Source organism: Theropithecus gelada, chromosome 4, assembly GCF_003255815.1.
Source record: "Theropithecus gelada isolate Dixy chromosome 4, Tgel_1.0, whole genome shotgun sequence".
NCBI classification, from domain to species: domain Eukaryota; kingdom Metazoa; phylum Chordata; class Mammalia; order Primates; family Cercopithecidae; genus Theropithecus; species Theropithecus gelada.
This window is the reverse complement of record NC_037671.1, coordinates 144,620,344-144,692,432: the sequence shown is the minus strand read 5'-3', so window position 1 is coordinate 144,692,432 and position 72,089 is coordinate 144,620,344.

Here is a 72,089-nt window from a genome sequence, read left to right as displayed (position 1 = left end):
CTGTGGCTTGTTTGCTCTCCATTGCTGGGACACCCCACTCTTCTAGGGAGGGGAAGATGGGTATCACCTTTTGTGCAAGTCCAGGTGATATAGGCTCCCTTTCAACAAGGTTTCAGCCACCATGAAATGTACTGCAAAGTGCACTCGTGCCAGTCCCCAGCAGGGAAATCCTCTGTTGCATCCACAACAGTGGAAAGGGGCACAGGAGATGACTCCTTCTCCAGGTTCGTTTCCGACCACCCACATCACTGACTTCAGCGAGGAGCACTGCACCTGCATTTCCTTTGTCCCAAGGCGGGGCTTTAGCAGGCTGCTCTCCTTCCTTCCCATGTGGTGGTCCCTGCCAAAGACTAGATCTCTGGGAATTCCACAGATACCCAAGCACCTGTCAGTCCCTTGTAATTGCCAAGTCAGAGCAGGTCTGTGGTATGTTTGTGCAGGATTTGATGATGCTGAGATGCAAGGTCTAAGGTTACCCAGTGAGGCCAGTGGCCCACAGTGGATGCATGACCAGTATGGCACCAGTATGGCACCTGTCATCTCAGTTCAGGCATGAGGTACACCTGCAGGAGCTGGCCACCCAGTGCTCTTTCCTTGATAAGTTCCCAAATGGCCACCAACAGCGTGCCTGGATTTGCAACGGCAGGTGGGCTCACCGACAATTTGGCAGCCAGTAGTTTGTGGCAGGGGAGAGGAATGCAGAGACATACCCTTCACATACCCTTTCCTTGGGACTCTGATTTCATCGGAAATTAATCTCTGCCGGACTCTTGCTGCCTTCCTTTTCTGCACCCCAGCTTTATTTCCATGGGCTTTCTGACGGCTCCTGTCTCTCACCTCAGCCTTCCGTTCAGATCATGACTATTCACCTTCAACTTTGATTTTCATTCTGAGAACTAGCATCTAAGGTTCCTAGTCAGCCATCTTGAAAAGAAAAAAGGCTCTAAATATTATATTGCAATGTTTTCTCCTACTAACGTATTTCTTTTATTTCCAAGAACATGCATATTTAAAAGATCTTGCTCTTGTTTTACATGTGGAATAGCTTTCATTTCTCTGAAGTTATTACCTAGATTGTTAGTTGGTTTTCGTTTTCCATGGATTCTTCTGCCTGTGAATTAGTTTTAGTTTTGTGTATGTTTATGTATCCATATTTCATGTTCAAAACCTTTCTCAAATTTCTGGTGATACTTGTCCATTCGTCTTTGAGACAGTGGCACTAAAATTTTGCTTAGATGTTCTGGTTGTAGAAACAGTGTTTGCCCAACTCAAAGCTTTACTGTAGGCTGATCGTATAGAGACATGGTAGTTATGGATCGCAAAGGTTTCATATTCTGAACTTTTTCTTTTGAGATTGTTGCATTCCAATTCAGAACAGAGCAATCATTTTAGCTGAGTAGTATAAGCCTAGTTGCTGGTGTTCCGGAAACAGAGCTAGAAAAGAATATTGGTTATTTCACTATTAAATCTCAGTGTTTTCTATCAATCTTGTTTTCTGGATGAATGCTTAAGGGAGGAATTTGAAGATTGAAATCCTCAATTACATATTCAATTTTACCCTATCCTACACTCTTTCATGTTCTGAAGTAACTAATACTTCTAGTTCATTTGCTGGTATAACAACTCCTAATATTTAATGCATGGGTTTTAGCATTGTGGAAATAAAGACTAACCAAATGAGAAAAACAAAGATTATTTATCCTATAGCAGCCAGACACCATCACTTGCATTTTGGCAGAGATTCCAAAACAGGCAGAGGAGTGAAAATGCTTTGTACTGGGAAAGAGGAAAGACTTGAAGTAAGCCTTGATTGAAGGCTGTTGGCCCAGGGATGTTTTAGGCAGGCTAACTAGAAGTGGGATATCTTATGTGATTCATTAGGGATGCATATTTGGCTTTATCTGATTTGTCTTCAGTTGGAACTGGGAACAAGAAATAGAGAAGTTGTTAGTGATTAATCAAGTCCTGGCCATTTTGAACTGATTGTTACAGAATTTCTTAGTTTCCTGAATTGTCACTAGAAATGATAGTCTGTCTTCAAGTCTGACTTATAAGGCTGGTTTCCTGGGTTGTTTGTTGTAAAGAGGCTGGTGTCCTTGGAAGGTTGTTGCAGATTGTAGGTCAGAGTTCTGCATGATCCAGGCATTGTCTGTTTGTATGTTCAGTCTCTCAACTTTCTCTGACAGTTAACACTACTTCATCACTACTGACATTACGTAATTTTATTGGTATATTTTGCACGTTCTTGTCACTTTCCCTGATAATTCTGCCTTCTATTGTTTTTATTTCTTTGCTCTTCTTCGCAAATACAAATAATGTTGCAATGAATAACTATGTATGTGTGCATATTTTTCTGTATGTGTATAACTGTTGGAAGTATATCTTCAGGTTAAATTTCAAGAGGTGGGCTTGCTGATCTAAAATATAAGCACATATAAGCACATATAAACATTTCGTTTTTGAGGTTGGAAAATACTCCTACGTAAGGATTGCAATAATTTGTTATCAATTTGCATTCCCAACAGCAATGTTACAGAATGTCTACTCAGCTCAGTCAAAATAAAAAATTGTCAGTTTTAATATTTACTCAACTGTTAGTTGAGTTTCTGTCTTATGAATGGCAAGCTCTTTTAAATGTTTAAAAGCCATTTTTATGTCTTATTAAATGAACTGCATGCTTTTATCTTTTACTTATTTTTCCTGGTGGGTTGTAGTCTCCTTTTTCTCAAATTTTTTATATCACAGAGATTTTAGTCCGTTGTAATATATGTTGCAATTTTTTTCTCTCAGTTTATCATTTGATTGTGATTTTGCTTATGGTGATTTGTTTTGGCGTGTGTGTGTGTGTGTGTGTGTGTGTGTGTGTGTGTGTGTGTTTGCAGTTGAATTCGTCTTTTCTTTGATTGCATCTGGGTCTTGAGCCATAGTTTAAAAACCTTGTCCTATATCTATGTTATAGAATAATTCACTCCTGTTTTCTTCTAGTACTTACCTAGTGTTATTACATGTAGACCTCTAATCCATTTGGAATTATTTCTTGTAAGAGGTTAATCAAATTTTATTTTTTTCCAATGGATATTCAATCACTAAGCCAACAACAATATTTAAATATTAAAAAGATGACCCAGTGATTTGAGATGTCTCTTTACAATCTAATAAATATTTAAGGGTATTTCTACTGGACTGTCTATTTACATACCTACACATATCTGTTTTAATTCTGAATTGGTGCAATTTCCCAGTTACAGGTTTTATTTTCAGTATTTTACTGATTATTTCTTAATATTTTACCATATGAAGTGAGGTATCAATTACAGCTTCCACACAGAAATTTAATAGACAATTTTTGTGGAATAGCATGAAATATTTAATATTTAGAGAGAACTGAAATCTATGAGATGTTGGGTCATCGTGTCTGAAAACAAGGGATACCTTTGGAATTGTTCAAGTGTATGTTTGTGGCTTTCAAGTATGTTTTAACATTTTCCCTTATTGATTTTAAATAGTTTTTCTTGAGTTTATTCATAAGTATTCTAGGATTTTTTTTCCTATTATAAACAGAGCTATTTAAACATTGTATTTTCTAGTTATTGTTTATGTATATGAAGGCTATTGATTCTTCTAAGTTTATGTTCTATACCCTTATTTAATTCTCAAGTTAATTTTATCACCGATTCTGTAAACATTTAAGCATACTGTACTAATGTATTGTCTGCAAATAGTTTTGCTTCCTGCTTTCTAACTGTTATGTTTCTAATATCTGGTTTAATTACATTGTTATAAACAGGATATTGTTGAATTAGTCATTGCAAATAATTTAGAAATTGGATATTAAAGAACTCATAAGCATCTATTGCCCTTCTCACTATACCCAAGTGTCACTGTGGCCTGCTGTCTGTTCCCTAGTTATGTTCATTTTTGGACACGGTCTTCACATATATCCTTTAAAACAGAGTTGTCTTCTACCCATTATTCATACTTCCTTGAAGTCTTCCATGGCTTTCACTACTCCATGAAAATGTTTTAATTTATATATGTACACTTTTTCCTTTTTATTTAAAAATACTCAAATTAGCTCAGATTGAATGTATTCAAGGTGTACCATGTGCTGATTTGATATACATATATATTGTGTAATAATTATCACAACCAAATTAATTAACACATCCATCACCACCCATGCTTTACATTAGATCCTTCAAACATGTTCGTCTTATAACTGAGTTTGTACATATTGGCCATGCAAATATTAATTTACCATCTGTATTTCACATCACCATGATTTTCTCTCATTTAGTTTTTGTGGAAAATTTATAACAATTTCATTTTACTTTGCATGTATTTGTTGTGCATGAATTCAACTCATATCAATTTCTATCTCATTGAACTTTCCTCAGGACAGTACTCTTGCTCTCTCATACACAGTTGACTCACCAATGCTTAATACATGTTTATACTTTGTTGGAGCATAATACTTTTTAATAAATGAAGAGATTAAAAATGAAATTTATGTGATCATCTTTAATACATGCCAAAATTTCAATTGCAAATGCAACCATTATTTCTTTTTAAAATCTTAGACACAGTTATAGATAGAAATTATTACAATGAGGAGCTTCAGAGAAGCAACTCTGGAAAAGAAAAATTGAATTTATATTCTGTCATTGATTAGTTGTGTAGATATAGTCAAGTTACTAATCATTTTTCCCTCCATTTTTAAATAACAATGCCTGTATCAGTGGTTTGTATAATAAATGTACTAATACATGTTAGCACTTAGAAACCAAAAGAGAATAAGTTTTCAAATCTGTTTAATTTCTTCCATTGCAAAATGAAGCTGAAATTTCAGGCTGATTCAAAGCAGTGACTCTTGGGGTTAGCTTTCTATTTTCTATTTAGAAAGAGAAGGTTAAATATATTGTTTTAAAAACTATACAATGTTGCTTACCATAAACCTTAGCCTAAGTTTACATTCTGTTTATCTGTAGCTTCCTCGGTTATAAAGGAAGAAACAGATGTGTAAGGTCACTAAAGTCATTAGAGAAAAACTAAATAAATTAATACCTTACCCAACAAAAAGTAACAGATGTGATTCTAAACAAGGCGTGGATGATTCACTTAGAGTATGAATTTTAAAATGCACACCAATAAAGTTCAATACAAAATTCATTTGTTATTTTGGTAACTATTCATCATTGTATATACAGTATTCTTGTTTTCAATTTTTTAACCAATATTGTCAGGTATTTTTCAAAGTTGTCAGAACTCTCAATTAAATATTTAGGTGAATTTTAAATGTCATAACTAAGACTCGAACCAGTAGAGAAAATATAATTTCATAATTGTAAGAAATTTGAATCAAACTCAAATATTTCACATTAGGAATCAACTTTAAAGAACTTTCCCTTTAGAAGATAGCATAATTTAACAGAATGAAAATTTTCTTTGAAGCTATTTTACTTTTAGTAAATGAAATTATTGCTATGGCCGGGCACAGTGGTTCATCCCTGTAATCCCAGCAGTTCGGGAGGCCAAGGCAGGCAGATCAAGAAGTCAGGAGGCCGAGACCATCCTGGCTAACATGGTGAAACCCCATCTCCACTAAAAATACAAAAATTAGCTGGACGTGGTGGTGGGTGCCTGTAATCCCAGCTACTCAGGAGCTGAGGCAGGAGAATCACTTGAACCAGGGAGTCAGAAGTTGCCGTGGGCCAAGATTGAGCCACTGCACCGCAGCCTGGGGACAAAGCAAGACTCCATCTCAAAAAAAATAATAGTAGTAAGTAAAATTAAATAAATAAATAATTTCTATTAGTTGTCTAGTCAATGTTAACCTTTCCTTTCTCATTTACTAACAAATCTCTAATTTGGACAGTATGCACAGCTAGAGGTGGCATTGTGACATGATGCTACCAAAGGAAATTAAGCAGAAGGCTTTAGTTTCAGTTCCAACACATTAAAAAGTTTGGAATGTCTAACTTCCATCTTTTACCAAAAAAAAGAGGTTGAACAAACTGAACAACAATGACTTTTATTAAACCTATCAGAGAATTGAAGTCACAGGGAAAAGTGTCACCCCAAAATCTGAAGAGATCGGCAAATATAGAAAATTAGAGTCAAGATCAACTTAACCTGAAGCAGAAGCCCATGGAATCATCAACAGGTAGGAACAGCGAAACAGCAATGTTAGGGAATTGCTGGCGATTAAGTAATGAGGAGCTTGAGAGCAAGAAACTCTTAGGGGCTCAGTCCTTAAAGAGGACGCAATGCATTCATGAGTTTTACCTCCAGGAAACTAACAGGTTATCAAGGTAAGGATCTGAGAAAAATGTCCTGTTTCCAGCAGAAGAGAGTAATGTAACCATTTCAAAATTTCCCAGAACATCCCCGTAAACAAAGTCCTGCTGTTCAAAAGAAATAACTCCACCAGAGTCTTATTCAACTTAAGGAAAGGGCAATCAGCCAAATCCAGGTCCCTCTAGCCTCCTTGCCTCACCTGATAGGGTGGGGATACACTACAAAATACTTCTGAAAGTCAGAACCCAGGTGCTCAGGCTCATCAAAAGACTGAGATTTAATTATAATGTTATAGAATGCTCCTTTTCCCCATACCTTGCCACTACATCAACAAAGTTCCTCTATAAGAGTAGATTATAGTTGATAGAGATACAAAACACAGACTGTTTAAGAAAGACTACTTAAGAAAACTAAAAAGTTAAAAAAAAAAAAATACAGGACATCTGAAAAACCCAAAGCCTCTGTCATCAACAGCTACAGCAAACAGTAACTCAGCACGGTGCCTAGCCAATTAATTTAAATCCTCACACTAAAGGCTTGTTCACTTTCCAAGGCATGATACATTCTGCTCATCTTTCAACAAAAAATTACAAAGCATACTGAAAGACACCATAAAACACAATCCACTGGGAAAAACAAACATCAAAACTGCACTTAGATATGATGAGAATGTGGGACAACAGGAATCTCACTCATCGCTGGTAGAAATGAAAATGATACGGCCACTTTGGAAGATAGTTTGGCATAACCTAGACAGTCCTGCCATATGATCCAATAATCACACTTCTAGGAATTCACTTGAGTTGAAAAATTATATCTACACAAAACCTCCAGAAATTGTTTATAACTGCTTTGTTCATAATCATCAAAAACTGATAGCAACCAAGGTGTCCTTAAATAGGTGACTGGATAAACAACTGTGGTATATTTACACAATGAAATATTTAGTGATATGATGAGCTATGAAACCACAAAAAAGATATAGAGAAATCCTGAAAGCATATTGCTAAGTGACAGAAATCAGTCTGAGGAGACAATATCCTTTATGATTACAATTATATGACATTCTGAAAAAGGCTAATTTCTAGAAAGAGCAAAAATATAATTATTTGCCAGGTTTTCAGGATGATGGGGGAGTGAATATGCCGAATTTTGGGGCAGTGAAACATATTCTGTACGATACAGATATGGTGAATACATTTTGCATCTGTCAAAACCTATAGAAGGTTATAGCACAAAGTGTACCTTCACCTTCATTTAGGAAGATGAGAGCTCTAAGGAAAAATACGCAGATTGTGACAAGAGAGTCTAACTATATTAAAAATGTATAAAGAAAAAACCTCACTGAAGGGGATAAGGAATAAGAAAGTAACCTAGAGGCCGGGCGCAGTGGCTCAAGCCTGTAATCCCAGCACTTTGGGAGGCCGAGACGGGCGGATGACGAGATCAAGAGATCGAAACCATCCTGGCTAACACGGTGAAACCCTGTCTCTACTAAAAAATACAAAAAAAAAAAAAAAAAAAAAAAAAAAAAAAAAAAAACTAGCCGGGCAAGGTGGCGGGCGCCTATAGTCCCAGCTACTCAGGAGGCTGAGGCAGGAGAATGGCGTAAACCCAGGAGGCGGAGCTTGCAGTGAGCTGAGATCCGGCCACTGCACTCCAGCCTGGGCGACAGAGCAAGACTCTGTCTCAAAAAAAAAAAGTAACCTAAGTAATTTTGAAATTAATGGAATCTGTAAGACTAAAAGGAAAACGAATTGCACATAAGCACTGTATTCTAGTTGATAAAATTATTTCTTACGGGAGTTTGGCATAACAATTCTGACACTTCTATAAATTTATAGTGTAATTAAACAATTGAGTAAATGATCAGCAGATGGTAGGAACCAGGTTTCTCACTATTGGAATGGGACTATGCAGGTAAGCAAATGGAGGATGCTAGAATGATTCATGTGGTAATAAATTAAAGTTTCAGACATCAATGAGATTTAATGTTTTATTTATTATAGATACAAATGGCTATGTATTTATACACATACATATATTTCTCTGTGTGTATACAGGGGTTAGTATATTATTATATACTCATTTTTGCTCTGGCAGATAAGTGGGCATAAAAGAAATGACACCCAGTAATAATGAGAACATCTAGCTCCAAATCTTGGTTTCTAATATTATTCTCTAATAAAAATGATCATGGCTCTTTGGATAAATGGCTGATTCTGAGATTGGGACAAGGAATATACAAGATGAGCCTGGAGCATCATTTCATTCCAGAAGGTAGAGAGCCTTAGAAAAGTGATGAGGGCTTATCAAAGTAGTACAGAATTCAACTGAAAGAGCTCAAATGGAAGCTGAAACAATTGAGCAACAAAATAAAACAGCACTGAATTAGAACCCAAAGTATAAAATAAATGTTCATGAATCCATGCTAATATTAATGACTATGTTAATAAATGAGGGAGAACAGGCAAATATCCCATGCAGAAAAACTTCAAATTAATTCTTTAGATAATTTACCCTTAAAAGAGGAGCATAATTCATCACTTCTTAAGTATAGGTTGTATGTAGTGTCTTCCTTAGAAAAGGTAGTGTGGTCAACATTAAAAGTCATGTATAATGTTTGAAAATGGCACTTTACCTTAGTAATCTCAAAAGCCTGGAACATCAGTCTAACAATGAGAATAAACATCAGACAAATTTCACTCCTGTAATAAACTTGATCAGTAATTCTCAAATCTGTTAAGGTCACCAAAAACAAAGCAACTATCAAACGAAGAGGAATCTAAGGAGCCATAATTATTAACTGCATCGTGGTATCATGGATAGAACCACTTAGCAGAAAAAGGACAGAACATTAAAACTAAGGAAATCTGAATGAATCTTGAACTTTAGTTGAAAATAATGTGCTCATATTAATTAATTAATTGTACCAAATATACCATGGTAACGTAAGATGTTAACAGGGCAAAACTATCTGTGGGGGAATATATAGAAACTCTGTACTGTTTGCTACATTTTCTGTTTAAAACCGTTCCAAAAATAAAGTATATTTATAATAATTTTTAAAGATAAGCAAAAGTCTAAGGAAGGTATAGGATATACCTTTATCAAAAAATATTTATCAAAAAGTATTTGATAAAGAGGGAAAGACTTCACAGGCCCCCACCTGCCTTGTTTCTTTAAAGAAAATGCTTATTTTATGACCATAAGCAAAGTCTGCCATATTTTTAAAGGAAAAAATCATAGTGTGTAATCCTACATGAAGTTGATTTCTAGGGGCTCCGTTATTCATACATCTGTACACTGGAGCACAATAAAATCAATGTTTAGGAATAATTTTGTCCCAACTTGCATTTAGACTACAAATTTACTTTCATGTTAAGGTAAAAGACCAGCAACTCCTCAACTGTCACAAGGGTGTATAAAACTAAGCCCTACCCCTTTTCAAGTATCTGAGATAAATTGTTTGTATTCATAAAATGCATTTCAAATTCTTAAAACTATAAAGTGAGAAAAGCAGTATTTGGTGAATACTGTTTAATAAAACGATTTTATTTCTGATTCGAACTATAAATCAACAGAGAGATGGGTACTTGAACCTCTGGTATTGTTTGCAGGCAAAAAATCACTTTCATTGATTTGCTCTTGGTCTGATGCCTTCAGTCTATATTGAGTATCAATGTAAGGTAGAGCTCTGTGCAACTCCCTGTTGCATCTATTATTTTAAAAACAATAGTCCAATACATCAAATTGTATATACCTATCAGGATTTCAAGAGAATGGTTGCCTTAGAAGTGTTGTATTACTCCTGAGTAATTGAATTACCTTCATCAATTCTGTAAATTGTGCAATTATGTAGTTTTTCAATTTAAAGTGGCCTGGAGAATCCTTTTGTAAAAATTTTGGATAATTTTAAGCAAGTGTATAAATAATATACAGACAAATTTGTGAAGCACTTTTGCCATCATTCTATCCTACTGTATGCATAGTTTATATTAAGAATTGAACAGCATCTTTTGTGCAGCATCTTTTGTGCTGAGGAACTACACATCTCAATATCCTTCTCAAGAGTTTGTCGGGTATATGAATTAATTACATACCTGGTATGGTATGGAACTATTACCACAATTTGACATACTTGGTATGGATCATTATCATATGCATATTGATATTCCTTATTTATGGACTAAATTTTATGTTCCCACGATTCATTCTTCTACATTCATTTCTAACTTTTACCATTTCATTGTAAAGCAAGGGTAGTTTCATTTTTTTTTACCTGCTTTAATCATATGCTTTAGAACAACACTCACTAGTCTGGAAAATGCTCCTTCCAAATTGATGTGACTAAAACTCATCTTACTTGCTAACCACTGTCATTGATCTGAAGAAAGCGCAACAAAAGACAGCCTCCAAGAATTTTTAAAGAATACTTTTATGAGATACTAAGTAGATAAAAATAATACTTATAAAATATATGTGGGAACTAAAACGTCACAGCATAGCTCTCAACATCTTACCTGTGTTTCTCTGCACAGATGTGAGAGTTCTCCAGGGTACTTTAACTGAAATGCAATCTTTGGATTTTAGTGCATGTGCTTCTTCAACTCTAGAAAGGAAAAGCACATGCTTTTTCCCAAAGTGGTGGTTCCTACTTACACTCCACTCAGCAGGGTATTTGTATTCAACTTGTTTTACATTATTTTTCAACTCTTGCTAATGTTACATTTATTGTTGTTTACAAAAAAAATCTGGAGTTTGTATAATGGCAGTTCATTTTGATTTTGTTTGTATTCTGCTTGTTAATATTAATTTTTTTCTTACATTTAGCCATTGGATATCTTATTTTGTATCGTGCCTGTTCATCTCTTTTGCCTGTTTTTCTATTATACTTTATATTTTTTCTTACGGATTTGTAATAGTTTTTGTAATTTTTGGATACTAAGCCTTTGTCCATTTTGTGTGTTACATAAAACTTTTCTTTGTTCTGGACATGCATCCCAGAACTTATGGTAAAATAATTTTTTTTTTTAAAAAAAGGCTTATTGTATACGGTTCTATACAATAAGTGGCTGCCTATAGGCCACATCAAGCCCATACACCTCTAAGTTGGCCTATGTTACGCTGAAAATACTTCTTTAATCTCAAATTAAGGTGCATGTTGATTTTTTATCTGTCTAATCCATGCAGGTGTTTTAGTTTGCCTTTGCATTTACTAGTATTCCATGGTTTAAAATGATTTTTTTCTGAGAAATTTGAAGAAACAGATTCTAGTTTCATTTAAATTTTTAGAGAATATAGAACAAAAGACTTAATTTTATGAATCTCAAGACATAGATCCCAACACCTAAAACAAATCTCACTTTCAGATATCAATACAAAAATTGTAAATAAAAGACACAAATCCAGAAAAAATATATACATAGTCAGAGTTTTAATTCATCCATAATTTGCATAGACATCCTATAATATCTTTCAATAATGCCCCAAAGTTTTCAAAAATATCTTGAATATTTTGCTAGATTTTTTCCTATCTACTTTTAATCTGATAGTCTTATAAATAGTATCTTCAATTAAATGACAATAAGTTACTTTCCTGTGAATTTAAGAAAATGTTATTGATTCTTGCATATTTTATATCCTCTACCTTGCTAAGTACTAAAAGAATTTTAAGCATTTATCTACAAATTATTTTGTATTATTTACATAGACACATGTAGTCTATTAAAGCATGCTAAGTTTCTTCCTTTCCTTTTTTTGGAGGCAAAAAAATTGATATTTTTTCTTGCTTTGTTTTCTAGCTAGAACTTAATAAAATGATGAATGGGCATGATGATCACTTGCATCTTTTTGTTATCACTAAACTTAGAGCCAAGGCTTTCAATGTTCTATCAGTAATGACGTCTTCTATGTTATTTTTATAGGTACAAGGAAAAGTACAACACTTCTGATACTCTGCATATTGCTTGTTCATACTCAGTACTACCTTCATCTTTCATAGATCATCTTTGGCTCACAAGGATGTAAAAGCTTGTCTACATTTTCCTAGACTCTCCTGTGACTACAGTCCCAGATATATTTCACCAGAAGCAGCACTAGGAGTATTTGTGGAAGATAGAAGACCAAAAAAAATTGGCAGCAATAAACAGGAATGGGGAGTGTTCTTTTTTCTTTCTTTTTTTCTTTCTTTCTTTTTTTTTTTTTTTTTTTTGAAGGTTTTGGGTGCCTCTTGAGAAGTAATAGCTTCATTGTTGATGAAACCTATGACCATTGCTGACAACTTTTCTATTACTTAAACACAACCAAATTTTTTTAAATGGTCTTCCTCACATTTGCTTCCCAGGTTACAAAATGTCTAGAAGCTTCCTACACCCTGTACTAAATGTCATTTCATTCTAAATAACTAAAATGACTTTAGTTTCAAAACTGAACCCAACCCAATCAACACTTGCTACCAGAAATTATTTGAAAGAAACAACTGTGGATATAAGAATCTGGGGCTGGTTATCTGACCTAGTTAGATTTGAAAGTAGCAATGACCTCATTATCAGTAGATGTGAAACATTGGTATGTGGTGGCAAAAACAAAAGTTTAAATTCAGACTGGCCATTGTTTGATATAAACTGGTAATTAAAATGGTGTTGAAAGACTGTTGCAATAGAACATTATAATGGAAATAATGAATATAAGGATTGTAGATAGAGGACTGTTAAGTCCTACTGTAATGGAAAGTTTGCAGAAGAAATTCTAAGTCTAGACCTGAAGTTCTCAGGTGAAGATATGACCTGACGACCAGAGAGCTCCTATGACTGCCCTGAAATAATCACTTTCCTCACGTAGTTGCAGGCAAGTGTTTCTGAAAACCAGATACAAAAGTTGATCCTGTGAGTTGCTGAATTACAATGTAGGCTAAATTCACAGCCTCATTAAGCATGTATCATTAATGTTGAGGCACTAATTAAGAAAGAATGGTTCCCTGAGTATTGAAATTAAAACATTTGATCAGATTCTCATGAATATGAACACTTTACAGTCTAAAATCTTACTGAGACTGCCGTGACATAATAAGTATGCTTTCTTCCACCGCCTTCACCTTGAGGACCCTATAATTATCTCATCTAAGTGAATTGCCTCATAAGGAAGCTAATTCCTCTCAGAGCCCATGCCACCAACTCTCAGTTATTACAGATCTATAGAATCAAATTCTAGCCAACTCAAGAGGGCAAGTTTAAGTATGTCCCAAGAGGAGGTGCATAAATTGAAAGATTTTTCAATACATATTTACAGTAACCTTGTGAAGTGATGGATTTTAAGGGTATTAGATCAAGGAGGTAGAATATTGGATTTGTCCAAATTTATTAGTTATGAGAAAGAACATTTCCTAGAGAGTCAGAATGTAATAGATATGCTTGAGCAGCTGAGAATAGTATTCACGATTTGCTTGGTTGGTTAATGTACTGCCAGCCATACATTATTAAAGCAAGCTGATACACTAGAATTTCTTCGGTATGATGTAGAAGAAAGACTTCTAGTTGATTAGATACTTTAGGAATGAAGTTTGAGTTACCTTATCAAGATAAACAACCACAACCAGCTTAGTTTCTACCTTAGGTCAAAGGGAAGAAATGGTTATAAGAGGAAAGATATTATAAATGCCAACTATAGTCTTATGCCTAGTTTCAGAAACAGGAGTGATATGTTTGGCTGTGTCCCCACCTAAAATCTCATCTTGAATTGTAATCGCCATAATCCCCCCATGTCAAGGGTTAGACCAGGTGGAGGTAACTGAATCTTGGGGGTAGTTCCCCTGGGCTGTTCTCGTGATAGTGAGTGAATCTCACGAGATCAGATGGTATTATAAGCATCTAGCATTTTCCCTGCTTGCACTCACTCTATCCTGCCATCCTGTGAAGAAGGTGCCTGTTTCTCTTTTGCCTTCTGCCATGATTTTAGGTTTCTTGAGGCCTCTCCAACAATGTGGAAGGGTAAGTCAATTAAACAGCTTTCCTTTACAAATTACCCAGTCTTGGGCAGTTCTTTACAGCAGCATGAGAATGGACTAATACAGTAATGATAAACTATGCATATTTTATTCTGGAACTTGTTGTGTAGATTATTTCTAAATACATTAATTGCTTTTATTTTCACTCTCACTTTCCTCTCATTTATTTTAAAATAAACTGGTTATGGTTAACATTTAAATTGTCATCAGTTTACATGAGACCAAAGAGTGATTGTGACTGAATAAGAAATCAAAATCATCCAGAAATTAATCAGGGAGAACAAAAGGCATTGTGTCTTCACACTTTGGGAAGAAGGTGGAATTTATCTTTTTATATACAAGGAGTATTTACATCTTGTTATCACTAACATATTTTAGTTGAAGATATTATAGGAAGTGTGTTTTTAGATGCTGAATATTGAAAGATAAGGCTTGTGCTTGAGATTGTTTGCTGATATTCAATAATGCCCCACCATTCTAAGTTTTACTCTGTATTACAGGGGCACAAAACCCGGAAACCGCAATTTCTAAATCCCTTTGCCAGTAGAACTTTAGCTGTATTTTGACAAAGAGGGATATCTGCAAATTATTCAGAGTAGAAGGCAAAGATGCATTGTTATTACCTGGAGACAGTCACATGTAGGTGCATTGGTATCGAGAGAGGGCAGACAGATTTTTGCCAGCAGTTTCTGGATATCTTTCTGAGAAGAATCCACTTAAGTGCTTATAGGAAGCAGAAATCGCAGGTAATAGATTTTCTATGATTCTGGCTCTTCTACATTTCCTAAAATTCAGTTTTCTAATTTTCTTTCCTGAATTGCAAAGGTTTTATAAACCTCTGCCTTCCTAAATTAAACTTCTTTCTATATTGATTGCGTAGGTAGCTTATGCTTTCCTTACTCAACTCTGATGATTTTCCTTTCCAAGACACAATTTCAACTTGGACCAGAGACACCATGTTTCTGTAAGACAGTGAGCATTCTGATGTTTGAGTATCTGACATTTTGGCAGGTTTTGCTTCATGCCAAGTAAAGGAAATCCTTGGCGGTAATGAAAAATGACTCAGACAAAATATTAACCACAGAGCTCCCAGAAGGCACTAAAATCTCAGGGTCCAGACATCCATGCATCACACCTGTATCCCTGCCCTTAGCCTATGCAGTCTCATTTTTTCTTAAGTTATTTTGAGTCAGTTTTCCCCTTGCAAAAAAAAAAAAAAAGAAAGAAAAGCCCCCAAACACACAAATACACATACAAATGTAAGCAAGACTTTTGACATACATGCAATCTTTCTATTTAAGAATGTATAAATTTCAAATTTAGTTAATGTGTACCTGGTTTTATAAAACAGCTGAATCTTACCCCTCGCTTTAACAGGCTATGTCAAAATGAGAAATAACACTATTTTTAATTCATGATATAGAAAATAGAAAAAGTTCATAAAATATAGTGATATTGACGGTTCTATAGATGTATTCAAAATACTGAAATCTCATAATTTCATGAGTTTTTGTCTAGAATGTGTATATATATATATTTATGAATTTATATTTTATAAATAGGCATATATTTATAGATATCTATATAGTTGTCTATATTATTTGCCATACTATTAGTTGATGTGTAAAATTTACTTCAGGGATCAACAATAAAATGTACTCTATTGATGTCTTATCTTACACATTTTAAATGTGATGATCACAAAATATACATGTTTGACAGACCATTTAAAGTTTTAAAAATTTCCTGGGAAGTAAACAGGAAAAAAATCATATACAATAGACTATTCTGACCTTCCAACCTCTTCAATCATGAACCCAGGCCCTTTAGCTCCAATGCAGGGATATTGCTTCAGCCATAACATCTTCATATCAATGGCCCAGAAGTCATAAAACTGACAAAACTTTATATTATGCTAAGTTATTCTTATTTTACACTATGCAGTAACCGTTTAAGTTCTGTATTAATTATCCTCAATGAGAAATAAAATAACTTCAGCATTTCGGATGAAAAGCTTGCTTTCAACACAACTTTGAGGAGAAACAAGCAGCAGCAATTTTCTCTGCATATTTGCATTTAGATAAGAAAGATTAACAAAGTAGAAAGACTAGTAAATAAACTTACCATTGCATAATCCTGTCTTATTTTGCAGCTTACTAAACTTTTAGGAACACATACATTTACATAATTAACGTAATTATGCATTACATGGAAAATAGTTATTTCTGTACAGTTCAGTACCTTTGAACTTAGGGTTCCTGCCCAGAGGATGATGACCAGGGACTGAAATTCAACGGTGGATATAGCACATCTATACTCAGACATGAAAAATTAAAGCAATTAATTCAGAGTGTTTAAAAGCCTCTTTAATTTGGAATCAATCTGTGCTACTAAAAGTAGATCATCTTATCTAGATGCCACAGAACAAAATTAGTCTTTCTGGCCATTAAGGCATTATCTTTAAAATTACAGCCACATTCATTCAATGTTCTTTCAGTGACCTGAAAAAGTAAATATATCTGCAAATGACTTAATTTACATTCCATAAATTTGGCAATTTGTTTTCTCTTGACTGCGTTATAAAAGGCCCCCTTTTACCTGGCTCATGGTTATTTTGCCCTCCTCATCCATCATTACTACCCTCATCAAACTTTGTTTTATGTTCCTGGAATACCACTTACAGTTGCTTGAATGAAAGTTGCTGCTTTGACTTTTAACTTGCTTTTTATCTCATCACTCAACTACAGATATTTAATCAGATATTTACTCGCTCTTGTATGATATACTATTGTGCGCACACAAACATGCACACACACAAAATATAGTTAGGCTTCCACTAACTCTGACCAGATGTGGTGAAAGTGATGATTAAAGGGTTATGTCAATGGATTTTCTTATATAATCATTCATATATATAATGTTTTATTGAATTCACATTATATGCAAATGTGTTAGGTTCAAAGGAAACACCAAGTGAATAAAAAGAAACGGCCCTGTCCTTCGAGGAGTCAGAAACTAGCAAGTCTAAGTAATTACAATGTGAGACAAAAATAACTTCCTCAGAGTAGGTACATACGTCCATGGGTACATAGTGGAAGGGCAGTTAATTCAACAGAGGAACTAAGGAAAACTTCATGGGTGAGGAAGATTTCATGAGTGAGCCAGTTCATCTAAACAACAAAGGAAATGCAATTTCAATGAGTATATAAATGAATAAAGAGCATTAGATAGCACTCTTTGGTGTTTCATTTTGCATTGCAAGCAAATATTCAGAGGAATACAAGAACACAGGGTAATATAAAAAGAATTTTGTGACTAGAACTCAGATGCACAAAAAAGATAAATGTGTTAGTTACCATGGATTGTTCTCAAGGAATAGAAGCAAATTGGAGCTAGTTTTCAACATAAAATTGGAAGAGAACTAGGATAAATTTGTCATTAAAAAACACATCTATCTCACAGAACCCAAAGATGGGGATCTACCAGGGATCACAGGGTGACTGGAGTCAGGACCTAGAAAACTGTCAAGATCTTTTTCAGTCTCTTATGTTGTCTTCTCTCTGCACATCTGATTATTCTAACTAGATACAAATAATATGGTTTATTTATATCAAGTGTACAACTCAGTGTCATTTTATGTGCACACATACACAAACATATGAAACAACTGAAAGTTAAGGTACAGAACATTTCTAGAACTCAAGAATTTTACCTTGTGCTCATTCCCAGTTAGTACTTCCCCAGAGGTTATCATTATTTTGAGATCTGTCATCAACTATCTTAACCTATTCTTTTGGATTGATACACAATAGTTATTGTGCAAATTTGGGGAATACATGTGATATTTTGATACATTTATATAATGTGTAATAATCAAACAGGGTAGTTGGGAATATCTACCACATTACACATTTATCTTTATAGTGAAAACATTTAAATTATTCTCTACAAGCTATTTTGAAATGTATAATAGATTATTGGTTACTGTAGTCATTCTACTGATTTTTTGAACACTAGGTCTTCTCTCTTTTCTCTAACTGTAATTTTTGTATGCATTACATACAAATTATGGTACGATTATACTATAGTTTCCATGTTACAATTCTTGCCACTGTGGAGAAAAACTATGATGTCATTGTTAACCAAGTATAATATTTTGGAAGATTCTTATAATCCCATCATGGGTCAAGTGTATATCCTTGGCCTAATGGCCAAAGTGCAATACATACACTATCTTATATTCTTATGTATATTACCATAGACATTTCACACATTAGGGAATGAAAAGGTCTAATGGGTTCAGAAACTCAGGCAAGTTCATAAATCAAATAATTAGGTCACTAGTTCTATTAGGACTCATACGCAATAGCACAATAATCACACTCAGAAGCCTATAACATTAACCATTATGTTATACTCTTATTGCTTCACAGACCTGAACTACTGACTGCCTGAGGGGAGAGCAGAGACTGTGTAAAAGTAATTTCTAGCATAGCTAGAGTAAGTTCATACCCCCATTCTTTTCATTAATTCTTTTAGGACTGCAATTCTCAGTCCTTTCATGTGGATGAAGTCTCAAGTCTAATGGTAAAAGTTACAAGAGTTGAGTAGTGTAGTTTGGGGCAGTAATTTTACTGTTTCTTCTAGTAAGCACATTAAAATATAAAATAGCAAATTCAGACTGTTTAAAACTCTTTTGGAAAAACCAAGCTATTCATACCAGGGATAAGTTAAGGAGATGCTATATCATATAAAGAGGCTTACTTAGTATACACAAGAAGCTGTATTCCCAAAATAGGGTTAGACTTTACACATCAGTTAGTACTTCAAGTAGTTAAGAGTAAGGGGAAAATTCCAGCACAAATAGTAAAAGGAATGAAAAAAAAGGCACCTTCTTTTTATGGTGAAAACAGTGTTAGATTTTCATATGCTCAAAAATGAAAAACAGAGTACACGTACAGCCAAAAAGGAAAAAATTCTGCATCATTAAAAACAAATATAAGATTCAAGAAGAACAAACTTTTGGACATAAATGCTGCTGTAAACAGGGAAAATGATATAAAATATCTTTTTTCTATTTTTAATGATATTCAGAACGAAAACACACAGATCCTTCTGGAAATAATAGGCCCACTCATTTCTATTTATATCTGTTCACATGTGAAAAAGTGTAATGTGTCTTTTTGCCTTTTAGCAGTTGGCATTTTCTTCATAAGATAAAAGATAGGCTTGCTAAGCGGAAAGTATGGGTAGGTTGTTCTCACTCCAGTTTTAACTTCATGATACATTCTCTCTCCTTTCATCTGTGTCTTTGATTACCTCCACCAGTCTTGGTTTTTGGTATCATTATGAATTTTCATCCTTTCTGATATTTTTTCAGTAATTTAATTGAGGAATTAGAAAACTGAAACCTCTATACTATATAAGAAGTTCTATGAGTGCTATAGTTTATAATTTCAAAAATCAATGAAATCCTGGATGGTGTCAAAGACTGACATGTAAACATGAACACAGGAGGCAGAATTTTGTGGAAGTGAAGTTTGTTAAAGTTGAAAAAGTTAAGGCCAGGCATGGTGGCTCATGCATGTAATCCCAGCACTTTGGGAGGCCGAGGCAGGCAGATCACCTGAGGTTACGAGTTCAAGACCAGCCTGGACAATATGGTGAAACCTCATCTCTACTAAAAATACAAAAATTTCCTGGGTGTGGTGGCGGGTGCCTGTAATCCCAGCTACTCTGGAGGCTGATGCAGGAGAACTGCTTGAACCTGGGAGGTGGAGGTTGCAGTGAGCCAAGATCATGCCATTACACTCCAGCCTGGGCAACAAGTGCAAAACTCCATCTCAAAAAAAAAAAAAAAAGTTGAAAGTTAGGGATATGTGGCATAGAAGTTGCAAGATTAATCTTCATAGCTATAGAAGTCCCATAAGTCATGACAGGTGTTGGGATGAAGCACTGGTGAATAGCAGATAATAACTAGATAATATTTCTTAGAGGAGGCAGTTTTTATAATCACATGTCATAATTGCAAAAAAAAAAAAAAAAAAAAAAGATTTACGTGAAAACAAGTTTGTGTGTAATGGGCTATATATAGTAGTAAGAGCTGAGAATAAGCATTATCAGAGTGATAGCCAGTGATCCATAAAATGGTGTATTAGTCAAGGTTCTTTAGAGGGACAGAACTCATAGGATAGATATATATATGAATGAGAGTTTATTGAGGACTACTGACTCACACAATCACAAAGTGAAGTCCCACAATAGGCCATCTGCAAGCTGAGGAGTAAGGAAGCCAGTTCAAGTCCCAAAACCCAAAAGTAGGGAAGCCAACGGTGCAGCCTTCATTCTGTGGCCACAGACCCAAGAGACCTTGGAAAATCACTGGTGTAAGTCCAAGAGTCCAAAAGCTGAATAACTTGGAGTTCAGTGTTTGAGGGTAGGAAGCATTCAGCACAGAAGAAAGATGAAGGCTGGAGGACTCAGCAAGTCTAGTCCTTCCATGTTCCTCTGCCTGAGTCACACTGGCCTCTGATTAGATGGTGCCCACCCAGATCGAGTGGGTCTTCTTCTCCCAGTCCACTGACTCAAATGTTAATCTCCTTTGGCAACACCCTCACGGACACACCCAGGAACAATACTTTGCATTCTTCAATCAAATTGACACTCAATACTAACTACCACAAACAGGAAAATCATTCACTCCTTTAGAAGCATCTTCAAATAAAAGGCTTTCCTTGTGGCAGAGTCTAATTAACACAATAAAACAAATACTTCAGTGAAATGTTAATTTGTATTTATGCTGGACGGAGGTTCCAAAAGGCATGACAAAAAGTCTTGTGATGGTGAATGCATTTCCTAAAAATTCAATGAAAACCAATGCCATGTCAGAAAATCTAAATTTGGCAAGTTCTGTAAGCTTTAAGTATTCAGTGGTGAACACAAGGGCAAAGTACCTGTATTCATGGAGCTTAGCATAAGTCATATATATACCTAAAATTGTGCCTGTTTAAAGAGCATGAAATGGTATGTTCTTATTTTCTGTAATATCTTTTTATGACAGCATTTTAAAGGACTATATTAATCTCAGTAATATCTACATTGTGAGCTTCCCTTAATAAAAATGGCCCTAAAAATGTTTAAGTCAGTTTAGATAACCAATACATGTAGATACCAGGTAAACAACATTATTAAAGAACCTTCAACATTAGATATTAGAAGTCTAAATTCATGAGCTCCTGTGAGCTCTATTTTTTTTTTTCTAAAACAAACGCTTCCACAGGTAATTGCAAAAGAAAAAAAAATATATATATAGTACTCACATTTCTGGATTACACTTTTTCTTGTAGGCACTATCTCCAAAGGATAATGAGATAATTATATTGTCCTGAAAGTTGCTATATTCAAAAACATCATATTGACAACCACATACAGAAAACAACAAAGCAAGCTCTCATTTGACCCATGCTGGGTGGTAATATGGGCAATTCACCTGATTCACTTGGCCTACTTGGCAGATCAAATAGGCCAATTTTGTATTATCCTTGAATACCAATTATCTCTCCTAAAACTGTCTATGAGTTTTTTGTTTTGTTTTGTTTTTCTTTAATGATGTGTCTCAAACAAAAAAGTGGTATATCTAGGATATAAGAAAACCTAGTTTTGGTTTCCTCAATGCTGACTAAATATTTTCCTCAATGTTGACTAAATATTTTACAACCATGAAAGAAAACCATTAGTTTTCCCTTTTTGCTGAAATAGGCTTAATGAAAACCTGGTATCCACAACATAGTTACTTTGTTATTCCATGATTTCCCCTATTTTTTAAACTTTTTACTAGCACTTATTTACAGGAAATTTATGTAATTGCTACAGATAGAAATTTATTTTCTTAATTCATTAATATGACAAGTTATAGGAAAAGACAAATATAATTAGAAAATAATGGAATAGTAAATGTTAACCTGGGTATGAAGATGTTTCTTACCAACTATGTTACATATGTCAGGATTATAAGTAAAAAAATACCAACTATAGGGAGAAAACATGATATTTTCCTTGAAAATATCTGTAAATTATAATTGTGTTAATATTTCCTATTACCTGATTTTCTCAGTGAACTCATTGTTTTTTTGTTGTTCATTGTTGTTAATCTTTATTATTGTTGGCCAATACATTAATAATTTCTTTATACTTCTGTGTTGCAGGGCAACCTGGTGAGTTTCATGGCATGGAACTAACGCTTAGCAAATTCACTTGCAAAGCATTCAATACAAATTTTGCACACCAAACATAGTATCTCTGGGTCTGAACCACTGCATAACAAACTTGCAACACTGTCAGTGCCCATTTATGGGAACTAAGAATCCTAACAACTTGTCGGTGATTGTACTTGTCAGCAGCACCTATAAGTTGAATATAAGTTTTGAAGGACTGCATTTATTGTGTCAAAGGCAAATTAGCAGCTGTTCAAATGGGGATAGAATTTTAATATAACATCTGCAAAACAGCTTTACATCTCTGGAATCAGCTTTTCTCACCAAAGAGCTTTCAGTTAACTTCATGGAGAAACTGCTCACTCCATATGTCTCATACAGTGTTTCATATTCTCTACAGTAGCAACTATTTTAACTAATATGGTTTGGCTCAAAATCTTTGTGTGGCTGAGATTTATCCATCTCCTTTATACTCCTTTTGACTTAACCCTCAAGGTCAGTGTAATGTTTTCCTAATTCAAATAATCACTTTATTGTTTCACATTAGTCTCATATCTGTATAGCTCTGGATGATTGAACAATCTATGACTAGTTTTTCAATCTTTATCCAAAACATTTTTAAAAGATCGTTTTTGTTGTGCTACATTATCTTCTCAGTTAATGTTCCTTGGAATTCTGAGAAAATGATGGCCCAGTAATAGAAGGTGTCCAAGCCTTGTCACAATAAAACAAAAAATGAGAAGAGAAAGCTTTCACAATCAGGAAACTCTTGCATAAAGTGTCATCCACATACCACAAACAAAAACACTTTTTTGTTCTTACAGAGCAAAGTTGAATAAATAAAAAGATGTCAGTTAAGAACACAAGCCCCAGGCTGACAGAACAGTTCTGAATTATGACAAATTATTTAAATATCTTTAAAATAAATGAATAGAAATAGAGGATAGATGGAAAGCCTAGCCTATAAAGAGATGGCAAGCATGGAGCCCCATGTAAAGAAAGCTTAGAGGTCATGAGCATTTTTTTAACTTGGATTGTCAAAGTGTGTTTAAATCATATCAAGAAAAACGGGCCACCTTTGTGAATTAATGGAAAAGTTCTTTAGATAAATGGACAAAAGTCTGGAAGTAATAGAGACGGAAGATTTCCATTGCAGCAGCTATTGACCCAGCTGACCATGAATGAGACTTTGGAGGTTGCATGGTGTTAAACCAACATGTGCAGCAACAGTGCGCAGAAACCTGTGGACTGTGTTCCTCTTCCCTGACATGCTTTCTCCCAGAATTTCTGAATCTTACCTCAACTTGGGCAATCGCTTCTCTGAATCTGAAGGGCAGCCCCTATAGAAACGTAGACTATGCCTTTGACTACACCAAGAAAGAAACTTTAGATGAAATAAAATGTAATTCCACTCTATGAGTTACTGAACCCTCTGAGAACACACACGTGATCTATGGAACAGGGAATGCCAATGAACTAGAGGACATGCTGCTTTCAGGATGAAGGGTGAAATAACAAAATCATGGCAAAAGATAAAGAGCACATAATTGATAGAAAGGAAATGGTGATCAAACATACAGAACAATCATTCTTTTTCACCACTTTGGCTGCCCAAAGGACCATGAAGCGATGTCTACAATGGTTAATCTCAACGTACTCCTCCCTTCCTTGTTTGAGAATCATTCCCTGGCAGCCTTGATTAATAAAGGGAGAATAATATATTCCTCAGGTGGTGATATTGAAGTATCTTAGAATTATGGCAGGAGTTAGAATGAAAAGAAAATTATATGTTTCAAAATTGAAATGAATTTAGGTAAGGACCTAGAAATAGAAGATAGCAAAAGAACAAAGGGGGAAAAAAGACATAAAGCAAACTGGCATGAGCTTTACTGAAGAAATTATTTTTTAAAATATTTTGGAAGCAGCAACACTTAATTACCAAAATATTAACAGCTCCTGTTGCTTCAGAAAGAGCTTCCAACGGAGGAAGACTTTAAAAATAGTATTGAGGGGAGAACCAGTTTTCAGACAGAGCAGTTATTCTGAAATCTAGATGCATATTTAATCACGTGAAAGAATTCTTGTAATATGCTGATACAGTCAGTAGTCTTTGGTTTAACCCAAGCATTGGTAATTCAGAATCATTTAAAATAAGGAGATGAAACAAAGAAAAGAAGTAGAGAAGGTAAGTTTGCTGATTATAGACAAGAATAACTGGAAGCACTTTGAGGGAGACAGGGAAGACAAACCAACATTGGCCAGAGCCAGGACGGAGCAATGAGAAGAAGCCAACATTGGCCAGAGACAGGACGGAGCAACGGGAGCAAAAAGGGCAAAACTGCAAGGGGAGTTTATTAGTCTTCTATTGTATGATAAATGACCACAAACTTAGTAACTTAAAACAACACAATTATCTTACAGTTTTGTTTTTCGGAAGTCTAGCACAAGTATCACTGGGCTAAAGTCAAGGTATCAGCAGACTAGATTGTCTCCTGGAGACTTTAGTAAAGAATCTTTCCTTGACTTTTCTAGCTTCTGGAGACTGTGTACATTCCTTTGCACATACACACATCTTCCTTCTTCAAAGCCCACAACATTGAGTCTCACTATAGCTCTTTATCAAAAGATTTTTTTTAAAAGAGCTTTATTAAGATTTCAGTTATATACCATGTAATTCACACATTTAAGTATATGATTCCTTATGTTTAGTATATCCACGTGGTTGTGACACCATCACCACAATTTAATTTTTTATTTTTTAATTTTAATTTTTGTGAGTACAGAGTAATTTTATATATTCATGGGGTACATAAGATATTTTGGTACATACAATGTGTAATAATCACATCATAAATGTGATATCCATTACCTCAAGCATTTATCCTTTGTGTTACAAAAAATGCATAATCTTTTCATTATTTTAAAATGTACAATAGATTATTGTTGGCTGTAGTCATTTTGTCATGCTATCAAATACTAGATCTTATTGTAACCATATTTTTGTACCCATTAACCATCCCAACTGTCCCCTACCTTCCCCACTCCTCACTACCCTTCTCAGCTTACGGTAATCATCATCCTACTCTTTATCTCCATGATTTCAATTGCTTTGAATTTTTTAGCTCCTACAAATAAGTGAGAACATGTGATGTTTGTATTGCTGTGCCTGGCTTATTTCACTTAACATAACGACTTCTAGTTCTATCCATGTTGTTGTATATGACAGGATCTCATTCTTTTTTATGGCCGAATAGTACTACACTATGTATACGTACCATTTTCCTTATCCATTCATCTGCTGATAAACACTTAGCTTCCTTCTAAATCTTGGTTATTGTGAATAGTGCTGCAATAAACATGGGAGTGCAGTTATCTCTTCAATATAATGATTTCCTTTCTTTTGAGTATATACTTAGCAGTGGGATTGCTGGATCATATGGATCTATTTTTAGGTTTTTTTGTTTTGTTTTGTTTTGTTTTTTGTTTTTTTTTTTAAGAACCTCCAAACTCTTCTCCATAATGGTTTTACTAATTTATGTTCTCACCAACAGTGTATGAGGGTTCACTTTTGGTAAGCTGTATGTGTCTAGGAATTTATCCATTTCTTCTAGGTTGTCCAATGTATTGGCAAATAGTTGCTCATAGTCACTAATGATCCTTTGAATTACTGTGGAATCAATTGTAATGCCTCCTTTTTCATCTTTCATTTTATTTAGTTCACTTTTTCTCTTAGTCATGCTAAAGGTTTGTCAATTTTATTTATTTTTTCAAAGTAACCACTTTTTTTTCATTTCAATTTCATTTATTTCTGCTCTGATCTTCATTACATTTTTTGCTCTATTAATCTTGGGTTTGGTTTGCTCTTGCTATTTAAGTTATGTAATATGCAGCATTACTTTGTTTATTTGAAGTTTTTCTGCTTTTTTGATGTAGGTGCTTATTGCTATAAACTTTCCTCTTACTGATGCTTTCGCTATATTACAAAGGTATCAGTAAGTCGTGTTTATATTTTCATTTGTTTCGATAAATTAATTTCTTAATTTCTTCATTGACTCATTTGTCATTCAGGACCCACCACTGATGTTCACTCAAGGCCTAAGGGGTCTTCAACCTGCTTTGATGAATGTGGCCAGTCCCAAGCCTTTCCTTTCAGGACAGTAGGCTCCCCTCTGGCCCAGGGTAAGTGTGAAACTGCCATCCAGGAGCCAAGGCCTGGAATCAGGGACCCCAGAAGCCTTCTTGTTGCTCTATTCCACTGTAACCAACTTGGTACCCAAGCTGATTTGCGGTTCTTACGAAGGTGCTTTCTTGTGTAGTTGTTCAATTTGGTGTTCTCGTTGGGGAGATGATAGCTGCAGGTTCCTATTCAGCCATCTTGATCTGATTCCTTCTCTATAGTTCTTTGTATCAATTTCTCTCTCTTCCTTCATCTTCCTCTTATACCTTAAAGCCCCTTGTGTTTACACTGGGCCCATCTACATAATCCAGAATAGTATCCCTATTTTAAGGTCATTTCATTTGATTAGTAATTTTAGCTCTATCTGCAAGCTCAATTCCTCTTTGTCATTTAATCTTATATATCCACTAAATCTGTTTGAGTGCCCCCAATAGTGTGGGTCTCAAAGCTCACAGTGCCTCATGACATGGGCAGATCTGGTGAAGAGGTGAATTGGTGTGATAATGAGTAATTGACTGGGCAAATGGAGATGTAGAAATAGGCAGAATTGCCAGTAAAATAGTTGAAGGCAAAAGGGAAAATCAGAGACTGGAATCCTGGAACATAGCGATTGTTATGGAGTTTTAGGAATAAAGTATATTTAAGGAAATAAAAGATTAAAATATAGAAAAGAAAATATCTTTATAAAATAGCCTCAAGGTTAGAAATACTCTCAAAAATGTCTCAACTGTTGGGACAGGCAAGGCAAAATTATACATGCTCCTTACCCTGACATTCTCCTCTGCATTTATTAAGTACATGTGATATGGTTTGGGTCTGGATCCCCACCAAATCTCACAGTGAATTGTAATCCCTAATGTTGGAGGTGGGGCCTAGTGGTGGGTGGGTCGATGATGGGGGCAGATCCTTCGTGAATGTTTTAGCACCATCCCCTTGGTGCCAGTCTCATGATCGTGAGTTCTTGCCAAATCTAGTTTTTCAAAAGTGTGTAGCACCTCCCCGCCCTTCTTCCTGTTTCAACCATGTAAGATGCCTTGCTCCCACTTTGCCCTCTGCCATGACTGGAAGCTTCCTGAGGCCTCCTCAGAAGCAGAAGCCACTATGCTTCCAGTATAGCCTGCAGAATAATGAGCCAATTAAACCTCTCTTCTTTATAAACTACCCAGTCTCAGGTTTTGTTTTTTTTGTTTTTTTTTGTTTTTTTTAAGTGGGACAGAGTTTTGCTCTTGTTGCCCAGGCTGAATTGCAATGGCATGATCTCAGCTGACTGCAACCTCCATCTCCTGGGTTAGAGCAATTCTTTCGCCTTAGCCTCCTGAGTAGCTGGGATTACAGGCGGCTGCCACCACGCCCAGCTAATTTTTTGTATTTTTAGTGGAGACAGGCTTTCACCATATTGGCCAGGCTGGTCTTCAACTAATGTCCTCAAGTGATCCGCCCACCTTGGCCTCCCAAAGTACTGGGTTTACAAGCATGAGCCACCGTGCCCAGCCAGGTATTTCTTTATAGCAATGAGAGAACACACTAATACAACATTGTTAGGTAACTGATGAATATTATATTTTTGAGTCATTAACAGTCATATGTTTTTTACTTAATTCAGTTTCTTTGCCCTGAATACTATTTTAATGGTCATTGATTAGTAACCACTAAGTAGTGTCTTTAATTTTTATATTGCACAAATACAATGTATAAGTATGTTGTCATTCAATTCAAGTTTCAAGTGGAATGTTCCCCTTTTTAGAAGTAAATTGATTAGCGTGATAATTATTATATCCTACTGTAACACTTGAGTGATAGCTATAGTAGAAATACTCCTTATATTATTTTCTAAAGTATTTTGAAGGGTCAGAACAAAAAAGTTGTATTGTTCAATGTATTTCATTAACCATTTTTTTCTTTTGACTTACTAAGTTAGGCTGACTTGTCAGTTAGAAGGCCATAGATCCCAAATTAGTCGATTTTCAGCCACTTACAAGTCAGATTATCCTGAGTGGGCACGAAATCATTAGATGAACCATTAAAAGAGAATAGGTTCTTCCTGAAGAAAGAAATTCACCACAGGAAATTTTCTCTTGCTGGCCTTGAAGAAGCCAGTTTCCACACTGTGAACTGCCTGTGGAAAGACCATGTGACAAGGTCACTAAGGGCATCTCCTAGGAGTTGACAGCAGTCTCTGGCAGCCACAAAGAAAACAGGGGCACTAGTACAACAAAAACGAGAAACTGAATAATGCCAACTTGAGGGAGCGTGGAAGTGGACCTTTCTCTAGTTGTGTCCAGATGAGGATATAGCTGGCTGATACCTTGATTTCAGTCTTGTGAGTTCCTGAATAAATGGTTTGCTAAGGTCCCTAGAAACTTGCCCGATGCCCAGTGAAATTCTCTTATCCATTCAAGTACCATGTCGGTCAACTTTTAGCCACAGACACATCTTGCTAAAATCCAGTCTCAAAATTCTCCCCATTATTTTTCCTCATAAGAACAAATGAAAATGAACATAGCCTCTAATTTTCCATAACTCAAGCACCCAACACCCTATATAGGTTGCTCTTCTAAGCAAAGAGTGGAGCATTTCCAACCCATAGTCTTTGCTGCAACACTTTGCAAGAAAAGAAAAATCATATTTTACTTTCAAAACAAAATTTTATTTTACAAATTGGTCTAAGTTAACTAGTCTGAAATTACTAGAAGCATACTTGTAGGATTTTCACCAAGAATGTATATCCCTCTCTTAATTACTGTAAGTAAACGTGTGTATACATATACACTTATATGCGTATATATGGCATTGTAGCTATTTATGTGCATATGTGTATATATATATAGACATATATATGCACATGCACACACACACACACACACACAGAGCATTGTAGCAATGTGTTACACTGACAAAAATAAGCCAAAAAGCTGTGTATTGCCTATCCATGGTCCGTGGCCTTACACAAGTTGTTGTTATCTGGCATTTCTATTGGCTATTGACCTGGCTCCTCATTTGTACAGCTTAGGCCCTTCCCCTGCTCACTGACTCCTCCAGGATCTGGCTCAGATTTCTCCAATTAGATATAACCTGTTAAAATAAAACCCCGGCAAGAAAGAAGATAACAATGTATGTTATGCAAAGTGATATATCTCCTCACTAATTTAAATGCTTCCATTTTAGAAAAGAATTTTGACTGTAATTCCACATAATAAAAAGACAATACTTTTTTCCAAAAACAAAAAATTAACTTTCTTCAAAGATAAATCAGAAAACATCTGTGACAATTTAAAGTAATAGTTTGTAGCCATTTTTATTTATCTAGGTGGCGAATATTAAACTACAACATCAATGACAATATTACATTAAAATTCTGATAGAGCTACAGTGGTTTTTTAGTTCAAAAACTGAGACTAAAGTATTAGGGAAAGCCTTGCATTTCTTCATTACAATGTACCATAATTTCATCATATTATAGATAAAACAAATCATTTATAGAACCTAGGTGTGTGTATATCTTTATAATTTGCATAACTGCAGTAAATGTTCTGTGTGTGTAATTATATTTAATGAGCTCAACTGGATTTGATATATAGCATCAGCTAACACCCAAAAGATTAGCAGGGGTTAGCAATGAAAGTAAAAAGATGGTTTACCTAGAGTCTGTGATAATTCCAATTATGAGTTTTAGTTGCCAAATTTTACCATTGAATTATCTACTCTGTTTTGAAACTTTTATCTCCTTTACCCTGTCCCCAAGTTCCTGTGGATATGTCCTTGTCTCCCCATCCTCATAGTATTCACTTGCCCATGAGTTGCAAATCAAATGCCTCTGGAATGAGGCAGGGAACTGTCCTGTGTAAAGTAATCCAGATGTTGAAAGCTAGAAAGTGTGAAGGGCTGTGTTAAATTGAACAATGCATTGTCAGACAAAATGCATATAAATGCAAAATTCTTAAAACACTTTGTAACCAAAGAAAACATATCTGAAGGATGGATTCGGCCAAAGGATGTTAACTTGCACCTACTGTCACAAATCATTAGTTTATATGTTTGGAGGAATCAAGTAATCCTTTGAGATTATAATGAAAGACGTTTTTCCCTGTGGATTTTGTTTGTTTTTACTTTTAAGTTCCAGGGTACATGTGCAGGATGTGCAGTTTTGTTACATAGGTAAATGTGTGCCATGGTGGTTTACTGTAGCTATCCACCCATCTCCTAGGTATTAAGCCTGGCATGAATTAGCTATTTTTCCTGATGCACTCCCCACATAAGCCCCAGTGTGTGTTGTTCCCCCTACGGTGTCCATGTGTTCTTATTCAGCTCCCACCGACAATTGGGAACATGCAGTGTTTGGTTTTCTGTTCCCACATTAGTTTTCAGAGGATAATGTCTTCTAGCTTCATCCACATCCCTGCAAAAAACATGATCCTGTTCCTTTTTATGGCTGTACAGTATTCCGTGATGTATATGTGCCACATTTTCTTTATGCAGTCTATCATTGATGGGCATTTGGGTTGATTTCATGTCTTCGCTATTGTGAATAGTGCTGCAATGAACATACATGTGCTTGTATATTTACAATAGAATGATTTATATTCATTTGGGTATACACCCAACAATGTGATTGCTGGGTTAAATGGTATTTCCAGTTCTAAATCTTTGAGGAATCGCCACACTGTCTTCCACAATGGTTGAACTAGTTTACATTCCCATCAACAGTGTAAAAGTGTTCCTATTTCTCTGCAACCTTGCCAGCATCTGTTGTTACTTTTTAGTAATTGCCATTCTGACTGGTGTGACATGGTATCTCATTGTGGTTTTGCTTTGCATTTCTCTAAGGATCAGTGATGTTGAGCTTTCTGTCATATGTTTCTTGGCCGCATGTTTGTCTCCTTTTGAGAAGTGTCTGTTCTTGTCCTCTGCCCACTTTTTAATGGGGTTGTTTTCTCTTGTAAATTTGCTTAAGTTCCTTGTACATTCCGGATATTAGACCTTTGTCAGATGGATAGATTTCAAAAACTTTCTCCCATTCTATAGGTTGTCTGTTTCCTCTGATAATTTATTGCTGTGCAAAATCAATGTGCAGAAATCACAAGCATTCCTATGCACCAAAAACAGACAAGCAGAGAGCCAAATCATGAACGAACTCTCATTCACAACTGCCACAAAAAGAATAAAATATCTAGGAATACAGCAACAAGGGAAGTGAAGAACCTCTTCCAGAACTACAAACCACTGCTCAAGGAAATCAGAGAATACACAAACATCTGGAAAAACTTTCCATGTTTCATAGGAAGAATCAATATCATGAAAATGTCCATACTGTCCAAAGAAATGTATAGATTCAACGTTATTCCCATTAAACTACCATTTTCATTCTTCACAGAATTAGAAGAAACTATTTAAAAATTCATATGGAATCAAAAAAGAGCTCATATAGCCAGTACAATCCTAAGCAAAAGAACAAAGCTAGAGGCATCACACTACCTGACTTCAAACTAGACTACAATGCTAGAGGAACCAAAACAGCTTTGTACTGGTACAAAAATAGGCACATAGACCAATGAAACAAAATAGAGAGCTCAAAAAACCACACATCTACAACTAGCTGATCCTTGACAAACCTGACAAAAACAAGCAATGGGGGAAAGGACTCCCTATTTAATAAATGGTGCTGGGAGAACTGGCTACCCATATGCAGAAAATTGAAACTAAACCTTTCATTACACCTTATACAAAAATTAACTCGAGAGATTAAAAACTTGAATATAAAACTCAAAATTATAAAAACCCTAGAAGAAAATCTAAGCAATACCATTCACGACACAGACATAGGCAATAATTTTTATGTTGAAATTGCCAAAAGCAATTACAACAAAATGCAAAAATTAACAAATGGAATATAATTAAAGAGTTTCTGCACAGGAAAATAAATGTTCTGTTTTTATACTATACCTTGGGTAATTTCATTCAAACCCACAGATGCATTTTTCATATATATTTTAGTATTCACAAACATACATATATACATGTATATGTGTGTATGTATGTACAGTGGACCCTTGAACAAAACAGGGATTAGAGAAGCAGACCCCTGCACCATTGAAATTTGCATGTAACTTTTGACTTCCCAAAAACTTAACAGTCGGTTACTGTTGAATAGAAGCCTTACCAATAACAAAGTTGATTAACAAATATTTTATGTTATATGCATTATTTATTGTATTCTTACAATAAAGTAAGGTAGAGAAAGAAAATTATAAGAGAAAATACATTTACTATTCATTAAGTGGAAGTGGATGATTACAAAGGTCTTCAACCTAGTGGTCTTCATGTTGAGTAATCTGAGGTGAGGTGGCAAAGGCAGAAAACAAATCTATGTATGAGTGGACTCACATAGTTCAAACCTATGTTAAAGGAACAACTGTATATATGTGTGTTCAGAAACACACACTTCACTTTGATTGAATAGATGTATGTAATTTAAAAATGAAATAGTACTAAACAGGTTATGTTAAAAAAAATTTACTGCTCCCACTTTTCCAAACCCTTTGTCTCTTTACTCAGAAACCACTTTTGTCTCAAATTATTTAAATTAGCACTACAGTTTTAAAAAGTATTTGCATTGCTCAATATAATCAAGTATATACTTTTAATTGTTTTAGTAAATAAAATAGGGATGGATGAGGATTAAACAATCTACAACTCAACTGTCCCTAACCAGCCTCTCAAAGTATATCACCATTTTTAATTAAACCAAAAAAATTTATGTCTTTGTAAATGTGATTCACAGTAAAGCCAACTACAGTACCATATTACATCTCTTCTTTAAAAACATTTTAAATGTGTTTAACAAAAAATATATATTTATAGCATTTGAAATATGTTTGCCTTATAGAACAGCTAAATCAAGCTCACACACTTATTTTTTGTGGTGAGAACACTTATAATTTATTCTTATTGATTTTCTAAAGATATAATACATCGTTATTAACTATCGTTACCATGTTGTAAAATGGATCTATTGAAATTATTCTTCCTAAAACTTTGTATTTTTTTACCAAAATCTGCCCACACACACCTCACCCTTAGCAGCCCCTAGTAAGCACCATTCTACTATTTCTATGAGTTCAAATTTTTTAGATTCCACACATAAGTGAGAGCATAAAGTATTTGTCTTTCTGTACATGGCTTATTTCTAATAAAATGCCATACAGGTTCATCCATGTTATCACAAATGACAGGATTTTCTTTTCTTTTAGGCTGAATAGTATTCCATTGTGTATAAATACACCACATTTTAACTATTCACCTGTTGATGGACACTTAAGTTGATTCCATATGATGGCTATTGTGGCTAATGCTTCAGTGAACATAAGCATGTAGGTATCTATTTGACATAGCAATTTCATTTTGTGTACATACCCAGAAGTGAAATTGCTGGATCATACGGTAGTTCTGGTTTTTGGGGTTTTTTTGAAGAAACTTTATATTGTCTTTCATAATGGCTATACTAATTCATATCCCCAACAGTGTGAAAGAGTTCCCTTTATATCTTCACCAAGCGTTACCTTTTTGTATTTTTTGTAATTGCCATCCCAGAAGGTATTAGGCTATATCTTATTGTGATTTGAATTTGTATCTCCCCAATGATTAGTAATATTGAGCATTTTTCATAAATCTGTTGAACATTTGTAGGTCTTCTTTTCAGAAATGTTTACTCAGAGATCCTCTGTCCATTTTTAATTGGGTTGTTTTCCTGCTATTGAGTTCCTTACATCTTCTGAACGTTAACCTCTTATCAGATGTGTGCTTAGCAAATATTTTCTTGCATTCTATAGGTTTTTCTCTTCACTCTATTGTTTCCTTTTCTGTGCAAATGTTTTTTCAGTTTGATGAAATCTCACTTGTCTATTCTTGCTTTTGTCACTTAGGCTTTGGGGTCATAGCCAAAAAATTTAAGGCCTAGCACAATGCCATAGAGCTTTTCCCCTATGTTTACTTGTAGTAGTTTTAGACTTTTTAGTCTTACATTTAAATTGTTAATCTATTTTGAGTTGATTTTTGGATATAGCATGGGATGAGGGTCTGATTTTAGTTTTTACATGTGGATTTTCAGTTTCCCTAACACCATTTATTGAAGAGACTCCTTTCCCTATTGTGTGTTATTGGCTTGTCAAAAAGAAATGGAATGTAAATGTGTGGTTTTAGTTCTGGGCTATCTAGTCTATTCCATTAGTCAATGTGTTTGCTTTTATGTCAGCATGAGATTGTTTTGATTATTATAGCTTTGTAGTATATTTTGACATCTGGTAGTATGATGCCTTCAAATTTGTTCTTTTTGTTCAGGATTGCTTTGGCAATTATGGGTCATTTGTAGTTGCATATAAATTTTAAAATTCTTTTTCCTTTTCTGTAGAATATGTCATTGAAATTTTGATATGGATTACATGGAATTTTTAAATTACTTGGGTAACAGAAACATTTTAACTGTTAATTCTTGTCTGTGAACACATAGTATCTTTCCATTTACTTTCATTTTCAGTTTTTTTCAATGTTTCATAGTTTTCCATGTACAAGTTTTTACTTCCTTGGTCAAACTTACTCCTAAGCATTTTATTTTATATTTGGATGCCATTGTAAATGCAAGAGTTTTCTTGATTTCTTGGATGGTTCATTATACAGAAATGCTACTGATTCATCAAAGTGAATGATGTACATTCACTTTGTATCCTGCAAATTTACTAACTTCATTTATTAGTTCTAACAGTTAATTTTTTTTTTTTTTTTTTGGTGATATCTTTAGGGTTTTCTATATATAAAAACATGTCATCTGCAAACAAAACAATTCTTTTCCAATTCAGATTCCTTTTGCTTCTTTCTCTTACCTAATTTATCTGTCTAGGATGCCCAGTACAATGTTGAATACATGTGGTAGGAGTGGGCACCACCCTCTTATTCCCAATCTTAAAGGAAAAGATTTCAGGGGGTGGAGCAAGATGGCCGAATAGGAAGAGCTCCAGTCTCCAGCTCCCAGCATGAGCGACACAGAAGACAGGTGATTTCTGCATTTTCAACTGAGGTACTGGGTTCATCTCACTAGGGAGTGCCAGATAATAGGTGTTGGTCAGCTGCTGCAGCCCGACCAGCAAGAGTTAAACAGGGTGAGGCATCCCCTCACCTGGGAAGCACAAGGGGGAAGGGAATCCCTTTTCCTAGCCAGGGGAACTGAGACACACAACACCTGGAAAATCGGGTAACTCCCACCCCAATACTGCGCTTTACCAAGGATCTTAGCAAAGGGGCACACCAGGAGATTATATCCCACACCTGGCCGGGAGGGTCCCATGCCCACAGAGCCTTCCTCATTGCTAGCACAGCAGTCTGCAATCTAACCCCAACTCAGCAGCAAGGCTGGGGGAGGGGCGCCTGCCATTGCTGAGGCTTAAGTAGGTAAATAAAGCGGCTGGGAAGCTGGAACTGGGTGGAGCTCACAGCAGCTCAAGGAGGCCTGCCTGTCTCTGTAGACTCCACCTCTGGGGACAGGGCACAGCTAAACAACAACAACAACAACAACAAAGCAGCTAAAACCTCTGCAGAGGCAAACGACTCTGTCGGACAGCTTTGAAGAGAGCAGTGGATCTCCCAACATGGAGGTTGAGAACTGAGAATGGACAGACTGCCTGCTCAAGTGGGTCCCTGACCCCTGAGTAGCCTAACTGGGAGACATCCCCCACTAGGGGCAGACCGACACCCCACACCTCACACGGTGGATTCTACGGTGTGGGGTGAAGCTTCCCTGAGAGGAAGCTTCCAAAGCAAAAATCAGACAGGTACACTCGCTGTTCAGCAGTATTCTATCTTCTGCAGCCTCTGCTGCAGATACCCAGGCAAACAGGGTCTGGAGTGGACCTCAAGCAATCTCCAACAGACCTACAGCTGAGGGTCCTGACTGTTAGGAGGAAAACTAACAAACAGGAAGGACACCTACACCAAAACCCCATCAGTACGTCACCATCATCAAAGACCAGAGGCAGATAAAACCACAAAGATGGGGAAAAAGCAGGGCAGAAAAGCTGGAAATTCAAAAAATAAGAGCACATCACCCCCTGCAAAGGAACGCAGCTCATCGCCAGCAACAGATCAAAGCTGGACGGAGAATGACTTTGACGAGATGAGAGAAGGCTCCAGTCCATCAAACTTCTCAGAGCTAAAGGAGGAATTATGTACCCAGCACAAAGAAACTAAAAATCTTGAAAAAAGAGTGGAAGAATTGATAACTAGAATAATTAATGCAGAGAAGGCCATAAACGAATTGACAGAGATGAAAACCATGATACGAGAAATACATGACAAATATACAAGATTCAGTAACCGACTTGATCAACTGGAAGAAAGAGTATCAGCGATTGAGGATCAAATGAATGAAATGAAGCGACAAGAGAAACCAAAAGAAAAAAGAAGAAAAAGAAATGAACAAAGCCTGCAAGAAGTATGGGATTATGTAAAAAGACCAAATCTACGTCTGATTGGGGTGCCTGAAAGTGAGGGGGAGAATGGAACCAAGGTGGAAAACACTCTTCAGGATATCATCCAGGAGAACTTCCCCAACCTAGTAGGGCAGGACAACATTCAAATCCAGGAAATACAGAGAACACCACAAAGATACTCCTCGAGAAGAGCAACTCCAAGACACATAATTGCCAGATTCACCAAAGTTGAAATGAAGGAAAAAATCTTAAGGGCAGCCAGAGAGAAAGGTCGGGTTACCCACAAAGGGAAGCCCATCAGACTAACAGCAGATCTCTCGGCAGAAACTCTACAAGCCAGAAGAGAGTGGGGGCCAAAATTCAACATTCTTAAAGGAAAGAATTTTCAACCCAGAATTTCATATCCAGCCAAACTAAGTTTCATAAGTGAAGGAGAAATAAAATCCTTTACAGATAAGCAAATGCTTAGAGATTTTGTAACCACCAGGCCTGCCTTACAAGAGACCCTGAAAGAAGCACTAAACATGGAAAGGAACAACCAGTACCAGCCATTGCAAAAACATGCCAGAATGTAAAGACCATCGAGGCTAGGAAGAAACTGCATCAACTAACGAGCAAAATAACTAGTTAATATCATAATGGCAGGATCAAGTTCATACATAACAATATTAACCTTAAATGTAAATGCACTAAATGCTCTAATTAAAAGACACAGACTCACAAACTGGATAAAGAGTCAAGACCCATCAGTTTGCTGTATTCAGGAGACCCATCTCACATGCAGAGACACACATAGGCTCAAAATAAAGGGATGGAGGAAGATCTATCAAGCAAATGGAGAACAAAAAAAAGCAGGTGTTGCAATACTAGTCTCTGATAAAACAGACTTTAAACCATCAAAGATCAAAAGAGATAAAGAAGGTCATTACATAATGGTAAAGGGATCAATTCAACAGGAAGAGCTAACTATCCTAAATATATATGCACCCAATACAGGAGCACCCAGATTCATAAAGCAAGTCCTTAGAGACTTACAAACAGAATTAGACTCCCATAAAATAATAATGGGAGACTTCAACACCCCACTGTAACATTAGACAGATCAACGAGGCAGAAAGTTAAAAAGGACATCCAGGAATTGAACTCAGCTCTGCACCAAGCAGACCCAGTAGATATAAAGAGAACTCTCCACCCCAAATCAACAGAATATACATTCTACTCAGCACCACATCACACTTATTCCAAAATTGACCACATAATTGGAAGTAAAGCACTCCTCAGCAAATGTACAATAACAGAAATTATAACAAACTGTCTCTCAGACCACAGTGCAATCAAACTAGAACTCAGGACTAAGAAACTTAATCAAAACTGCTCAACTACATGGAAACTGAATAACCTGCTCCTGAGTGACTACTGGGTACATAACGAAATGAAGGCAGACATAAAGATGTTCTTTGAAACCAATGAGAACAAAGATACAAAATACCAAAATCTCTGGGACACATTTAAAGCAGTGTGTAGAGGGAAATTTATAGCACTAAATGCCCACAAGAGAAAGCTGGAAAGATCTAAATTGACACTCTAACATCACAATTAAAAGAACTAGAGAAGCAAGAGCAAACACATTCAAAAGCTAGCAGAAGGCAAGAAATAACTAAGATCAGAGCAGAATTGAAGGAGATAGGGACACAAAAAACCCTCCAAAAATTAATGAATCCAGGAGTTGGTTTTTTGAAAAGATCAACAAAATTGGTAGACCGCTAACAAGACTAATAAAGAAGAAAAGAGAGAAGAATCAAATAGATGCAATAAAAAATGATAAAGGGGATATCACCACTGACTCCACAGAAATATAAACTGCCATCAGAGAATACGATAAACACCTCTACGCAAATAAACTGGAAAATCTAGAAGAAATGGATAATTTCCTGGACACTTACACTCTCCCAAGACTAAACCAGGAAGAAGCTGAATCCCTGAATAGACTAATAGCAGGCTCTGAAATTGAGGCAATAATTAATAGCCTACCAACCAAAAAAAGTCCAGGACCAGATGGATTCACAGCTGTATTCTACCAGAGGTACAAGGAGGAGCTGGTACCATTCCTTCTGAAACTATTCCAATCAATAGAAAAAGAGGGAATCATCCCTAACTCATTTTATGAGGCCAACATCATCCTGATACCAAAGCCTGCCAGAGACACAACAAAAAAAAGAGAATTTTAGACCAATATCCCTGATGAACATCGATGCAAAAATCCTCAATAAAATACTGGCAAACCGGATCCAACAGCATATCAAAAAGCTTATCCACCATGATCAAGTGAGCTTCATCCCTGGGATGCCAGGCTGGTTCAACATACACAAATCAAGCCTAATCCAGCATATAAACAGAACCAAAGACAAAAACCACATGATTGTCTCAATAGATGCAGAAAACGCCTTTGACAAAATTCAACAGCCCTTCATGCTAAAAACGCTCAATAAATTCGGTATTGATGGAACGTATCTCAAAATAATAAGAGCTATTTATGACAAACCCACAGCCAATATCATACTGAATAGGCAAAAACTGGAAAAATTCCCTTTGAAAACTGGCACAAGACAGGGATGCCCTCTCTCACCACTCCTATTCAACATAGTGCTGGAAGTTCTAGCTAGGGCAATCAGGCAAGAGAAAGAAATCAAGGGTATTCAGTTAGGAAAACAAGAAGTCAAATTGTCCCTGTTTGCAGATGACATGATTGTATATTTAGAAAACCCCATTGTCTCAGCCCCAAATCTCCTTAAGCTGAAAAGAAACTTCAGCAAAGTCTCAGGATACAAAATTAATGTGCAAAAATCACATTCTTATACACCAGTAACAGACAAACAGAGAACCAAATCATGAATGATCTTCCATTCACAACTGCTTCAAAGAGAATACAATACCTAGGAATCCAACTTACTAGGGATGTAAAGGATCTCTTCAAGGAGAACTACAAACCACGGCTCAGTGAAATAAAGGAGAACACAAATAAATGGAAGAACATACCATGCTCATGGATAGGAAGAATCAATATCATGAAAATGGCTATACTGCCCAAGGTAATTTATAGATTCAATGCCATCCCCATCAAGCTACCAACGACTTTCTTCACAGAATTGGAAAAAAACTTCTTTAAAGTTCCTATGGAACCAAAAAAGAGCCCGCATTGCCAAGACAATCCTAAGTCAAAAGAACAAAGCTGGAGGCATCACGCTACCTGACTTCAAACTATACTACAAGGCTACAGTAACCAAAACAGCATGGTACTGGTACCAAAACAGAGATATAGACCAATGGAACAGAACAGAGTCCTCAGAAATAATACCACACATCTACACTCATCTGATCTTTCACAAACCTCAGAAAAACAAGAAATGGGGAAAGGATTCCCTATTTCATAAATGGTGCTGGGAAAATTGGCTAGCCATAAATAGAAAGCTGAAATTGGATCCTTTCCTTACTCCTTATGCAAAAATTAATTCAAGAGGGATTAGAGACTTAAATATTAGACCTAATACCATAAAAACTCTAGAAGAAAACTTAGGTAATATCATTCAGGACATAGGCTTGGGCAAGGACTTCATGTCCAAAACATCAAAAGCAACGGCAACAAAAGCCAAAATTGACAAATGGGATCTAATTAAACTAAAGAGCTTCTGCACAGCAAAAGAAACTACCATCAGAGTGAACAGGCAACCTACAGAATGGGAGAAAATTGTTGCAATCTACTCATCAGACAAAGGGCTAATATCCAGAACCTACAAAGAACTCAAACAAATTTACAAGAAAAAAACAACCCCATCAAAAAGTGGGCAAAGGATATGAACAGACATTTCTCAAAAGAAGACATTCATACAGCCAACAGACACATGAAAAAATGCTCATCATCACTGGCCATCAGAGAAATGCAAATCAAAACCACAATGAGATATCATCTCACACCAGTTAGAATGGCAATGATTAAAAAGTCAGGAAACAACAGGTGCTGGAGAGGATGTGGAGAAATAGGAACACTTTTACACTGTTGGTGGGATTGTAAACTAGTTCAACCATTATGGAAAACAGTATGGCCATTCCTCAAGGATCTAGAACTAGAAGTACCATATGACCCAGCCATCCCATTACTGGGTATATACCCAAAGGATTATAAATCATGCTTCTATAAAGACACATGCACACGTATGTTTATTGCGGCACTATTCACAATAGCAAAGACTTGGAATCAACCCAAATATCCATCAGTAACAGAATGGATTAAGAAAATATGGCACATATACACCATGGAATACTATGCAGCCATAAAAAAGGATGAGTTCATGTCCTTTGTAGGGACATGGATGCAGCTGGAAACCATCATTCTCAGCAAACTCTCGCAAGAACAGAAAACCAAACACCGCATGTTCTCACTCATAGGTGGGAATCGAACAATGAGATCACTTGGACTCGTGAAGGGGAACATCACACACCGGGGCCTATCATGGGGATGGGGGAGGGGGGAGGGATTGCATTGGGAATTATACCTGATGTAAATGACGAGTTGATGGGTGCAGCACACCAACATGGCACAAGTATACATATGCAACAAACCTGCGCGTTATGCACATGTACCCTAGAACTTAAAGTATAATAATAATAAATAAAAATTTCAATATTTTACTGTTGAGCATGATGTAAGCTGTGGGTTTGTCTTATGTGATCAATATTGTACTGAGATAAATTCCTTGTATACCTCATTGGTTAAGAGTTTTTATTTTATCAAGAGTGCTCAATTTTGTCAATGCTTTTTCTGCATCTATTGATTGAGATAATCATATAGTTTTTATTCTGCATTCACTTAATGTGGTGAATTACATTTGTGTATGTTGAATTATCCTTGCATTTCTGGATGAATACCACTTTATCATAGTGAATGATTTTTTAATGTGCTTTTAAATTTGTTTTGCTAGTATTTTGTTGAGGACTTTTGCATCTATATTCATGAGGAATATTGGCCTATAATATTATCTTCCTATAGATATCTGACTTTGGTATCAGGGTAATGTTGGCCTCATAAAATGATTTTAAAATTATTTCCTTTATATGGTCTTGTTATATGTCCCCACCCAAATCTCATGTTGAGTTGTACTCCCATAATTCCCATGTTTTGTGAGAGGGACCTGGTGGGGGATAATTGAATCATGCAGGAGGTTCCCCCATACTGTTCTTGTGGTAGTGAATAAGTCTCATGAGATCTGATGGTTTTAAAAAGGGTTTCCTCATTCGCTTCTGTCTCAATCTCTCTTGCTGCTGCCTTGTAGGAAGTGCCTTTTACCTTCCACTATGATTGTGAGGCCTTCCCAGCCACATCTATTTTTCTTCCCAGTTTCAGGTATGTCTTTATCAGCAGCATGAAAGTGGACTAATACAGTAAATTGGTACCAAAAATGTGGTGCTTCTGAAAATATAGCTGAAAATGTGGAGGCAACTTTGGAATTGGGTAACAGGCAGAGTTTGGAACAGTCTGGAGGTCTCAGAAGAGAAAAAATGTGGGAAAGTTTGGAACTTCCTAGAGACTTATAAATGGCTTTCACCAAAATTTTGATAATGATATGGACAATGAAATCAGGCTAAGATTGTCTCAGTTTGAGATGAGGAACTTGTTGGGAACTGGAGCAAAGTTGACTCTTGTTATGTTTTAGCAAAGAGACTGGCAGCATTATGCCCTTGCCCTAGAGATTTGTGGAATTTTGAACTTGAGAGAGATGATTTAGGGTGTCTGGTAAAATAAATTTCTAAGCAGCAAAGCATTCTAAATATGGCTTTGGTGCTGTTAAAGGCATTCAGTTTTAAAAGGGAAACAGAGCATAAAAGTTCAAAAACAAATTGCAGCCTGACAATGTGATAGAAAAGAAAATCTCATTTTCTGAGAGGAAATTCAACCTGGCTACAGAAATTTACATAAGTAACAAGGAGCTGCATGTTAATCACCAAGACAATGGGCAAAATTTATCGAGGACATGGGAGACCTTCACAGCAGCCCCTCCCATTACAGACCCAGAGGCCTAGGGAAAAAAATGGTGTCATGGGCCAGGCCCAGGGTCCCACTGCTATGTGCAGTCTAGGGACTTGGTGCCATGTGTCCCAGATGATCCATCCGTGACTAAAAGGGTCCAAGGTACAGGTAAGACCATGGCTTCAGAGGGTGCAAGCCCCAAGCCTTGGCATCTTCCATGTGGTGTTGGTCCTGAGCATGCACAAAAGTCAAAAATTAAGGTCTGTGAACCTCTGCCTAGATTTCGGAAGATGTATGGAAACACCTTGATGTCCAGACAGAAGTTTGCTGCAGGGGTGGGGCTCTCATAAAGAACCTCTCCCAGAGCAGTGCAGGAGAGAAATATGGGGTGGGCACCCCCACAAAGAGTCCCCACTGGGGTGCTGCCTAGCGGAGCTGTGAGAAGAGTACACCATCCTCCAAGCTCCAGAATGGTAGGTCTACTGACAGCTTGTATCATGTGCCTGGAAAAGCCACACTCACTCAACACCTGCCAGTGAAAGCAGCTGGAAAGGAAGCCATACCCTGCAAAGCCACAGGAGCAAAGCTGCCCAAGAACATGGGAACCCACTTCTTGCATATGACTCAGATGCGAGACACGGAGTCAAAGGAGGTCATTTTGGAGCTTTAAGATTTGACTGCCCTGCTGGGTTCTGGACTTGCATGGGGCCTATAGCCCCTTTGTTTTGGACGACTTTGGACAATTTCTTACATTTGGAATTGCTGTATTTACCCAATGCCTGTAACCCCATTATATCCAGGATGTAAATAACTTCCTTTTGATTTTACAGGCTCATAGGTGGAAGGGACTTGCCTTGTTTTGGCTAAGACTTTGGACTGTGGACTTTTTGAGTTAATGCTGAAAAGAGTTTTAAGACTTTGGGGCACTTGTTGGGAAAACATATTGGTTTTAAAATGTGAGGACATGAGATTTGGCAGGGGCTAGGGGTAGAATAATATGGTTTGTCTCTTTGTCCCCATCCAAATATCATCTTGACTATAGCCCCCATAATTCCCATGTGTTGTGGGAGGAACCTGGTGGGAGATAGTTAAATCACCGGGGTGGTTTCTCCTACCCTGTCTCATGGTAGTGAATAAGTCTCATGAGATCTGATGGTTTTACAAGGGATTTCCGCTTTCACTTCTGTCTCATTTTCTGTTGCTGCTGCCATGTAAGAAGTGCCTTTTGCCTTCCACTACGATTCTGATGCCTCCCCAGCCACTTGGAACTGTGACTCCATTAAAGCTATTTTTCTTCCCAGTCTCAGGTACGTCCTTTGTCAGCAGTGTGAAAATTGACTAATACATTCCTCATCTTTAATGTTCAGAAGCATTTGAGAAGACTTGGCATTAATTCTTCTTTCAATATTTGGTGGAGTTCATTAACGAAGCCATCATACCTTAGGGTTTTCTTTGACAGGAAACTTTGTTACTGATTCAATGTCTTTATGTATTATTGGTCTGCTCAGGTTTACTCTTTCATGATTGTGTCTTGGGAGGATATTTATGTCTAGAAAGTTATGCATTACTTCTAGGTCATACAGCTTGTTGGTATATAATTGTTTATAACAGTCTCTTAGGATCCTTTGTATTTCTGTGGTATCAGTTGTAACATATCCACCTTCATTTCTTATTTTTAAGTTTTCTCATTTTTCTTAGTCTAGCTAAAGGTTTGTTGATTTTATTTTTTCAGAATACCAACTCTTGGTTTCAGCAATCTTTTTCTAATGTTTTCAAGCCTATTTTTTAATTTTTGCTCAGATTTTTATTTTCTTTCTCCTACTGACTTTGGTCTTAGTGTGTTCATTTTTCTAGTAACTTGAGAAATAATGTTATGTTGCTTATGTTTTTTCTGACATAGGCATTTATTGATATAAACTTCTACCTTAAAAGAACTCCTTTTGCTGAATCCCATAAGTTTTGGCATGTTGTGTGTTCACTGTCTCAGGATATTTTTTAATTTCCCTTTTAATTTTCTCTTTGAATTATTCATTAAGATCATGACTTTTAAATTTCCATTTATTTGGGAATTTTATGAAATTTCAAAATTTATAGTATCATACCATTGTGGTCAAAACAGATATTAAGTATAATTTAATGTTTTTAAATTTGTTAAGGCCTGTTTTGTGGCCTAACCTGCAATCTATCCTAAAGAATGTTTCATCTGCCCTTAAGAACACGTATTCTGCTAACGTTGGATGAAATGTTCTATATCCATAAGCTATATATGTCTCCATTGATGTGTATATATCCATTAAAAAATTAGAGTTAAACTACACTTTAAAGAGACCGAACAGGTATATGGGGATCTGATATCTATATGTATCTTTGGTGCCCTTAAAGTGTAGTTTCAGTCTGATGTTTTCCTGCAGATTCTGTCCGAAGAATAACCATTTTTGGAAGTTGTATAGTGAAGTTTCCTTTTATTTTCTCCAGTCACATCTATTAATATTTGCTTTATATATTTAGCTCCGATGGTGAGTACATTTGTATTTAGAATTGTTATGTCCTCTTGATAAGTTGACCTCACTGTTATATAGTGACCTTTGTCTTTTACAATTTTTGATTTAGCCTACCTTATCTAGTGCAGATACTTCTGCTCTTTTGGTTTCTATTTGCATGAAATCTTCCATTCCTTCACTTTCAGTCTATGTGTGTGATTAAAGATGAGGGGAGAATTTTGTTAGTATAGAGTTGGGGCTTTTTTACCTCTATCTACTTTTTATTGGAGAATTTAATTCATTTATATTCAAGGCAATCAGATTTACTGTCATTTTTTAATTGTTTTAATGTTATATAGATCCTTTGTTACTTTCTTTTCTTGATGGCTTCCTTTTAGATTAGATAATTTTCTCTGGTGATATGCTTTGACTTCTTATCTTTTTGTGTATTTACTATAGGCCTGTTTTGTGGTTACCATGATGTTTATATAAAATATTGTATATTTAAAACAGGCTAATTTAAATTGGTAACTTGACTTTGATTGCATTAAAACTGTTTTTACTGTCACATCTTATGTTTGACATCACAATTTATATGTTCTTCTATTGTGTATCCCTTAAAAATTATTATAGCTAGCTGTTATTTTTAGTAGCTTTGTCTTTTAACATTCATACTAGGAATGAAAGCAGTTTATATACCATTACATTATTATAGTATTTTGAATTTGACTTCTTAGTTTTACCAGTCATTGTTATACTTTCATATTTTTTTCATGTTGCTAATTTTCTTTCAGCTTATGGAATTCCCTTTATTTCTTGTATAACTGATCTGATGGTGATGAATGTGCTCAGCTTTTCTTTATCTAGAAAGCCTCTCCTTCTCCTTCATCTCTGAAGGATAGCTTTAACAGGTCCAGTATTGTTGGTTGGCAGTTTTTTCTTCTGCAGATGTCATACTCTCCCCGACCTATGAGATTTCTGCTCAGAAATCAGCTGTTAGACTTACTGCAACTCATATGAAATGTGCTTTTTTTCAGTATCTTCTTTGCCTTTGATTTTTGGCAGTTTGATTATGTCTTATTACAGTCTTGTTTGGACTGAAGCTCACTGGAGACCTTTAAACTTCCTGTACATGAATATTTATATCTTTCCCCATATTTTTATATATTTCCCATACTTTATCTCTACTTCATCCTTTTTATTCAATTCAGTTCATTTTGTTCTTTTACTAATTTGTGTAATCAGGCATTGGATATGTTTGTGTTCATTATCTTATTTTTTAACATAGGCAATAAAAGCTATATGTTTCTATGAAATGATTAGCCATATATCAATCTTTTTAAATTTATAATATTTTATTGTTATCTTTCTAGAAATAGCATCATTTAGTTTGTATTTTTCTTTGGCCTAATAATTAAGGTTTATCTAAAACTAGTCTCTTAAACAAGAAGTGTTTAATTTTTGTTTAACATTTGGTAGATCTACCATTCCAGGGTCTGAAGGATGGTGGTCCTCTTCTTACAGCTCCTCTAGGCAGTGACCCATTGGGAATTCTGTGTGGGAGCTTCAACCCCACATTTCTCCACTGTATTATTAGTCAGGGTTCTCTAGAAGGTCAGAAATAATGGAACATATGTGTGTGTATACACATACACACATACACACACATATGTGTATATATGAGTAGTTTACTAAGTATTAACTCGTGATCACAAGGTCCCACAATAGGCCATCTGCAGGCTGAGGAGCAAGATGAACCAGTCCGAGTTCCAAAACTGAAGAACTTGGTGTCCCATGTTCGAGGGCAGGAAGTATCCAGCACAGGAGAAAGATGTAGGGTGGGAGGCTAGGCCACTCCCTCTTCACATTTTTCTGCCTGCTTATATTCTAACTGCTCTGGCAGCTGATTAGATTGTGCCCAATCAGATTAAGGGTGGGTCTGCCTTTCCCAGCTCACTGACTGAAATGTTAATCTCCTTTGGTAACAACCTCACAGACACACCTGGGATCAATATTTTGCATCCTTCAATCCAGTCAAGTTGACACTCAGTATTAATCCTCACACCCTCCACACTACCCTAGTAGAGGTTCTCCATGAGGGCTCCACTCTTGCAGCAGACATCCAGGTTTTTCCACGCATCCTCTGAAATCTAGGTGGAGGCTACCAAGCATGAACCCTTGCCTTCTGTGCACTAACAGGCTTAACACCATGTGGAACTGGCCAATGCTTATGGCTAGCATCCTCCAGAGCAGTGGCCTGAGACATATTTGGGGTCCTTTTACCCTGGCTGGAGCTGGAGTGGCAGGGATGCAGCGAGGCAGTGTCTTGAGGTTGTTCAGGGCAGTGGGCCCCTGGGCCTGGCCCATGAAACCATTCTTTTCTCCTATACCTCCAGGCCTGTGATGGGAGTGGTTGTCACAAAGGTCTCTGAAATGCATTCAAGGCCTTTTGCCCATTGATTTGGCTATTAGCAATTGGGCCAGCTCCTTTTTACTTATGAAAATTTCTCCAGCCTGTTTGAATTCTTCCTCTGGAAATAGGCTTTTCTTTTCTACCATATGGCCAGGCTGCCAATTTTAGGGAAACCCCCTGAAATTATTGCTATGGAATAAAAGATGAAATGCTCCTATTATTGTAAATACAAAATTACATGCAGGATTGTGTAAAGACAATGCCAGTTCGGACTGCCAGAATGAACCAACAGTGCGTGATATGCTTCCCTCTGCAGAGAGCCTATGAATGGGCTTGCAGTCAGGGAGGTTCCACATCACCAGGATTCCTACCCCAGTAAAGCAGATGTTCATAGCTCTGGGAATGGAATGCGACCCTCTTGGAGAGCTTACAAATGGACACATGGGGGGCACCTGTCCATATAGATAAGATACGGCTGTAAACGCCCTCATCTTGCTGCAGCTCTTCTAGGCCTCTTGAGGGTTAAGGCATACTCCTGAGAATTTCTGGTCTAACAAGTTGTCTAGCTTCACATCCTGTTACTATGGATTGTTTGTAACTAACTTTTGCTGCAACTGTTACTGCTGATTAATATCTTACTAATCATAGGTTATGGAAAGACTGTTTCTGTCTTAAGGCTCTGTTAGAAATTATTGATGCACACACTATATTGTAAATTCTTACCTCTATACTGTACTTCTGCAAACAGATGTTACGTTAAAGAATTACTTCATCCCCATGTGACCATATCACCTCATAATCAAATGACCCTAAAGCCCCACTAACCTACCCCCACCCTCACTAAACTTATTAATGTTGGCATATCCAGTGCATTGTTGGCACCATGGGACCAGAAGGCGGTGACCCCCTGGACCCAGCTTTCACTATCTTGTGTGTGTATATTATTTCTCAACCTGCCAATCTGCCTGGGAACAAACAGAGAGCCCCATTGCATTGCAGGCTGCTGGCCAGATCCCACAATATCTGGCATCCCTTAAAAGTTCCAGTTTCAGGTAATTTCTTTGTTCACACATACGAGCAGAGGTTGTTAGAAGCAGCCAGGCCACATCTTGAATTCTTTGCTGTATAGAAATTTCTTCTGTCAGATACCCTAAATCACCACTCTCAAATTCAAATTTCCACAGATCCCCAGGGCTGGGGTGCAATGCAGTCAACTCCTTGTTAATACATAACAAAGGTGTATTGGTCTGTTCTCATGTTGCTAATAAAAACTTATGTTTTATGGGACACTGGGTAATTTATAAAGGAAAGAGATTTAATTGACTCACAGTTCTACATGGCCAGGGAGGTCTCACAATCATGGTGGATGGCAAAGGAGGAGCAAGGTCACATCTTACATGGTGGCAGGCAAGAGAGCTTATGCAAGGGAACTCACATTTATAAAACTATCAGATTTTGTGAGACTTATTCACTATCACAAGAATAGTATGGGGGAAACCACCCTCATAATTCAATTATCTCCACCTGGCCCTATCCTTGACACATGGTGATTATTAAAATTCCATGTGAGATTTGGGTGGGGACACACTAAACCACATCATTCCACACCTGGACCCTTCCAAATCTCTTGTGCTCACATTTCAAAACCAATCATGCCTTCCCAACAGTTTTCCAACGTCTTGATTCAACATTAACTTAGAAGTCCACAGTCTAAAGTCTCATCTGAGACAAGTCAAGTCCCACCTTGAGCATGTAAAATTGAAAACAAGTTAGTTCCTTCCTACATACAATGGACATATAGGCATTGGGTTCCTACATACAATGGGCATATAGGCATTGGGTAAATACACCTATTCCAAATGGGATATTGCCAAAAACTAAGTGGCTACAGGCTCAATGCAAGTCTGAAATCCAGTAGGCCAGTCAAATCTTAAAGCTCCAAAATGATCTTCTTTGACTCCATGTCTCACATCCAGGTCATGCTGATACAAGAGATGGGCTCCCACAGCCTTGGGAAGATCTATCCCTGTGGCTTTGCAGGGTAAAGCCCCCTTCCTAGCTGTTTTCAGAGGCTACCATTGAGTGTTTGTGGCTTTTCCAGATGCACAGTGCAAGCTGCTGGTGGATCTACCATTCTGGGGTCTGGAGGACAGTGGCCCTCTTCTAACAGCTCCATTATGCAGTGCCCCAGTAGGGACTCTGTATGGTGGATCCCACCCCACATTTCCCTATTGCAAGGCCCTAGCAGAGGTTTTCTATGAAGGCTCCACCCCACAGCAGACATCAGCCTGGACATCCAGGCATTTCCGTACATCCTCTGAAATCTAGGTAAAGTTTCCCAAACCTCAATTCTTGACTTCTGTGCAACTGCAGGACCAACACCATGTGAAAGCTGCCAAGATTTGGGACTTGCACCCTCTGAAGCCACAGCCTGAGCTGTACCTTGGCCACTTTTAGCCATGGCAGAAGTGGCTAAAACACAGGGCACTAAGTCCCTAGACTGCATACAGCAGAGGGCCCCTACACCCAGCCCAGGAAACCATTTTTCCCTCCTAGGCCTTTAGGACTGTGGTAGAAGGGTTGCTGTGAAAGTCTCTGACATGCCCTGGAGACATTTTACCATTGTCTTGGCCAGTCACATTTGGCTCTTTGTTATACAAATTTCTGCAGTCAGCTTGAATTTCTCCCCAGAAAATAGGTTTTTCTTTTCTACTGCATTGTCAGGCTGCAAATTTTTCATATTTTTGTGCTCTGCTTCCTCTTGAATGCTTTGCCACTTAGAAATTTCCTTCACCAGATACCCCAAATTTTCTCTCAAGTGCAAAGTTTTAGTGATCTCTGGGGCAGGGGCAAAAGGCAGCCAGTCTCTTTGCATAGCAAGAGTGACCTTTACTTCAGTTCTCACCAAGCTCCTCATATCATATCCATCTGAGACCACCTCAGCCTGGACTTTATTGTCCATATTACTATCAGCATTTTGGTCAAAGCCATTCAACAAGTCTCTAGGAAGTTCCAAACTTTCTCACATTTTCCTGGCTGCTGAGCCCTCTAAATTATTCCAGTCTCTACCTGTTAGCCACTTCTGAAGTTGCTTCCACATTTTCAGGTATCTTTACAGCAGCGCCCCACTAGCTGGTAGCAATTTACTGTATTAGTCTGTTCTCATGCTGCTAATAAGGATATACCCAAGACTGGGCAATTCATAAAAGAGGTTTAATTGACTCACAGTTCCACATGGCCAGGGAGGCCTCACAATCAAGGTGGATGGTTGGAGCAAAGTTGTGTCCTACATGGTGGCAGGCAAGAGAGCTTGTGTGGGGAACTCTCATTTATAAAACCAGATCTCAGCTGGGCACGGTGGCTCATGCCTGTAATCCCAGCACTTTGGGAGGCTGAGGCGGGCAGATCACAAGGTCAGGAGATCGAGACCATCCTGGCAAACAGTGAAACCCCATCTCTACCAAAAATACAAAAAAATTAGCTGGGTGTGGTAGCAGGTGCCTGTAGTCCCAGCTACTCGGGAGACTGAGGCAGGTAAATGGCATGAACTGAGGGAGGGGTGGTGTGCAGAGCTTGCAGTGAGCAGAGATCCTGCCGCTGCACTCCAGCCTGGGTGACACAGCCAGACTCTGTCTCAAAAAATAAATAAACAAATAACAAAACCAGATCTCATGAGACTTATGTACTACCATGAGAACAGAGAACAGTATGGGGAAAACCACCCCCACAATTCAATTATTTCCACCTGGCCCTGCCCTTGACATGTGGGAATTACTACAATTCAAAGTGAGATTTGGATGGGGACACAGCCAAACCATATCAAAAGCTGACCTTTACTCCAGTTCCCGGTGTTTCTCATCTCCATCTGAGACCTCCTGAACCTAGCCTTCACCGTTCATATTACCACCAGCATTTTGGTCTCTAGGGAGTTTCAAATTTTCCCCTCTTCCTGAGCCCTCCTCACTCTTTCAAACTCTGCCCATTACCCACCTCTCCAAAGTAACTTCCATACTTTCAGATATCTTTATAGCAATGTCCCACTCCTCAGTACCAATTTTCTGTTAGTTCATTCTCACATTGCTATAAAGAAACACCTGAGACTGGGTAATTTATAGAGAAAAGAGGTTTAATTGGGTCACAGTTCTGCAGGCTGTATAGGATGCATGATCCTGACAATCTGCTTGACTTCTAGGGATGCATCAGGAAACTTATAATCATGGCAGAATGTGAAAGGGAAGCAAGGTTGTGAGAAAGAGGAGTGAGGAGTGGTGCCACACACTTTTAAACAACCAGATCTCATGAGAACTCATTCACTAGACAGTATCAAGGAGGAATGGTGCTAAACCATTCATGAGAAACCACACCCAAAATCCAATCACCTCCCACCAGATCCTACCCTCCAACATTGGGGATTACATTTCAACATGAGACTTGGGTGGGGACACAAATTCAAATCATATTAGCCCCTCACCAATCAACTGAATAAGAAGCAAGCAAAATACACTCATTTCTCTATCTCTTTAGATTCCTTTGATTGTCTTTTATGAGCAGTTTTAAAACTTAAATATTTCTTTCTCACCTTTTCTCTTGCTCCTATACATTTCAATTTTGGATAGTAATATTAACTTTTAGTGTTTGCTATTGTACTGCAAAATATTTCATTGAATACTATTGCTGTTGCCCCAAATTCATCTCACCTATAGCTGAGTACCTGCAAACCTATTAAATTTTCTAGATCTCAGCTTCCCTGAGTGATTATGGCCACAGGAAACATTTTCTTCACTAAAATAGGAAGTGAAGTGTTATACGTAACTTATCCACTTAAAGATGATTGTCTAGGATTTGCTTCTTTTTTTCCCTTCTTAGCTAAAAATGGCTTTAACTGAAGAAACCTTGAAACTCATGTGTCAAGAATAGCAAAGCTTCTCTACTAACCTGAGTCCCTAAGTGACTTCCTACAACACACAAACATACTTACCCTAGAATGTTAAAATGAGAGATTAATAAACTACTGTCTCCATTGACTACTATACTTTTGAATCAGTGTGTAATAGCATTATCCAGCCTTCAGCTGAACTAATATATTTGTTTTTAAATTTTTAATCTGAGGTTACTTAAAAAGAAGTTTTCTGCTGCTGTTGGGTACACCAATAAGCTCACTTGGTTAAAAGTGTTGTTCTAATCTGTTATTTTTACTTATACTTTACACTTTTGAAGAAATAAGTTATTGAGAAAGAACTTGTCCAATCACCAGCAATGGTTTTGAAATTATCTCAGATTTTATCAACTGTATTTGGTAATTCCATATACCAGTAGCATTTTAGTTTAAATCAAATCACACATTTTCCAGAAATATTTGATGTTACAAAAAGCCTTTCCTCTGAATATGGGTCCATGCTTTGGATTCTCAGATTATCTTTATTACATAAACGACATAATCACATATCACCTTCAATTTCTATGTTATCTTCCTTTAAAGAGGAATAATATATTAAATGCAGATTTTTCCTTGAATGTTTATAATTTATATCCATCCTTTGTTTTCTTCTGACCCATACATCACTAGATTTTTTTATTGACTTAATTTTTTTTAACCAAATCATTCAGTTCATATTTAAAATAAAATGTTATCTTTCTTTCAAGCTTATGTTTTATTTCTTAATTATTAAATAACAATGACAAATATCTGTATAAATACATTTTGGAGCAAACAAAGCTTATCCTTGGTCTCACAATACAATCTGTGATTACAAAAGAATACGGTACATTTGAATTTAATCTTTTGAGAGAACTCTACATGGGATGAAAATTATTTAGTTTATTATACAGGAAAAGAAAATTGCACACTAATTTGGCCAGTTACTGAGACATTACTTAAGAGAAATTCTGAAATATTTAATACTTTAAAAGACATTTATACTTTAAAACATACTTATACACTTTTTAAGAAGTCTTTGAGAAAAAAACAGCCAACATTTATAGAGTTCACACTTTGTGACAAGAGGTGTTCTAAGCACCAAATACTATCAAATATATATCTCACAATAGCATTAACAAAAGACTTAGTAACTCATCTAAGTTCATTATGCTATTAGGTAGCACAAGCAAAATTTTAATTTAGTCTGATTCCACAGTTTGACTCTTATACCTTGAATACTACAATTAAAAAAAAAAAATCACCTTCTAGAAAATGTGTCAGGATGGAATAAGTAGAATTAAAACTAAAGAGGTATTTATACCAGAAGCTTGAGGAATATTTCCTAAGGTAAGAAATACTTCTAATGGGGAAGCATGAAGGATAATTCAACTTGGATTATGGAAGCAAAATTAAACTTGGACCATCAATATCAGCTAAAGACCTACAGGAATCATCAATATAGCTTGAGTCCTTAGCACTAATCAAGTTTTCATTTCCTAAAAGTGTAATGGTTGCTGCTGGGCACTGTAATAGGGCTAACAGTGAGTAAATCTCATCTAGGAAATGGGTAAGCAATTTAAAAATATTTATACCTCAGGTAAGATAACTACCACAAATAGTGAATATTTAATCCAAAGTTACAACATAAGGTCTGAAATATCCAAGTTTCATTCATTCCAATAGGAGACAAACTTCATAAGATTCAAGTCAAACTGTATGAAATCAAGTTTGTAGACTTTTTTAAAGTTGTGTTTAATACAAGTGGAATAATAAAATACCAGCTTGGCCAAAAGTCCTACCTCTAAGTGTATGTGAGTTTATCACTCTATTTGTTTACAGCTTATAAAGAAAAAAACATGGTCATATTTTATATTTTGAAATATATTTTAAATAGCACTAAAGACACTCAGAGGCAAGAGATAATTAATGCATTTGAGGGAGTGAAACAAGACTCCAAAAATGATCTATTTTTAGTTCATAAGTAGATAGGAGAGCATACACAAAGGCATAGCATATGAGTAGCTTGAGGTGATCAAGGGATAGTAAGAAGGTTAGTATGGCTTGAACATAAATCATATGAGAAAAGTGTTATAAATAAAATTGGTAAATTGAGATCAAATCAAAGGACATGATAGGTAGTAAAATTTTAACTTTATTCTGAGTTCTAATTTTAAGATTTAGTATATACTATATACTATAGATTTAGTATATATTATATTAGTATATTAGTGTATATATATATTATAATACTATATTAGTATTTAGTATATAATATATAATACTATATTAGTATATTAGTATATAATATATAATACTATATTAGTATATTAGTATATATACTAATATATATATAAGTATATTAGTATATACTATATACTATAGATTTAGTATATTAGTATTACTAATTATAAATTGGTGTGATTTACTTAAGTTCCCTGTGTCTAACTTTTATAATTAGTAAAATTATATAGACTGTCAATTTTTCCTCAGTTATGTCAGCAAATTACAATCATCTGGGGATTTCTGTTTAAATATTAGTACCCAAGTTTATATACAGAATATCTTAAACAGTCTCAGGCAGGGTTTTTCAACCTTGACACTAATGACATTTTGGGCTGAAAACTCTTAATTGCAGGAAACTCTCCTTTACATTACAGAATGTTTAGTACCATCCCTGGTTTCTTCTGCCTATTAGAGTTTGGTAATATCCACTTGCCCGCTTACCCCAAGTCGTAACAACCAAAAATATCTCTAGATTTCCCCTAGAAGTAAAAATCATCCCTTCCCTTTTACTCAGAGTCATAGGTTTCAGGTATACCCCGTATTTATTGTTCATGCTTTGGCATATAGCAATTTGAGCCCATATTTGACACACTGACTTTTTAAAAACATCATATTGAAGGATAATTTCCATAAAATTAAATCATGCATTTTAATGTACCTTTTTATGAGTCTGACAAATGTATACATCTGTATAATCACTCCCTTCAAATGTAAAATCCTTCAGATACTGGAATAAATGAAGCAGCTCAATCAGGACCTTATGCTCCTATAGATGAGAATTATAAACTCTGAACAAAATAAAAAACACAATCATCTAAAAACACTGGATAATGAGCTAAAGCAGAGAGATTCTAGGGTATTTCAAACTTGTAAGTAAGTAGTAGCACAGCACAAATTTTCTATTTTCAGTTTGTAGGCTGAGGACAAAGTCAGTTCTACATGGGGCCACACTTAGAGAAGCCACAGCAGACTCTTTGGTCTCAAGGTACAAAGAAGAGAATTTACATAACTTGACCCACAGGAAAGTAAATAATCTATAAAGAGAGATCCAAAGAGAGGAAGTCACCAATTTTCCACATTAATTTTACACACCTTTCTGCTGACCATTAAATCAACTAACCTTTTAACCGAGATCTAAGCTGTGGTCGAACACCTAACCTCTACAATTTGAATTCAATCAAGTAAATTGCTTGCCAAAACAAAAACATCAATGTGCTTTCACAATATAAAACAGAATCGAGTCTCTGCAACATAGCATTTACCATATTCAAGATTCAATTCAAACTTATCCAACATACAAGTAACCATAATAATGTATTTAATTCTCAAATAAAGGTAATTAAATTAGGTCAAATCCCAAGATGATACAGATGTTGGAATTAGCAGACAGATTTTATTGCAACTATTATGACTATGAGCTGAAGGAAAATAGTTTACAATAAACATTCAAACTATCAGCAAAGAAGTCAAAACTAAAAAGAAAATTATAGAATGATAATATATTATCTGAAATTCAACATCTGTTTAGCATAAAAGTACAATGGAAACAAAGGAGGAAATAAAGGAACTTGAAGATTGATGGTGGAAATAATCCAGCATGAAGATGAAAGAGGAAAAAAATAAATTAAATATATGAAGAGCTTCAGATATATTTTTGGCACACTAAAAAAGTATACCATATGTACATTTAGAATTAGGAAAAAGATTAAGAGATGGGGAAAAAGTATATACTGCCTAGGAGATATCTCAAATTTGGTGAAAAATAAACACATATACAAATATAAGAAGCTCATGAATCAGAAGCAGGATGTTTTAAATGCCCAGGCTTGGGTATATCATTGTCAAATTGCTAAAATCAACATGTAATTAAAAGCATCTCAAAACCAATCAGGGAAAACCAAGTCGTTACATCTAGGAAAACAACAATGTGGAACTACTGATTTCTCATAAGACACTATGAGGATCAAAGACAGTTGAGTAATATCTTCAATGTGCTAAGAGAAAAATAAACTACAAATCAAGAACTCTATGCAGAGCTAAAATACCTTTCAACAACGAAAGCTAAATAAAGACATGTTCATATAAATGTAAGAGGACGAGGAGAGGTGGAGCAACATGGTGGAGTAGATGGCTCCACAGATTTAACCCACTCCCCAAAAGATACCAATTTAACAACTTTCAACACACACACACACACACAAAATCTTCATAAGAACCCACAAATCAGATAAGCACTCATAGTACCTGGGTTTGTCTTTACATCAATGAAGGAAGCACTAAAAAGAAAAAGCAGTCATGAATCCCTGATGCCTCTCCTCCTTGACTCCCAGCAGGGGCCAGTGACAGCATGGTACAGAGAGCTTATCTGGGCACCCCAGGGAGGAAGAGTTAAGGAAACTGCTAGGCATTATACTGAATGCTGTCCTGTTAGAGCAGAAAGGAAAACCAGACCAAACTCAACTGATGCCTACCCACAGACGGAGCATTTAAACCATCACCTATCCCAGTGGTTGGAACTTGAGTTCCTGCAAATGTTGATACTGAGGGCTACAGGGCTGTGTCTCCTAAGAAAATTGAAAGGCAGTGTAGGCCTTAAGGACTGCCACTCTTAGGTTAGTCCTGGTGCTGAACTTAGGCCCAGCGATAGAGGACTGGGGTTGCACATGATACACTGAGACAAGCTGGGGTGGCTAAGGGAACGCTGGTATTCCCTTTCGCCAACCCCATAATGCACAGCTCATGGAGCCAAAAAAGACCCCTTCCACTCTAAGAGAAAAGAGGAAAGAGCAGGAATAAGGAATTGAGAAACCTATCAGGTAAATTTAGCAGAGATTGAAATAATTAAAAAGAATCAAGCAGAAATTCTGGAGCTAAACAATGCAATTGGCATACTGACCTTTAATAGCAGAATTGATCAAGCAGAAGAAAGAATTAGCGATCTTGAAGACAAGCTATTTGAAAATACAGTGAGAGGGGACAAAATAAAAAATAAAAGTCAATGAAGCATTTCTACAGGATCTAGAAAATAGCCTCAAAAGGGCAAATCTAAGAGTCACTGGGCTTAAAGACTTTGTCTTGCATCTTAGATACCAGCTCAGCCACAGTAGGATAGGGCACCAGTCAGAATCACAAAGCCTCTGTTCCAGGACCTAGCTCCTGGATGACATTTCTAGACACACCCTGGGGCAGAAGAGAACCTGCTTCCCTGAAGGAAAGGATCTAGTCCTGGCAGCATTCATCACCTGCTAAGGAAAAGAACCTTGAGCCCTGAATAACCAGCAGCAATATCCAGGTACTATGTTGAGGTGCTTGGGTGAGACTCAGACTTGTTATTTTCAGGTGAGACACAGTATATTGCCAACTGTGTTAGCTACAGGGCAAAACTCCCTCTGCTTGAGTAAAGGGGATTTTGTCTTGCACTTTATGTACCAGCATGGCCACAGGGGGTTAGAGCGCCAGGCAGGCACTTGTACTGATTCCAGGACTTGACTCTTGGATGGCATTTCCCTGGGCCAGAGGAGAGCCCACTTTTCTGAAGGGTAGGTCCCAGTCCAGGCAGCATTCACCATGAACTGACTCAGGAGCCCTTGGGCCTAAAAGAACATGAGCAATAGTCTGGTAGTACTCCTTGTGGCCTGTACAGTAGTGGGTACAGGGTGAGGCTCACTACTTTGTAAAAGGAAGGGAAGAGAGGGAAGGACTATCTCGTGGTTTGAGTGCCATCTCAGTTACAGTACAGTAGAAGACCAAGTAGACTTCTAAGGTTTTTTATTCTAATATCTGATTCCTGGAAAGCACCTCTGGACTCACCTGGGGCCTAGCAGAAATTACCGCCCTGAAGGGAAGGACACAGGCCTGGCTGGTGCCACCTGCTTATTGTAGAGCCCCAGGGCTATATTGAGTGGACACAGATAGTGACCAGGGAGTGGTTATAGTAGGCCTTGGGTGAGGACCAGTGCTGTGCTGGCTTCAGGTCTGACCCAACACACTCATAGAGATGGTGGCCACAGGGGTGCTTGTGTCACTCTACTCTCAGCTTTAGGTGGTTCAGAACAGAGAGAAAGACTATTTGGGAGAAAGCATGGAAAGACAATAAGGGTATCTGCCTAAGTAATCCAGAGAATTCTCCCCATTCTTATCTAAGACCTCCAAGGCAGTAACTCTATGAGTCTGCAAGAACCACAGTGTTACTGGGCTTGGGGTGCCTCCTAAAGCAGATATAGCTTATATCACAACACTCAAGTTTTCTTGAATACCTGGAAAGTCTTTCAAGAGGAATGGGTATAAACAAGCCTAGACTGGTATTGGTGAATACAATAAATACCTAACTCTTCAATGCCCAGACACCAAAGAAATCTGCTAGTATCAACACCATCCAGAAAACGATAACCTAACCAAATGAACTAAATAAGTCACTAAGGGCCAATCAAAGAAAGAGATATGTGACCTTTCAGATTATTCAAAATAGCTGCATTGAGCAAACAAACAAATAAATTTAAGATGACATAAAGAAGGAATTCAGAAACCTATCAGGTAAATTTAGCAGAGATTGAAATAATTTAAAGGAATCAAGCAGGAAATTCTGGAGCTAAACAATGCAATTGGCATACTGACTTTTTATAGCAGTATTGATCAAGCAGAAGAAAGAATCAGCGATCTTGAAGACAAGCTATAGCTATTTGAAAATACAGTAAGAGGAGACAAAATAAAAAATAAAAATCAATGAAGCATTCTATTTCTAGAAAATAGCCTCAAAAGGGCAAATCTAAGAATCATTGGGCTTAAAGAGGTGATAGAGAAAGATAGGGGTAGAAAGTTTGTCCAAAGGGATAACAGAGAACTTCCCAAACCTCGAAAAATATCTCAATATCCAAGTACAAGGAGATTATAGAACAACAAGCAGATATAACTCAAAGATGACTACCCCAAGACATTTAATAATCAAATTCCGAAAGGTCAGGGATAAAGAAAGGATCCTAAAAGCATCAAGAGAAAAGAAACAACTAACATACATGGAGTGTCTACACCTCTGGCAGCAGACTTTCCAGCAGAAATTTTACAGGCCAGGAGAGAGTGGCATAACATGTTTAAAGTGCTGAAGAAGAAAAGTTTTTACCCTAGAATAGTATATCTAGTGAAAATATCTTTCAAACATGGTGAAATACTTTCCTAGACAAACAAAAACTGAGATTTCATCAACATTAGAACTATCCTATGAGAAATGCTAAAGTGAGTACTTCAGTTAGGGAAAAAAAGGACCTTAATGAGTAATAAGTAATTACCTGAAGGTACAAAACTCATTGGTAATAGTAAATAAAGACAGAATACTATAACACTGTAACCATAGTGTGTAAACTACTTTTATCCTAAATAGAATGACTGAACAGTGAACCAATAAAACATTACAACTTTTCAAGACATAGTACAGTAAGATATAAACAAAAAAAATATTTTAAAATGGGGAGATGTTTTTATTAGTTTTGTTTATGCAAATAGTGTAAGTTGTTATCAGGTTAAAATAATGGGCTACAAGATAGTATTTGCAGGCCTCATGGTAACTTCAAACCCAAAACATAAAATGGATACACAAAAAATAAAAAAGTAACTAAATCATGTCACCGGAGAAAATCACCTTCACTAAAGGAAGACAGGAAGGAAACAAAGAATAAAGAGAAGACCAGGAAACAAGTAACAAATTGTCAGGAGTAAGTCCTTAATTAATAACGTTAAATGTAAATGAAATAAACTCTCCAATCAAAAGATATAGACTGGAGGAGTGGATGAAAAAATAAGACTCATTGACCTGTTGCCTACAAGGAATATATTTCCTCTATAGAGATACAAATTATTAAAAATAAAGGAATGAAAAAAGATATTCCATGCCAATGGAAATTTTTTAAAAAGCAGAAGTAGCTATACTTATATCAGACAAAATAGATTTCATGACAAGTCTGTAAAAGAGATAAAGCAGCTCACGATATAATGATAAAGAAATCAATTCAGCAAGAAGATTTAACAATTATAAAAATATACACCCAACAACACTGGATGACCCAGATATATAAATCATATTATTAGAGCTAAAGAGAGATAGGTCCCATTAAAATAATAACTGAAGACTTCCACACCCCTCTTTTAGCATTGGATAGATCTTCTAGACAGAAAACCAATGAAGGAAATTTTCTGCACTACAGACCAATTGGATCCAATATATATTTATAGAACATTTCATCCAAGAGTTGCATGATACATTCTTTTCCTCAACACATGGATCATTCTCAAGGATAGACCATATGTTAAGTCACAAAACAAGTCTTAAAATAATCAGAACATTGAAATGGTATCAATCAACTTCTCTGACCTGGTATAATAAAACCAGAAATTAATAAGAATTTTGGATACTAAATAATATATGTTTTTGAATGACCAGTGGATCAATGAGAGAACTAAGAAGGAAACTGAAAATTGTCTTGAAACAAATAATGGAAATACAACATATCAAAACCTATGTGATACAGCAAAAACCAGTACTAACAGGGAAGTTTATAGCTATAAGTGCCTACATCAAAAAAGAGGAACTTCAAATGAACAATCTAATAATGTATCTTGAACTTGAAAAGCACTAGAAAAGAAAACCCAAAATTAGTAGCAGAAATAATAAAGATTACAGCAGAAATAAATGAGACTGAAATAGAAAAAAAATACAATAGATGAATGAAATAGTTGGTCTTTTGAAAAAAAAATTGACAAACCTTTAGCCCAACTAAGAAAAATATGAGACAAGATTCAAATAAAATTAGAAATAGAAAATGAGACATTACAAGGGATACTACAGAAACTCCAAGGATCATTAGCAGGTACTATGAGCAACTACATGTCAATAAATTGGAAATCTAGAAGAAATGGACAGGATCTTACACAAATACAGCCTACCAAGATTGAACCAATGGATTTTCTGTTGAATTCTACAAAACATTTAAGAACTAATACTAATCCTACTCAAACTATTCTGAATAATAGGAGGAAATACTCCCAAACTCATGAGGCTTCTATTACCCTCATACCAGAATCAAAGACACATCAAAAAAAGAACTGCAAGCCAATATCTCTGCTGAATATTGATACAAAAATCCTCAATAAAATACTAGCAAACTGAATTTAACAATACATTAGAAAGTTCATTCATCACAACCAAGCTGAATTTCTCCCTGGAATGAAAGGATAGTTAAAATATGCAAATCAACCAGTGTGGTACATCATATCAATAGAATTAAGAATAAAACCATATGATCATTTCACTTTTATGCTGAAAAAGCATTTGATAAATTCAACATCCATTCATGATATAAACCCTCAAAAAACCAGGGAAAGAAACATACCTCAACATAATAAAAGCCATATATGACAGACCCACAGCTAGTATACTGAATGAAAAACTTAAAACCTTTCCATTAAGATCTGCAACACAATGTGGATGCCCACTTTCACCACTGTTATTCAACACAGTACTGGAAGTCCTAGTTGGGGCAATCAGACAAGAGAAAGAAACAAACGGCATCCAAATTGACAAGAAAGAAATCACTCTTATTGCAGACAATATGATCTTATATTAAGAAAAACCTAAAGACTCCACAAGAAACTGCTAGAACTGATATACAAACTCAGTAAAGTTACAGAATACAAAAATCAACATACAAAAATCAGTAGCATTTCTGTTTGCCAACAGTGAACAATCTGAAAAGTTAAAAAGTAATCCATTTACAGTAAGCACAAATAAAAATGCCTAGGAATTAACTTAATCAAACAAGTGAAAGATATGTATAATAAAAAGCTATAAAATACTGAACAAAAAGGAAAAGGACACAAAAAATGGAAAAAAAAATAGTCCATGTTTATGGATTAGAGAACCAAGATTGTTAAAATGTCCATACTGCCCAAAGCAATCTACAGAATCAATGCAACTGCTATCAGAATAACAACTAATGTCTTCACAGAAATAGACAAAACAATCCTAAAATGTATATGGAATTATGAAAGACGCAGAATAGCCAAAGCTGTCCTGAGCCAAAAGAACAAAACTGGAGGAAGTGCTTTACCCGATTTCAAAACACAACTATAGTTACCAAAGAGCATGGTACTGGCAGGGACAAATGGAACAGAATACAGAACCCAAAAATAAATCCACACATCTACAGTGAACTCATTTACCACAAATATGCCAATAACATATACCGGGGAAAAGAGTCTCTTCAATAAACTGGATATCCATATGCAGAAGAATAAAACTAGACCCCTATCTTTTGCCGTGTACAAAAATCAAATCAAAGTGGGTTAAATACTTAAACGTAAAACTTCAAAGTATAAAGCTACTACCAGTAAACATTGGCAAAAATCTCCAAGACATTGGTCTGGACAAAAAATTCTTAAACAATGTCCTAGAAGCATAGGCAACCAAAACAAAAATAGACAAATGGGATCACATCAAGTTTAAAAGCTTCTGCACAGCAAAGAATACAATCAACAAAGTAGAGAGACAACTCACAGAATGGAAGAAAATATTTGCAAACTACCCCTCTGACAAGGGATTAATAACCAGAATATATAAAGATCTCAAGAAACTCTACAGGAAAAAAAATCCAATAATCTGATCAAGTAACAAGCAAAGATGTGAATAAATATTTTTCAAAAGACATACAAGGGGCAAAGAGGCATATGAAAATGTCCTGAACATTAATGATCAGAGAAATGCAAATTAAAACTACAATGAGAAATCATTTCACCACAGTTAAAATGGCTTATATCCAGAAGACAGGCAATAAATACTGTCAAGGATGTGGAGAAAAGGGAACCCTTGTACACTATTGGAGGGAATGTCAGTTTGTATAATTACTACAGAGAAAAGTTTGAAGGTACCTCAAGAAACTAAAAACAGAGCTACCATCTGATCCAGCAATCCCACTGCTGGGTATATACACAAAAGGAAATCAGTATATTGAAGAGATATCTACACTCCTACGTTTGTTGCAGCACTATTTACAATAGTTAAGATTTGGAAGCAACCTAAGTGTCTATTAACAGATGAATGGATAAAGAAAATGTGGTACATAAACACAATAAGAACTATTCAGTCATACGAAGAATGAGATCCTGTTATTTTCAACAACATGATGGAAACAGAGATCATTGTGTTAAGTGAAATAAGCCAGGCACAGAAAGACAAACATTTTCTCACTTATGTTTGGGAATTAAATATCAAAACAATTGAATTCATGGACATAGAGAGTAGAAAGATGGTTGCCAGAGGCTGGGAGGTGTAGTGGGAGGCTGGGCAAGTGTTGGGGATGGTTAATGGGTACCAAAATAGTTAGAAAGAATACTACCTACTATTTGATAGCACAACAGGGTGACTATAGTCAGTAACAATCATACATTTTTAAATAAAATGAGTATAATTGAATTGTTCTTAATACAAAGGATAAAAGCTTGAGGGGATGGATACCCCCATTGTCCCTGATTTAATCATTTTACATTGCTTGTCTGTATAAAACATCCATAAATATATACACCTACTATGTACCCACAAAAACAAACTAAAACTAGAAATACAAACGATGTATATTAGATGCAGATACAAATTAGATACAGATGATCTAAATAAGATAATCACAATTTTGGCCGAATTGATATTTATAGACCACTAAACCAGACAACTGCAGAACACACAGTTCTTTCAGGTGCACATGCTATGTTAAAGACAGATCATATACCTAAATGATAATGCTATGTCACCAAAAACATTACCAGCTTGGACTGAGATACAGACAAAATAAAAAAGTTGTTGGACTCCCAAAATTTTACAGACAGGAAACAGGCTGATAAAACTACTCAGATGCAAATATGCACTCTCTTTCCAGAAAAAGGAAGAACAGCTTCAAGGGCAGAACCCTGGGCTCAGGCATGGAGTCCCAAACGACAGAGAGTTAATCTTAGACTTTGAAACCTAATGGAATTTGTCTAGTTAGATTTCAAAATTTCTCACAACTGATGATTCCTTTCTTTCTTCTGTTTTCTCCCTTTAGGAATAGTAATTCCTACAATTGTTATCCCATGTCTCTCTAACCATTGTATCTTGGAGGCAGATAAATTGTCTTCTAGTTTCAGAAGTCCATAGAAGAGGAATTTTCCCCCAAGATGGATAATACCCAGAGTATTGTTACATATTTGTGTTGTTTTAAGATATCGAGTTTGTCATAATTAGTTACAGTACTCATAGTAAGGTTACTCAATATGTAATTACACTTAGAAATCAATAACAGTAATATATCCACAAAGCCACAAAATATTGAAAAATTAAATATGCCTCTAAATTTACACATGAAAGAAAAAACCCAATGGAAATTAGAAAATGTTTCAAATTTAATAATAATAGACATATAAAAACTTGTGTTATACAGCTAAAGAAACATTTCAAGGGAAATTTTCAGCTTTAATGCTTGTATTTCAAAACAAGAAAACTCCGAACTCAATCATCTAAGGTTTCACCTTAAGAAGCTAAAACAGAAAAAGACTAAGTGCAAGTTACTTAAAGCAACGAATAAGTGAGCAGAAATCAATCAAATATAAAATAAAGAAACAATCAAGAAAATTATCGGGCCGGGCGCGGTGGCTCAAGCCTGTAATCCCAGCACTTTGGGAGGCCGAGACGGGCGGATCACGAGGTTAGGACATCCAGACCATCCTGGCTAACACGGTGAAACCCCGTCTCTACTAAAAAAATACAGAAAACTAGCCGGGCGAGGTGGCGGGCGCCTGTAGTCCCAGCTACTCGGGAGGCTGAGGCAGGAGAATGGCGGGAACCCGGGAGGCGGAGCTAGCAGTGAGCTGAGATCCGGCCACTGCACTCCAGCCTGGGCGACAGAGCGAGACTCCGCCTCAAAAACAAACAAAAGCAAAAAAACGAAAATTATCAAAGACAAAATCTGGCTAATAGAAAAGCTGAAGATAATGAAGAAATATTTTAAGATATTGATTAATAAAGGAAAAAAGTACAAGATACCGACATCAGAAATACAATAGGGCTTATCAATACAGACGTTATTGTTGTGATATAACACAATGTAGACCAATGTATTTAACAACATAGGTAAGATGAACAAATTCCTTAAAAAGTACAACTTACCAAGAAGAAAGAGTAGCACAATGTAAAACAGTATATCATAATAGCCCTTTATAATTACATGTGTATATGTGTAGATATATATATACACAAAAAATGACAGAGACAGACAGGAAGAGAGAACATGAAGAACCTTTCCACAAAGAAAACACAATGCACAGATCACTTCACTTGTGAATGCTATCAGATATTTAAGAAAAAAAACAACAATCTGATACATATTAGAAATTGAGAGAATATAATTCCCATTTATTATAAAGCTAGCATAATCCTACTACAAAACTTGACAAAAATATAAAAATTGTAATATGTACTCATCCCTCATGAATAGAAACAAGAAAACTATTACTAAGATACAAGCAAATGAAAGTCAGCAATATATAAACAGATATATTATGAGGAAAAGTTAGTGGATGTGCCAAGAATGCAAGATTATTATAGCATTCAAAAATCTATTAATGTAAATCATTATTACAAAGGAATAAAGGAGAAAAACTGTATGATTAGTTCAAAAGATGCAAAGATTATATACAAAATATCAATTTATAATTTTAAAATTATTAGCAAATTGATAAATAACATTTAGAGAAAACAGCTGGCATCACATTTGAAGGTAAAATATTGAATACTTTCCCACAATAATTGGCCAAACAAACAAGGATGCTCACTCTTACCCCTCCTACTCAATATCATGCTGTAGGTAAAAGCCATCGCAATAAGAAACAGCGGAAATAAAAGTTAGAGATCTAAAATAAATGAAACCGTCTGTTGGCACATAATTTTGTATGTAAAATTCCTGTGTAGTATAAAAACTACTAAGCATACATAAGTTAATGCTACACGGTACAATATTAATATACAAAAGTCATTGTATTTTGTATACTGCCAGCAGAAACTGAAGAATAAAATTTTAAAATAAATTTATTTACAATAGGTTCCAAAAAATCATGCTTAACAACAAGGGTAACAAATGACGTACAATACCTATATTCCAAACACTACATTTTGATGAATGAAATTTAAAAGCTAAATATGTGGATTGACTGGAAGTTTCAACATGGTTGATATGTCAGTTCTTCAAAAAGTAATCTGTAGATTCAATGCAATCCCAAAAAATATTTTGAAATAATTGATAAACTTTAACATAAAATTTCAGCTGCCATTTTAAATTCAGGGGATACATGTGCAGGTTGGTTACATGGATGTATTGCATGATGCTAGGATTTGTGATACAAATGATCCCATTACCTATGTAGTGAGTATACTACCCAAGAGGTAGTTTTTCATCCCCTGCCTGCCTCCTTCTCTCCTATCTCTACTAGTCCCCAGTGTCTGTTATTCCCATCTTTATGTCCATGTGTATCTAATGCTTACTTCCCACTTATAAGTGAAAATATGTGGTATTTGGTTTTTTGTTCCTGAATCAAGTCATTTAGAATAATGGCCTCTGGCTGCATCCATGTTGCTGCAAAGGGACATGTTTTTTTTATGGTTGTGTAGTATTCCATGGTGTGTGTATATATATGTATATAAATACCTATATGTGTGTGATATATAGATCACATTTATCACATAATTTTATATATATATATGTATCACATATATACATGGTGTGTGTATTATATGAGATATATACATGTACATACACACACACACACACAAATATATCACATTTTCTTTTCAATCCACCATTAATGGCCAACTGGGTTGATTCTTCATGTTCGCTATTGTGAACAGTGCTAAGTTGAACATATATCTTTGGTAGAATAATGTTCCTTTGGGTATATACTCACTAATGGGATTTCTGGGTCGAATTGTAGTTCTATTTTTAAGTCCTTTGAGAAATCTCCAAATGGCTTCCCACAGTGGCTGAACTAATTTACATTCCCTAAATAACCAGAGAACTACAAAAGTATACAGTCCCATCAGAAATAAACGTTCCCTTTACTCTTCATCTTCATCAGCATCTGTTATTTTTGACTTTTTATCATTGTAGTTTTGTTTTGCATTCCTCTGATTAATAATGTTAAGTATTTTTTCATATCTTTGTTGGCCATTTATATGTCTTCTTTTTAAGTGTCTGTTCATGTGTGCTGCCCACTTTTCAATAGTTATGTTTTGCTTGTTGAACTGTTTAGGTTCCCTATGGATTCTGGATATTAGACCTTCATAATAAGAGCCATTTATGACAAACCCACAACCAACATCATACCTAACAAGCATAAGCCTGAAGCATTCTCAAGAACTCTAACAAGACAGTAATGCCTACTCACTGCTATTCAACATAGTATTGGAAGTCCTAACCAGAGCAGTCAGGCAAGATAAAGAAATAAAAGGCATCCAAATAGGAAAAGGAGTCAATTTATCTCTTCACTGATGCCATGATTCTGTACATATTCAAATATTTTTATGAAATATATCAAAATTTAGATACAGAATATCAAAAGCAATGTTAAAGAATGATATTGGAAAATTTGTATTACCTGATTCCAAGACTTAGAAACCCTAGAAATATTTCTATTGTCATTTGATTTTGTTAAAGTCACCAAAGTTACGCAATGAGAAAAGAAAATTTCACCAAATGATGCAGAGAAAACATTATACCCATGTGAAGAAAATGAGCCTTGACTCCTACCTCACATCATACAGAAAATTTCAAGATAGACAATAGTTCTAAACCTAATACATAAGGCTTTTAGAATAAAACATTAAAGAATATTTTCATGAATTAGAAATATATGAACATTTCTTAAAAATGCATAGAAAACAACTCTGAAAGTAAAAAATTGATAAACTCATTAAAAATGTCTGGTCATAAAATGATATTAAAAGAATAATTAACAGGGAGAAAATATTCCAAAATATACATCCAAGAAAGGAATTGTATAACATATATTTCTACAACTGAATAAAAAAGATTAATCCAGTAAAAAATTAACAAAATGGATAAAGATATACAAACAACCAATGATCACACAGAAAAAAAGTAAAGTACTCAAATTATTACTAGGGAAATGAAAATTATAACCAAGACGAAATGTCACTACATTCCTACCAGAATAAAAGTTTAAAAGACTGATAAAACTACATATTTTGGGCATTCTTGGGCAACTGAAACTCACATTTTTAGTGGAAAGATTTAAAAAGACAAAAATTTTGAAAATAAGTCTGCCAGTTTCTTGTAAAATTAAACTTGTGCCAATGATGTGACCAACACTCCTACTTGTAGATCTTTTTCCAATAAAAATTAAAACATAAATTCACAAAAACAGACTTGTACAAAATTGGTCAAAGAAGCTGTTTTTATGGCAGCCCAAACTTGAAACATTTCAAGTGTCCATGAATAGAAGTATATATAAAATGCTGATATATTCATGCAATGGACTATTTCTCAACATTACAAAAATAGATTGCAAATGCATATATCAACATGAATCAATCTCAAGAAGAGTGAAAGAAGCTTGACACAATTTCATATTGTATTATTACATTTGTATGAAATTATAGAACAAGCAAAATAATCGATTGAGCAAACAAGCCAGAACAATGATTGCCTCTGGGGGTATTGAGAGTGCCAATACCAAGAAAGAGCATAAAGAAATTTTCTGTGATAATAGGAATGTTGCATATCTTCATGGGAGTTTGGATTACACAGGTGTATTCATTTGTCCAAACTCTGTAAATATAAACAACATTTGGGCATTTCGTTGCATATAAATATTACTCAAAAGGAAAAAAACTAAAGTATCGAACTCTAGTTAATGATATGCATGCTGATTGCCAATGTTAGTAAATGGTAATAAATGATAAACAAATGGTAACTATATTAGTATCTTCAATTTACTTTGAGATACACAAAAGTAAATTATGCATGGATGGATAAAATTATGGATAAATGGATACTTTTGTAACAAAAGGATCATAGTAGAATGTTAATGGTAGAATCTTGGGCATGGATATTTATTGTAAAATTCTCTCAGCTTTGCTGTATATTTGAAAGTTTTCATAATAAAATGTTAGAAAATACTTGGAATATTCCCATCTTCTCTGAAAATTCCCCTTTGCTTTTTAACAGTTAATACTCCCTTCTTTCCCCCGAACAGCTACCTATCTCATTTCTCCAGTAATAGGTTAATTTGACCTACTCTTGACCTTTGTATAAATGGAGTCATACAGTATGTATTTTATTGTGTCTAACTTCTATTACTCAATATGCTGATTTTCATTGGTGGGTAATATTCCACTTTATTATATCACAGAATTATTCATTAACTTATTGATAGTAATTTGCATTGTTCCAGTTTCTGATCATTATAAATATAATTCTGGCAGGATAATGACTCCCCAATGTTTCTAATATACAGGCAGAATTGAAAACCACTGGACTATGTGATTATTAAGATTATTTCTCATTAGAAAACTTGGTATTATGGCTATCATGGGAAGGATAAAAAAAGATAATCAGCACTATAGTTACAGCTCTACTTTTGAGAGACAGATGTCTCACAATCAATTAATACTTATCTAATTGGTGTTCACTTCCTAATTAGAACAAATTAAATTAAGCAAATAAACGGGCTCAAAGTCCCATATGTGTCAGATTTTAATAGATTTTTAAAACATAGTTTGCTTAAAGTAAATGTGAGAAAAAATATGCCTAGTGTAAGGCTAATTACAAAAGTTTAACACTATAAAGGTGTCTCTAATAATTATAACCTTGTTTGTGTGAAGTGGGAATGCAGTCTACATAAACAGAGAGGGGTTTCTGGGCAGCATGATTAAAACAATTTGTTGGGAACATTATTCTTTAGTCTCTCAATTTTAGCCAGCTCTTGTTTGAATAAAAGTAATAAGCAAAATAAAGGCTACTTTCACGAGTTTGAGGAAACAAGTAAAATCACTACAGTCAAATAAAAAAAGCAGTTCTTATTGTGATGACATCCTCTCAGTGATTCTCTGAACTTATAATCACTGCTGTTTTTTTAAAATCTCAGTATTAAAATGAGTAACATTTGGAAGTACAGAATACTCTGTCACTCTAAAAGACTGATTTTTTAAATTGCCTGGAGAGAAAAAAATTAAATGAATCTTTAAAACAAAAGGTAAGTAAAACACACATTCCCATAAATATTGCATATAGTATAATGATACATTTCATAAAGTTACAAGCAACAGTTAAATTTGGCCTGAGTCAGCCTCCATCCCTTGAGTCCCTATGTAGAAAATTGCAACCTAATTGTATCAGTCCATTCTCACACTGCTGTAAAGATACTACCTGAGACTGGTTAATTTATAAAGGAAAGAGGTTTAATTTACTCACAGTTCCACATGGCTAGGGAGGCCTCAGGAAACTTACAATCATGGCAGAAAGCGCAGAAGAAGCAAGCGTCTTCTTCACAACGTGGCAGGAGAGAGAAAAGTCTAAGGGAAACTGCTATTTATAAAACCATCAGGTCTCCTGAGAACTCACTCACTAGCAGGTGAACAGCATCTAGGAAATCACCCCCCAGGATCCAGTCACCTCCTGCAAGGTCCCTCCCTCCACAGGTGGGAATTATGGAGATTACAATTTGAGATGAGCGTTGAGTGGGAACACAGGTAAAGCATATCACTAATTTACTTAGTATGTA